The following is a 72,089-nucleotide window of genomic DNA, read 5'->3' on the forward strand; positions in this document are numbered from 1 at the left end:
TCCAGGATGTTAGATAGGGCAGCGTGTACATCCGAAACGCATGTTTTTATGACCTCCCTTTCGGATCGAAGAGCTTCAAGCTGTTGTTGTGAGTTTGAAAGCTGAGTGCTCTTGACCTTGAGGGCGGTGGTTTTGCTTGTCAGAACGTCCATCAATGAGTTTTCAGCTGCGAGATCCTCTTGAAGCTTAGCGAGGCGCTCATCAATGGAGGCACGAAGGGCCGAGTTATCGTCGCTTATGGATTGGCGAAGGGTAGCGAACGATGTCAACTCCGTTGAGACGAACGTGGCCAATTGTTGAACGATTGGTTCCAACGTTGTCTTGGTGGCATCAGCGCTCTCCTGTAAGGACTTCAACAGTGTAGAGGCGTCTGAGAATAGTTTATCGACTTTTGCGGTCGCAGCCTCACAGGCTTTTGTAGAGGCGTCTATGGCGGCTGTGGCTGAAGCTACCGAATCATGCTGAGCCCTGGAGAAGGCATCAACAATCTTTTGAAGAGCGGCTTTAGAGAGAGAGGACTGGTTGTTGGAAGAAGAAGCAAGAAGTAAGTCAACCTTCTCGGTTAGCTCCTTAAGATGCTTTTTTGTCACTGGAGCATCATCCTCTTCGTCACTTTGAACCTGAAACGGACTAAAGTAGACCGAATCGGAGGTCATGTTCTCACCGCCAAGAAATGGGTTATCTCCATCAGAGGCATGATCTGGAGATGGTGGGGGTGGTGAAGCTGGGGGTGTGTTGGTTTTTGTAGGTTCAGGTTGAGTGTTGGTAGGGGTAGTCTTGGGTGGTGGTTGAGTGTGGGTAGGTTCGGTTGTATGCTGGGTTTCGGTTTGAGGTGGTTCGGTTACGGGTGGGGTTTCGGTTACAGGTGGTGTTTCGGTTGCAGTTGTGAAAATGGGTGGTGGTATAGGGAAAGAGGTTAGAGGAATAGTGGTAGTGGGGTTTATGGTGGGAATGGAAGTAGGGATTGTTTGAGTAGGTGAAGGAATGGGTGAGTTATGGATTTCCATGTCTGGGGTAGGAGATCGAGGTGGGGTGTTGCCTCTTGGAGGGGTTTCGCCTCGTTGAGAGCCGTCCGAATCCGAACTCTCGCCTTCTGAGTCACTCGAAGAGGAAGGGATGACAAGCTTGCGCTTCGGTTGAGTCTTCCTCCTCTTCGGTTGTGGGGACGGTGCAGCTTTTGTTTGTTTCCTCTTCCTGGGAGAAGGACCTTTAGGAGCTTTGGTCACTTGCTTCCCTTTATCCGCCTTTTTGCCCCTGGGAACCGATTTGTCAGCATCATGGATGGACTTTAGCATTTCTGGTGTAAGTTCCCTAGGACCAGACGCCTTGAACTCTTTAATCGTCCGGATGATCCTGCTGTTGGATGGGACGTCGCCATACATTGTCTCCGGAATAGAGCCAATGAAAGAGAATTTTGATGCATCAGAAACGATGATCTTCGTGGTATGAAAAGTACCAACCGAAGACATCGATGCACCATCAGCAGTGGGAATATCCAACTTATCCATCGCCTATTTGGTGATAAGAATCCAGAACCGGGCAAACGACACCTCAGAATGCCGTGAAGAAGAAGAAAGGCTCTGGATGAGCTGTTGCCAGAGGACCAACCCAAAGTCTAGGTTGACTCCGTTGTAAATTGCGTACATAATCGACAAGAACAGTCGACTAGCACCATCGGATCCTGAGCTCCGTTCAGATAAGCCCTTGAAGAGGACTGTGAACATGTCGTTCCACTGCGGCGGCAGGCAGGATTTCTTGAACTTTGCGACGGAGACGAGCGCTTCCGTGTACCCCATGTTATAGGACATGTTGTAAAGATGTCCAATCGGAATCGTCTCCGGATTAATTCTGGATGGGTCAGCAGCCAAACCTATCAAAGTACCAAAACGTTATCGTGAAATGGAGGTCTTGTGATCAGCAACCTTGAAGAAGACGCGCTCAACTGCTTTGTCGTAATAGGCAGTCGAATACACCTGCGAGAGAATCACCATAGGCACAGATTCAATCCTGGAGAGAGCAGGAGCGATTTGGGAGTACTTCAGGCACTCGATGATCGGCGACATATAAGAGTCGTATGCCAGAGGGTTTAGATCGATCACCAAGCATTGTTGTGGACGAATAGGAAGGATGTGTGAGGTAGCATGGACTGAGGATGATTCTGCCATTGTTGAAGGTTGAAGAAGATGATGAACAGGAAAGCTTTTGTGAGTTTTTGTTCTCTTGAAATTTCGGAGGCAGTAAAGAGGTAAATGGGAGTGAAGACTGCCTTATATAGTGATTGTAAGGAGAGAGAAAAATCTGTTCAAATCTTCTATGGAAATACGAAAAGGTTTCCTGGAATGACAGATGCGTGACAGTGTAGGCATGCGATGATCACGTAGGAGAGAGAGTGTCAGATTCCTAAGATCACGCCGCCCAACAAGCGCCGTTTCAGGACAAACCGTTTCAAATCCTCACGCGCCTTTAAGTGCCAGAGAGGAATCGCTTGAAATTCGCACACGCGTCCATTATGTCAGTAAAAGAGTGGGCGTTTCAAATTCACACGCGCCCCTTTTTACCGTCGTTTGAAATTCAATCCTTTTAACTCCCGCCTGAGTCAGCAACCCTTCGTCTTATCTTTTAAATCGCATCTTTTGAATAAATTACCCATGTGGATGATTTTTGACCACAGTTTGATAATTAACCACCAAAACAATAATACAGCCTGTAATTATTAGTAACGGAATTTTGGAAAATCAAAGATTTTCGTGCTAAGAGTGTAAAAAGAAAAGAAATATAACAACTCTTTTGAGGAATGACTGTGATGTCAATAATGACACGAAACAAATGATCCCGAGCACGAATCTCTTCCTTCAAGATCAAGAGAGACCTCAAAGTGTTAATGTGGTTTCCCGTTGAATTACGATCAACCACTTATTAATAAATGTTGAAAGGCTTCTTTTAATTTGGCTACTTCATGGTGGCTTTCGCTTTGATGCAACAATTCTAATCTTGAAATAAGAAAGAAAGTGATCAAAGTACTTGTGAGACCGGTGTAGTCTGTTGAACAAGTAGGTAGGAATTAATTTTAAATTGGCTTGGAAAATAGAAAATCTCAAAAAAAAATTAAAAATTGGATCCCAAGGGAAGAAATGTTATGGTGTTTAACAATTTCATAGGAATCACACAAAATAAAATTTGAGATTTCATGATGGTACAACCGTCAATTCGTTGGTGAAAACTTGAGCAAATTAATTGTTTACCGTCAATTCAGAATTGGTGTTGAATTTTGGGTTTCACTCAGCTCGTAGTGGCACGAAACTAAGATCATAAACACAGCTGTTGTGTAACCATAAACCTCAGTGGTAATTTCTGAGAGTCTCAAGGGTTACGTTGATGAAACGAATGTAATGGAGAAATATAATGGAGATGGTGTAAGAAGATAAAGTACCTCTTTTGCGAAAATAAGGACCAAGCAGAAAACTCTTAACTCATGTGAGAAGAGAGTGAGGTAGCTCACGATTAGAATAAATGTGGTAGCCTTATTGGGAAGACAAGGTTTGTTTATACCAGGTCATGAAGGCTATTATTCAAAATCTTATGAGGCTTGGGACACATACAGCAGCATGTTTCTAGGGACACTTAAGTAATCCAACAATTATATCCCCATAAACGAACGAACACACAAACAAAATTAAAAGAGAAAAATATTTTTGGAGTTTTTGAGATATATTAAAGAAATAATAAAAAATAGAAGAAAATAAAAATAATAAAAAATAAGTAAGAAAAAAAAAAATAAGACTTAGAAAAAGAAAATAAAAAACTTTGGAAAAATTTGAAAAACCGAACCCGAACGTTCGGTTGGTTTCGGTTGGGAAAAATTTGAAAAACCGAACCCGAGCGTTCGGTTGGTTTCGGTTGAAGAAAATTTTGAAAAACCGAACCCGAGCATTCGGTTGGTTTCGGTTCAAGAAAATTTTGAAAAACCGAACCCGAGCGTTCGGTTGGTTTCGGTTCAAGAAAATTTTGAAAAACCGAACCCGAGCGTTCGGTTGGTTTCGGTTCAAGAAAATTTTGAAAAACCGAACCCGAGCGTTCGGTTGCTTTCGGTTCAAGAAAATTTTGAAAAACCGAACCCGAGCGTTCGGTTGGTTTCGGTTGAAGAAAATTTTGAAAAACCGAACCCGAGCGTTCGGTTGGTTTCGGTTCAAGAAAATTTTGAGAAACCGAACCCGAACCATCGGTAGGTTTCGGTTTTGGAAAATTTTGAGAAACCGAACCCGAACCTTCGGTAGGTTTCGGTTTTGGAAAATTTTAGAAAACCAAGGAATTGAGACAGGCAATCAGAATATACTTTTGACAATAAGATAAGCAACTTTGGACAAGAAATATACAACCAAGAAAACTACCTTTGTGGTGATGAGCGAGTTAGATGATTTAACCGAACCTGAACGTTCGGTCAAGTTCGCTTCTTACGTTTAAGGTTGAGAGGTAGTTTGAGGTACTGACTCTGATTCCATCATACCTAGCCCTTGTAAAATTTTGTTGAATGATGCTTCAGGAAGAGCTTTAGTAAAGACGTCAGCCAGTTGATCAGTGGTTCGAACAAAGTGTACTTCGACGTTTCCATCTTCCACGTGATCTTTGATGAAGTGATACCTCAGTGCTATGTGTTTGGTTTTAGAATGTTGCACTGGGTTATGACAGATCGTAATTGCACTTTCAGAGTCACAATATAGTGGGATCTTCTTCATATTGAGTCCATAGTCTCGAAGTTGACTTTGGATCCAAATCACTTAAGAGGTGCAGGATGCAGCGGCTATGTATTCCGCTTCGGTAGTAGACAACGACACGCACGTTTGTTTCTTGGATTGCCAGCTAACCAACTTCCCATCAAGGAATTGACAGCCGCCAGTGGTGCTTTTTCTGTCGAGTCCACATCCTCCAAGGTCAGCATCTGAATAGGCTTGAACGAAGAAGCCTGAGTTGGAAGGATACCATAGACCTAAGGAGGTGGTTCGCTTGAGATAGCGTAAAATGTTCTTCACTGCAAGCATGTGAGGTTCGCGTGGGTTTGCCTGAAATCGAGCACAATAACACACAGAAAACATGATGTCAGGCCTGCTAGCAGTAAGATACATTAGTGAGCCTATCATTTGACGATAGAGCGTGATATCAACAGCCGGTTTGTCTAGGAATGGAGTTAGCTTGGTGCCGAATGCCATTGGGACTTTGACTTTGGTGTCTCCCATCATACCAAACATTGCTAGGAGAGTCTTCGTGTAAGCTTCCTGATTGATAAAGATGCCTTCGGGTCCTTGTCTAATATTTAAACCAAGGAAAAAGTTAATAGGACCCATTGAGCTCATTTCAAATTTAGTCTCCATCAGCTTTCTGAATTCAGCTGTTAGGCTGGGATTCGTAGAGCCAAAGATGATGTCATTGACATAAATTTGAACTATCATAAGGTGGTTACCTTCCTTTTTGCGAAAGAAGGTTGGGTCAACCGAACCTTGTTTGAATTTAGACATCTTTAAGAATTTAGTTAGCGTTTCATACCAGGCTCTCGGAGCTTGTTTAAGGCCATACACAGCTTTATCCAGAATATAGCAATGATTTGGATACTTTTCGTTCACGAACCCAGGAGGTTGCTCCACATACACGGTTTCTTCGAGTTCTCCATTAAGAAATGCACATTGACGTCCATTTGGAAAACTTCAAAGTTTTTGTGGGCAACATAAGCAAGAAATATTCTTACAGATTCCAGCCTAGCTACAGGAGCGAAAGTCTCTTCATAATCAATCCCTTCCTCCTGACAATATCCCTTTACTACCAAATGAGCTTTGTTCCTTATAACATTCCCTTCCTTGTCCATTTTATTCCTAAAGACCCATTTGAGACCAACAACTGAGGCATCTGGAGGAGTTGGAATGAGGCGCCAGACTTTGTTCCTTTCAAATTCGTTCAGTTCGTCTTGCATTGCTTGAACCCAATCGGAGTGATCAAGAGCAGTATTAACTGTCTTCGGTTCAACTTTTGATACGAATGAGTTAAACATACAAAAATCAACCTTTGAAAATAAGGATGTCTGTTTTGCCTTCAGTTGTGATCGGGTCAGAACCTTTTCGGAGACATCACCAACCACTTGAGAGATAGGATGATCTCTGGTCCATTTGGTGAGAGGAGTATAGTTTGGATCAAAGGTTGGGTCTAGTTCAGCATTGATCATTTCTTCTGGCTCGGATTGGCTTTCGTAGTCGAGTGACATATCACCATGCTCCCCCTCGATTGATGAGCTATGAGAAACTTGAGGTTCAGAGGTTTCTTGTGGTGCTGGATTTTCAGGCGTTGATGCACCTTCGGTTGGAGAAGCACTTTCGGTTGGAGTTGGACTTTCGGTAGCAGGTGTAGAGCTTGGCTCCCCCTCAACATGTGAGCTTGGCTCCCCCTCGACATGTGAGCTTGGCTCCCCCTCGACTGAAGCATCGTTAGATGGAGGTTCATCAGAATTCGATCCTCCTTCGTTCATTCTCCTGGCAGCTTCTTCGATAATTTGCTTCATGTGGTCTACCTTGTTGTCTGCTGCGTCTGCTTCTGAGAGAGTAGCTTTCTCTGGTTCGTCAAATAGCTCCAGCAACTTCTCGTATAGATTAGCGATCGAGACTGTGACTTGGCCAGTTTGAGGAAAGATTTCCCCAGTTGTGTCTTCTTTGGCCTGTAGCTTTTTGACATAGCTATTGTCAAAAGTCACGTAATAGGTCTCTTCGATTTTTCTCGAACGCTTGTTTAGGACTCTGTATGCTTTGGAAGTGAGAGAGTAACCCAGAAAGATTCCCTCGTCGGCTTTGACATCAAACTTGTTGCGGTGTTCTTTAGAGTTAAAGATGAAACACCGTGAGCCGAACACATGGAAAAATTTCACATTGGGCTTTCTGTTGTTGAGAATCTCGTATGGTGTGAGCGTGAATCGTTTGTTGAGATAAGACCTGTTCTGTGTAAAACAAGCAGCAGAAATTGCATCAGCCCAAAAATAAAGAGGTAAGGAAGCGAAACTTAGCATAGTTCGGGCAGCTTCACACAAAGATCGGTTTCGTCTTTCGACAATTCCGTTCTGTTGAGGTATGTAGGGAGCTGAGAAGTTGTGACTTATTCCCTTTTCTGCTAGAAATTCTTCAAATTCCCTGTTCTTGAATTCCAGACCATTGTCGCTTCTGATGTTGCGAACGACCTTCTTGAGTTGTACTTCAATCTGCTTGATGAACACTTTCAGCTTATGAGTCGCTTCAGATTTGGCTTTCGGTTGTTGTGGCTCTCATGCTTTTTGACAGGATTGTTCTCAAACTTCAGATTCTTGTCTTGATGTGAGAAATATGCATTTTGGGATTGCCAGAATTGCTTCCTTTCAGAGAGATTCTTCCTGTATCTCTGGTTCCTGTCACGTTTCTTATTCCTCATCTGCTTCGGTTGATGATGAATATTGGCTTTCATTTTCGGTTTCTCCTTAGCTGGTTCACTTTGAACTGTAGGAGTTTCACTTTGAACTGAGGAACTAGAGGGAATGTCTTCTTTTGCCGAATTTCCATTCTCTTGAGGAGTGTCTTTCGTACCACTAGTACCTGGCTCATCGAAATTATCTGGCTTATTCAAGGGTTCTGGTATGTATCTACCTTTACTCATCCATGAGGTTCTTTCTAATAAGCCTACCGTTTCATTTGCATTATCTATTGGAGCTGACCAGAAGTACTCATCGCAGCCATCAGCATTGTCTTCGTTTACAATAGCTGTGAGTTCAGCGGTCTGATGTTCAGTTACTCCAGTGACCTTGTACACTTGATTTGGAGTGGTCCTGACGTTTTGATATACAACCGCTTTCTCTGCTAAGATCGGGGACTTTTGTTTGGATAATCGAGCGAATTCCACTGAATTTTCAGAAATTAGATTCTTGTGGTTTTCAAGCTCGTTTTTTTACAAATTCTAAGCAGTCAACTGTGTCCTCTACAGAAATTTCACTCATGTTGTCGTCCTCATTAAGCTCAGATGCATTTTCAACATCAATTTTGTTTTCTGAGCTCAAGTTGGCGTTCAAAGAGTCAAATTTTTGTATGGTTTCGGTTCTCAGTTTAAGTCTATCATTTTCATCCAAAAGGTTTTTGAGCATGTCCTTGTGGTCCTTGGATTTAATGAAAGATTCAATTTTGTCCAGTCCATACATATAGGTCGGATTGACGTCATCAGATGATATCACACTCTCACAATTATAAGCTTCAGCATCGATTTCATCCTCCTTAAACTCAAGGAAGGGCAAAATCATGCGATGGATCTTTTGGCCTATTTCACAGTCCAAATGAAGCTGAGTAATATTAGAATAAAGACGTTTTTCAATTAAACAAAAAACATTCCGCTGTTTTAACAACTTTAAATTGTCTCTTTGTAAATAAATATTTTCGTCTTTTATTTTAACTAATTCAGACTCCTTCAACTCGATCCACATGCGCCGCTCCTCACTCTTCGAAGACACCCTGCTTAATTGATCAGTTAGGTTAGAATTGGTGACTCGAGTTTGAGTTAAACTACTATCTAGATGAGAAATTCTTGTATTAACATTTTTTAGTAACAGTTTACTCCAGTAGTTACAGTTTACTCCAGAATCACCATCTGCCTTCGGTTCCTTCTTGGGCTCTTCAATCTTCGGTTCATTGTTAACTTTTTCTGAACTATAACTGCCCTGCCAGTTTCGGTTTTTGTTGCTGGGGAATCTCTTCTTAATGAACCTTTTGGGGTTAGACACCATCATAGCATAATCCTCAGATGTGAGGTCATACTCCTCCAAGTTGAGGTCTTCATCCTCCATCACAGCTTTACTTTTTGACAGGAGGGCCAGTGAACCTAGGCTTGAAACAACGTTCTTTTCCTGCAGCACAATCTTCTCCTGGGACTTTAGAATACCCACCAGTTTCGCCAAAGAGTATGATTTAAACTGCTCATGGGCTTTAACTGTTGACACCACAGCTCTCCATTCTGACCTTAAACCATTTAAGAACGTAACCTTCTGCTCGATAAGCTTCCTTTCGATGTCATGTTTGATCATCTTGCTGAGAAGATGATTGAAGCGATCGAACGTCTGGGTCACAGTTTCTTCGGCTCCTTGCCTGAATTCTCCAAACTCAGATAAGAGCAAGGTTTGGATAGAATGTTCAAGATCCTCGTCTGTAGAGTACAGTTCACGATGTCTATCCCAAACTTCCTTTGCCGTTGTGCATGAGCTAACCAACCTGAAGGTGTCGGACTGAAGGGCGAATCTTATCAATCTTAACGCCTTGATATTACACTGGAATTTATCCTTCTCATCTTGTGCAATATCTTTGACATCCTTCAGCAGATCATTATACTCCTTTTGAGTTTTAATAATCCTTGACGTTGCAGAATGAGAAAAAGGTCCATTAATGATTGCTTCCCATATGAGGTATCCATTATCCTCAGATCCTATCACGTACTCTTCGAAGTGATGCGCCCAGACTTCATAGTCATGGGTATATAGGATTGGAATCTTCGTGGTTGAACCGATGCTGTTGGAAATATTGATGGGATTTGATTGCGACTCGTCCATTATGATCGAAAAATCTGTTCAAAGATCAGACTTGTAATAAATCAGATTAGGGCAAAACAATAAATATCAAGATACATCAATAATGAGATGACGGCTCAATAAATATCAGTAATTGCGGAAAAACCCTAATTGAAACCTTTTCACAGAAAAGATGTGTATCGATTACATAGCCTCCTGCTCTGATACCAATTGATGAGACTAAAACTTAATCTTGAAGATCGATTAAATCTTAAACAGGTGAATAAATATTAAACAGCAAGAATACGAAAATAAAGAACAAGTCAAGAATGAATCAAACGAGTTGAATGATTAAAAATAAACCCTCAGAAGAGCTCGATTAAGAACATCAACTGTAGAGGATTAGTAGGTTTACACGAACGATAAAGAGAGAAAACTGTAATGCTATCGTAATGCTATCGTCTTCTAGATCATTAACCTAATATGCATGCAAGCATATACTTATATAATAAACCTAACGGACTCTCAGTTGGACAGGCCCAAACCGGAGCACAAAACATATGGACTAATAGCCGAGCCCAATGACGCAATCCTTGAACGAATCTTCAACCCAATAAGTGTGTTATGGAAATTGTAGTCGGGGAGATACTGGAGCAGTAGCAGACAGTTTCCAGAGCAGTTCATTTACCAGCCAGTTTACGAGGTGAGTTTCCTTCCAGTAGGAACGGGTCTAAGGCCATAATGTCGGCCCGTTTAACTAGCAGTAGTTTCCGGACTTCGGTCCGATGCAGTAGTTAGGATGTTTGATGTCTTCGTGGCTCAGACAGGGTTTATGTATTATGTGTTCCAGGCTACGGCCCGATGCAGTATACAGTTTATGTGTTCATGGTAGTTGATATGTTTATGCTATGCTATGTTATGCTCAGTCAGTTTCCGGACTTCGATCCGATGCAGTTAGTTCTAGACTTCGGTCCGATGCAGGAGTCAAGGTCCCAGTCAGTTCCGGACTTCGGTCCGATGCAGTTTCCGGACTTCTGTCCGATGCAGAGGGCAAGGCCCTGGTTAGTTCCGGACTTTGGTCCGATGCAGTTTCCGGACTTCGGTTTGATGCAATGGGCAAGGCCCAATATGTGTTTATATGTTATTGTATGGTATGTGGTAGTTTGGGGAAGCTCACTAAGTTTTGTGCTTACAGTTTCAGTTTTGGTTTTAGGTACTTTCACAAGTAAAGGGAAGAGCTCGAGATGATGGCATCGCACACACCACAGCTTCAGCTTTATTCCTGGGAGTTTTGTTCAGATACTTAGATATGATTTGATACAGTTTTTGATACGACACTTTTATTATGGATTTTGAGATACCCGGCATATGATTTTTAGTATATGACATTGAGTGTTATGACTTTTATTATTATTTAAAAACAAAATTTTTGGGTCGTATTTTTGGGATGTTTCAAGTTGGTATCATAGCCTTGGTTTGTGGGATTTGGGCACACTCCCGGGTGTGTCTGAACTCAAACTAAGGAAGTGGTAAAATGTTTTTCGAAAGAAAAGAGTTTTAGAAAAGTAAAAGGAATTTTAGAAAGAAAAGAACTTTGAAAAGAGAAAAGGGTGTGGTGCATGCGATCAGCCGAGCTGAAGTAAGTACTCCCAAGTTACCCGTACAACAGTATGTATCAGTTAATGTTGAGTTTTAGTTTTAGTTTCAGTAGAACAACATGCTAGTATAGGACTAAAGATCTAGGAGGATGCCTTATATCCCTGCTTTATGTGTTTCAGCTTTATAAGAATTGCATGCTAGCATTGAGTAGTCAACAGAACGATAGCCTATTTAGGTTATGCCTGATAGTATGAGCTTAGCATTGTATGCTAGTATAGTTTCTGGTTAAGAGGATAGAATTGCTTGAGTAGTCTCCTGTGTCTGAATGCTGCTTGCTTTGTGCTTTGTGGGAATCTAAGTGATGGGAGTTAGCCATTAGGAGAATGCGTCACGTCACATGTGAACATGGTTGGATAATCTCAGAGTGCTAGACTTGGCTCTATTGCGTAGCTCTTGTTTGAGTCTCATCGTTGTATGGGCGAGTCTTTTACTTGAAGGATTATCTGAGCCTTGCTGCATGTGATAGTATTCAGGTGATGGCTAATTGGCATCGCAAGGAGGCTTTTAGCAGATGAGGACTGGATCGAGTATAGTCAGAGATTTCCCTAGGGCAAGCCTAGGATGGGAGTAGCAGAGATTATTAGCAGTAATAGTGACTTGGTGGAGTCAAGGCAGTACTTGAGGAAAGTATGGATAGATGTGGAAGGTAGTATGGGCCCGTACTACTGAAAGCAGAGGATCCGTAGTCGAATCAAGGAAAGCTGAGATGAGACCAGGAAACTAGTGGTAGTAGTGATTCCTCAAGATATATCAGTGTTCCTGACGTTTATTATGTTGTGTTTCAGAATGGTGGTATTACGCCCTACACCAGCAGTCGGCAGTTCAGGTGCCGGAGGGGGATCAGGATTAGGCCCGGAGGCCGGGCAGTTGGATGAGCAGACTAGGGAGTTTCTCTCTTCAGAGATTACTCGCACCATACTTGAGCAGACTCCTATGATCTTCGGTTCGATCAAGGAGGGTATCTTAGAGATGATGGACGAGAGGTTGAGCACCTTCCGTGCTGAGGTGGCGGCCATGATAGGGTCGTGCACGCTTACTTTTAGGGAGTTCCCGGCATGCGGAGCTCTGGATTATCATGGGGCGTGGGACCCCATAGTGAGCACCAGATGGTTGGCAGATGTGGCCAATGCTTTCATCACTAGCAGATGTCCCGAGGGGGACAAAGTCAGATTGGCGTCCTTTCTTTTGAAGGACAGGGCACGGGATTGGTGGGAGGAGTTTGGTCATGCCATTGGAGACGACGCAACTTTGGATGCTATGACCTGGACTGATTTTACTACCAGTTTCAGAGATGAGTTTGCATCGGTTATTGAGGTGCAACAGTTAGCCAGAGAGTTTCAGGATCTTACCCAGACTACAGAGACAGTGGCGGAGATTACCGCCAAGTTCAGGGAGAGGGCTCTTCTTGTTCCTCAATACGCGGCTGATGAGGAAATGAAGAACGCTCGTTAACATGAGATGCTGTGGAGTGATATCCGCCAGTTTATGAGCCGGTCCAGCTGTAAAACGCTGGATGACATGATTGCTAGGGCTCGAGAGAGAGAGAGAGATTGACCTTGAGATGGAGAGAAAGAGGAAGCCGGAGGCGGCTCCAGGTACAGGGGGTGCGAGCAAAAAGCCCAAGGGTTCAGATCACAGAGCTAGGAGTCAGCAGAGCCACGCTTGGTGTGGCAGGTGTGGGAGATTGCACGATGGGGCGTGCAAGGCAGGGAGTGCCGGCTGCTATAAGTGCGGTCAGACTGGGCATATGAGCAGAGATTGTACAGCCACTACTACCGCCGTTGCGACATCAGATCTGATTTGCTTCCGTTGCAATCAGAGGGGACATAAAAAGTCCCAGTGTCCGAGTTTAGCTGCTACAGGAAAGGTGTCGGCACCTGCTCCTGCTACTTTGAGGATTGCAGAAGGCCGTCAGGGCCGAGCTGAGATGCCAGTGGCAAAGAGTAGGGCCTTTCAGCTGATAGCAGAGGAGGCGTGAGCGATTCCTGACGTGGGGGAGAGTTATTGATTCAGAGCGAGAGGCCACAACGCGGACCACTTCCTTGTTCAGCGGCGAGAGCGAGGCGTTATTTTCAATAGGGTTGCGTCAGTTATGTTTCCTACATTTTAGATGCCCGGGAGAAGGGCAAGACGACAGTTGATGATGTTCCGGTGGTGCGAGACTACCCGGATGTATTTCCTGAGGATTTGCCGAGAATACCTCCTAAGAGGCAGGTCGAGTTAGGGATTGACCTAATCCCTGGTGCGACTCCGATAGCCAAGGCACCATATTGGTTGGCTCCCCTAGAGATGCAGGTGTTATCTACGTAGCTGTAAGAGTTGCTAGACACGGGTTTTATCAGGCCGAGCAGTTTGCCCTGGGGTGCATTGATTTTCTTTGTGAGGAAAAAGGACGGGTCGCACCGTATGTGTATAGATTATCGGGTGCTGAATAAGGTAACAGTGAAGAACCGTTACCCACTTCCGAGGATAGATGATTTGTTTGATCAACTGCAGGGAGCGTCTTGGTTTTCCAAGATCAATTTACGCTCCGGGTATCATTAAATGCAAGTCAGAGGAGAGGATGTGCAAAATACTACTTTCAGGACCCAGTATGGTCATTATGAGTTCGTGGTGATGCCGTTTGGGCTCACCAACGCTCCAACCGCATTCATGGATCTCATGAACCGCGTGTGCAGGCCGATGCTGGATCGGTCTGTAATAGTATTCATAGATGATATCTTGGTGTATTCCAAGACTCAGGAGCAGCACGAGGAGCACCTGAGAGAGGTGCTAGAGATTTTGAGGAGGGAGAGACTTTTCGCAAAGTTCTCCAAGTGCGAGTTCTGGTTGCGCGAGGTGCAGTTCCTTGGACATCTCGTCAACCAGAAGGGTATTTTGGTAGATCCGACCAAGATAGAGGCCGTGATGCAGTGGGAAGTCCCGAGATCTCCATCTGAGATTTGGAGCTTCCTAGGTTTGGCAGGATATTACAGGAGATTCATCCAGGATTTCTCCAAGATAGCAGTACTGCTCACCCGACTGACCAAGAAGTCAATGGCGTTTCATTGGGGGCCTGAGCAGCAGGTAGCGTTTGAGACCCTCAGGCAGAGATTGTGCGAGGCACCGATTCTTACCCTGCCAGAAGGAGTAGAGGATTTCGTTGTATACTGTGATGCCTCGATCACAGGTATGGAAGTAGTGTTGATGCAGCAAGGCTGTGTGATAGCTTACGTCTCGAGAAAGTTGAAGCCTCACGAGGCTAACTATCCTACGCATGATTTAGAACTGGGAGCAGTGGTGTTTGCCCTCAAGATTTGGAGACATTACCTCTGTGGGGTCTGGTGTACCATTTACACGGATCACAAGAGCTTTAGGTACCTCATGGACCAGCCGAATCTAAACATGAGGCAGAGGCGATGGCTAGATGTGCTGAAGGATTACGACTGTGATATCCTTTATCACCCAGGGAAGGCCAATGTGGTGGTCGACGCCCTGAGCCGCAAGGCAGCAGCGGCCCCGATCAGAGATATTTGTTTGAGGATGACAATGATTACTCCATTGTTGGAGCAAATCAAAGAGGCGCAGGCCGAGGGCCTCAAGGAGGAGAGGCAGAAGTGTGAGAGGATTGTGGGCCGAGTAGCTTCTTTTGACTACGATAGCCGAGGATTGTTGACCCTTCATGGGAGAGTATGGGTACCGTACTGGGGCGGAGTACGACAAGTGTTGATGGACAAGGCCCATAAGTCTCGATTTTCCATCCATCCAGGGGCAACGAAGATGTATAGGGATCTTCGACCCAATTATTGGTGGCCCTGCATGAAGCGGGATGTCGCCTGGTATGTGGAAAGATGCCTGACCTGCAGGAAGGTTAAGGCGGAGCACTAGAGGCCTCACGACAAGATGCAGCCGTTGGACATACCAGTGTGGAAATGGGAGGATATCACTATGGATTTTATCACTAAGCTTCCCAGGACCACACGTGGAGTGGATTCGATTTGGGTTATAGTGGATCGGTTGACGAAGAGTGCTCATTTTATACTGATCCAGGAGAGCATATCGGCTGAGAAGCTAGCTGATATATATGTGCGAGAGGTGGTGGCACGGCATGGAGTGCCTGTTTCAATGGTGTCACACTGAGATGTCCGTTTTACTTCCAAATTCTGGAAGCGGTTTCACGGCGAGATGGGTACTCGTCTCCATTTTAGCACCGCTTTCCATCCTCAGACGGACGGGCAGAGCGAGAGAATGATTCAAACTCTCGAGGACATGCTGCGGGCATGTGTTCTAGACTTCGGTGGAAGTTGGGATACGTATCTTCCGTTAGCGGAATTTTCGTATAACAACAGTCGCCATGCGAGTATTGACCACCCTCCCTTTGAGATGCTTTATGAGAGGAAGTGTAGGACCCTGATTTGTTGGGGCGAGGTCGGTCAGCGAGTCATTGGGAGCACCGAAGTGGTGCTCAAGACGACAGAGTTGATCCAGTAGGTTCGTAGCAGACTGTAGACTGCGTAGAGTCGGCAGAAGACTTACGCCGATAGGAGGCATTCAGACTTGGAGTTCCAGGTGGGCGATATGGTCCTCCTGAAGGTATCACCCTGGAAGGGTGTTATCAGGTTTCAGAAGAGGGGTAAGTTGGGCCCCAGGTTCATCGGTCCTTTTAGGGTTTTGGCCCGGGTGGGACGGGTTACTTATCGGTTGAATCTTCCGGCAGAGCTCAGTCAGATCCACAACACTTTCCATGTTTCCCAGTTGAGGAAGTGCTTGGTGGATGAGACAGTAGTAGTACCCTTGGAGGACATTCAGGTTGATAGCAACCTGAATTATATTGAGAGACCCATAGCGATCATGGATCGGAAGACGAAAACCTTGAGGAACAAGGTGGTTCAGCTGGTAAAGGTGCAGTGGCAGCACCGAAAGGGATCTGAGTGGATGTGGGAGGAAGAGGAGGAAATGAGGGAGCACTACCCAGAGTTGTTCATAGATGCAGCAGTAGCAGACTTCAAGGACGAAGTCTGAGACAAGTGGGGGAGAGTTGTAACATCCCCATTTCTGGTATGTTATTTAAATGTTTATTTTTCCAAGTTTTTCAAGAGGGACTCGACGAGTCTGTTGCCCGACTCGTTGAGTAGAGACGGGATTTTGAGCACGTGTAAGTGGGCGACTCGACGAGTCCATATCCTAGACTCGATGAGTCCGCCAGTCTGGAAGAAACCCTAGATCCACGGGTTTTGCACCCTATATAATCCCCCTTATGCGCCCAATCTGGCCTCCCTCACCCTCAGAACGTTTCATAGCAACACCTTAACCTATCTTGAGTGTTTTCGGGCATTTTTGTGTAAAGAGTGAAGATTGGAAGAGAAGAGGAAGGCTAGATCAAAAGGAGAAGAAGGGAAACAAGATCCTACATCCATTTCAGAGTCATTTGAGGTATTAATCGAACTCTTTCTGTTCCTTCGTTGCTTTTCTTAATAAATCTCATTTAAGTTACCTTTTTGCCCATTTATGAGCTTAATCTAGTAAAGGAGCTTGTGTAGTGGTATAACTTTCAGATCTAATCATATTTCTGTCCCCAAACCCTGATCTAATATCTTTATTGAACCTTGTTGCATATAAGCCCTAGATCTAACCTTATTCATGCATTTTAAGCCTATAAACCTCTTTAGGAGTCTATGTGCACGTAAAGATGGAACCTTTACATGCAAACAAAGCCTTAGAAACCCAGATCTATCAGTTGGATGCGTTGGTTTTGAGCAGAATCGTCTGAATAGTGAGTACATGCATGCGACTAGGCGAGTCATTCTTCGGACTCGGCGAGTCGAGTCGCGAGTCCCCGAGGTTTCCCCTGTTGAGTGATGTGAGTGGAACTAGTGAGTGTGAGGAGGACTCAGTGAGTTGATTGGCAGACTCGTTCATGGAGGGACTCGATGAGTTAATGCCCTGACTCGGCGAGTCTAAGACAATCTTTATACCTCTAGATCAGACTCGATGGGTTCTTCATACAACTCGGCGAGTCACAGCCAGAGTGTTCATACGTTGAAGGAGGAATCGACGAGTTGTTCATATAACTCGGCGAGTCGGATGCAAATTGACTGAGTGATAACATCGAAGAGGAACTCGTTGAGTCTCTGCCAAACTCGACGAGTAGTAGCGAGCAGGAGCAAGGAAGTAAGGGTGAGGACTCGACGAGTTGGTGACCCAACTCGACGAGTCAGGTCAACTGTATGTTGACTTTGACCAATAGGATTGAGTTTGACTAGGGGTAAAATAGTCATCTTACCCTCAGTATAGTTATCAGTAGTTGATTCAGTGTCTTATGGAAATTGTAGCCAGGGAGATACCAGAGCAGCAGCAAACAGTTTCCAGAGCAGTTCATTTACCTGCCAGTTTACGAGGTGAGTTTCCTTCCAGTAGGAACGGGTCTAAGGCCACAATGCCAACCCGTTTAACTAGCAGTAGTTTCCAAACTTCGGTCTGATGCAGTAGTTAGGATGTTTGATGCCTTCGTGGCTCAGACAGGGTTTATGCGTTATGTGTTCTGGGCTACGGCTCGATGCAGTATGTAGTTTATGTGTTCATGCTAGTTGATATGTTTATGCTATGCTATGTTATGCTCAGTCAGTTTCCGGAATTCGGTCCGATGCAGTTAGTTCCGGACTTTGGTCCGATGCTGGGGACAAGGTCCTAGTCAGTTCTGGACTTTGGTCCGATGCAGTTTCCGGACTTTTGTCCGATGCAGAGGGAAAGGCCCTGGTTAGTTCCGAACTTCGGTCCGATGCAGTTTCAGGACTTCGGTCCGATACAGTGGGCATGGCCCAATATGTGTTTATATGTTATTGTATGGTATGTGATAGTTTGGGGGAGCTCACTAAGCTTTGTGCTTACAGTTTCAGTTTTGGTTTCAGGTACTTCCGCAAGTAAAGGGAAGAGCTCGGGATGATGGCATCGCACACACCACAACTTCAGCTTTTTTCCTGGGAGTTTTGTTCAGATACTTAAATATGATTTGAGACAGTTTTTGATACGACACTTTTATTATGGCTTTTGAGATACCCGACGTATGATTTTTATTATATGACATTCAGTGTTATGACTTTTATTATTATTTAAAAACAAAATTTTTGGGTCGTATTTTTGGGATGTTTCACCCATAGTTTATAAGTTGGGCCCTACCCCTCTATTGGGCCTTAACCCTTTTTAATCCATTCCATACTTCATAACCCTCCCAAGGTCAAGTCAAGGTCAAAGTCAACATCCAGTTCAAAGTCAAAGTCAACACTACGAGATGACTCAACTCGTCGAGTTTACTCCTCAACTCGCCTAGTTCCTATGAATCACAGAATCGTGATTTCTCAATCCAACTCGTCGAGTTCATCCTTGAACTCGCCGAGTTCTTCCTTTCAATGGAATCGGGACAGTCCACTTCAACTCGTTGAGTCCTTCCTTGAACTCGTCGAGTTCCTCTGTCTGTTAGCCCCTTCTTGACTCATTAAGCCATTATCCTTCAGATCCAAACCCTAAACTTCAAATCTCAACTCAAAATGCCTCTAGAAGGGTAAAGTTTCCAACTTTACCCATTAATACCTTTTTCCTAAATGATATAATTCGAAATCCTAACCTAAAAGGCCAAAGTCTTAATTCCAACATCACCAAAACTACAAGATAGACTGTCAGATCAATGATCTGGACTCTAGGGACTAAATGATCATGTAAAGTCCCATCTTTTTCCACATGCATGGCTATAAAAAGCACCAAGGGCCAAAATGGTGGCTTATAAGTTGCATGGGACTTCCATGGCCATAAAGTTGGCACCTTTATGCCATGAAAGTCCTTCAAGACTCTAGATCTGAAGTGATTTTCATATGGGACGTCCAACTCTCAAGAAGCATATCATTTAGGCCAAAAAACAAGCAAAAGATGCTAAGAAGGAGATCTAATCAACTATTATTCAAGTTTGAGACTTGATTTACTGAAAATGACGAAAATGGAGTGAGGTTTCTGGATCTAGCAACCCTTCCTTGTTCGTTCAAACTTTTCTTCCTTCCAAGAGCTTCAACCAACCATAAGAACACTCAAAAAAAGCTCACAATCACTCACAGTAGCATTAGGGTTTCAAGAACTAAGGTTAGAACAATGGAGGCTGAAAATGAGGCCAAACTTTAAAGCATAAGGTGTTTAAATATGGTGAAAAATCCTAGATTTAGGGTTTTCTAAACCCTATCCAAATCGTCGAGTCGATCCTTCCCAACTCGTCGAGTCGATCCTCCGCAAATCGTCGAGTTGGTCTTCTAAAACGCGCGTCTCAACTTTCCAACATGTCGAGTGTATTGCATAAACTCGACGAGTTGGTCTTTATAAATAAGGTTTTATTTCCATATTTAACCTTTTAATTTTACAGGTGTTAAAACTTGTGACAACCCGATATTTCAACTCTATGTAATGACCTAAAAAGTCAAGTATTGTAACCACTTTTGATATAATGAAATTAACTTCGAAAATAAAATGTCCAAAAGTCTCTAATTAATTACCTACTATGTTAGATGTCATTAAACCGTGATCGTACGTAAAAAGAACGCCAAAATCTGACTTCGTATAAGGAAGTTATGATTTTTCCAAGTTCGGCTTGTCGACAAACAACTAAAAACTTGAAACGGAGATCGAGCGACTTTTGGCCGGAATGACCGAAATGAGAATCGAAGGGCTCGACAATGGTTTTTCAACGTTAAAAGTCTGGCAAAAACAGACGTCGGATAATGAAGTTATGAAATTCAAACGAAATTTTCTTACCGCGACCTTTTAAAAATAAATAATAAAAATAATTTCAAAATTTGCCGACGGAGTCTAAACAAAAGTTATAGAGCGTAGTCTCACCTACGCGTGGATATAAAGAACGTCGAAAACGGATTTCGTATGAAGAAGATATGAATTTTTGAAGTTTATTAAATAAATAAAATATAAATTTTAAATTAAATTTCGGTATTATCCGAAGGAGGAGTCACCAGGCCGATCCGAGTTACACCCAGCGTACACTCGTATACCCAGCGTACTCGAGGTCTAGGCCTCAGATGGTCCACGTCGCCCCTATGCGAGGCTATGCCCCGTCCCATCTGAAGTTTCGAAGCAGTCGAGGATGCGGTCACGCATGACGCACGCATACGCCCAATGTAACCGCGTACGCCCAGCGTACCGAGGCGGTTCCCAGCCCCTATAAAAGGGATGCGAGGGTTCCGAAGAAAAGACCCAATTCCTCTCATCTTTCTTGCATTTTTGCCTCGTTTTCCGTGCACGTGATATCCCGAAGCCTCGGTTTCCTTGCTCAAGTCTCGAAGGTCATTTGTGCTCCCGAGATTCTCGAGAATCCCGAGAAAATTCCCTTTCTCGAGTCGAAGTTCTGCTCGGTTTTCATCTCGCCTTCTTCGATCTTTCAAGTGAGTTCATATCCCTATAATCCACACTTTTAAATGTTTTATAAATGCTTTTATATGATTTTAAGGGGGGGGGGGGGGGAATACAAGTAAAACACACGATTATTATCGTGTGTTATATAAAGTTTCATTATACACTTTTTATCAGTGGAATCATATGTGATTTATAAATATTATAGGGAAACTTTCGTATGCAAAATATATCACTATAACATCTTTGTGATAAACCTTCAAGGACCGACTCCCATCTTCGTGAGAAACTTTCATGGACCGACTCCCGTTTAGGGAAGTCACCTCCACCATTGGAGCCAGCAACAAAGTCTACGCCCTTCGTACGACATGTGTCGAGACTTCTACGATGTCCGCGGCGGAGGTTCAACTGATCGAGCACACCCAGTCATGGTGGGCAGGCTAGCCAACCAGTCCTATCAATTCAGAGTTCAAGCTAGCTTGATTCGTGAAGTCAATGTGGAAGTTCAGGTTCACACTTCCGACATCCGTAGGCTGGATAGAGCTCAGGATAATGCCCAACTCCAAACCGAAGCATTCCAACCGCAAATGATTGCAACTCTCTCCGAATTGAGGGAACAACAAGCCGCCTTCGATAGGCGTCTCATGGAATCAAAGCAATCGGATGCGGAGTCAAGCTCTAAGCGCAACCCACATCGCAAGTAGTGCTTGCCAAATCCCAATTTTTGTTATAAGTTAGGACCTCGGCTAAAAGTTTTATTTTTCTTAAACTTTGTAACCGGAGACCCTTAGAAGGGTCAAATTTTCGTGATCGTTGTATCAACTATTATATTAATATAATTGACACGCTATTATTACTACATTGAGTATTTCGTTCAATCCTTAAAATATTATGGAGAAATGATACGCTTGATTCATACATTCGGATTTGCGAATAACGTCCATTCTTCTATCTTTGAGACTCATACTATCATCTGTTGTTGAACTATAACGATTTAGTTCATGAGACGCATTCATTTTCTATGCTATGGAATTCTTACCTTTGTCTTTTCAATCTATAGTTGAAGGATGCCTCCACGTAGAATCCCGAGACGAAACAACGGTGGGGAAGCACCGATACCACCACCACCTCCACATCCTCAATTTGATGCTGCCATGTTCCAAGCAGCAGTTACTGTAGCTGTGGTGGCTTCCATGTCACAGATCAATACCCCTGTTACTACTGGTTCGGGAATTGGCACACTTCCTTCCAACCATGGCGAGTGTCATGGGCAACCCCGAGAGTGCACCTATAAAGACTTTACGAATGGCAAACCCCGGATGTTTAATGGAACTGGTGGTGTGATGATTTTGAGGCAGTGGATTGAAAGGACAGAATCAGTCTTTGAAATTTGCTCTTGTCCCGAGCACAACAAAGTCAAGTTTGCCACTTTCACGCTTACTGATAGAGCTTTAACTTGGTGGAATGGCCACGTTAAGGCACTTACTCTGATAGTGGCGAATGCAATAAGCTAGGAGAGCTTAAAAATCATGCTGATGAGAGAATACTGTCCACGAGGAGAGATTCAAAAACTCGAGCATGAACTCTGGACTCTTGGGATGATTGGTACTGATATAGCAACTTATACCAACAGATTCTGCGATCTGGAAATCCTTTGTACAGATATGATTGCTCATGAGAGCAAGAAAATAGAGAGATACATTTGGGGACTGTCGCCCCAAATTCAGTCAAGCGTGTTAGCTTCAAAACCTGACACTTTTGAAACTGCCAAGGAACTGGCACAATCTCTTATTGATCACGGAAGTCATCAAAACTCAACAATTTTTGCACCAGAACCACAAAAGGGAAACAACAACAACAATAACAGGAAGAGAGGATGGAATAAGGGGAAGGGTGGGTCTTCCCAAGAATCCTCAAAGAAACAACAACTAGTTATAGTGAATGCTGCTACTATACCTACTACCGTTCCTATATATCTCTACTCAACAAAGCCTTATGTGGGTAACCTTCCAAAGTGCACCAAATGCACTTACCACCACCATGGACCTTGTTGGGAAATGCAGTGCTCCAACTGCAACAGAAAGGGACACACTGTCCGTTTCTGCAAGGCCCCCGTAAAGCCGATCACTCAAGTTCCCAACGCTGGTGTAGGCCAAGCTTGGTACGGTTGTGGCGAGGTGGGCCACTACAAAAGAAACTGCCTGAAGGCAGCAAATACCGCGCGGGGTGGGACAAGTTTTGCTATAGGCCACGAAGAAGCCGTAGCTGATCCTACAGTAGTTGCTGGTACGTTTCTTCTCGATAATTCATATGCATGCATACTATTCGATAGTGGAGCAGAGAGAAGCTTCGTGAGCCAAAACTTTATTCACTTACTTAAACATAAACCTAGCATGTTAGAAAAATCATTCACTGTATAAATGGCAAATGGAAAAACGGAAAACACTAACTGCATATACATGGGTTGTACATTAACTTTAGACGGTCATTCTTTCCCAATCAACCTCATGCCGGTCCAAATTAAAAGTTTCGACGTCATAGTCGGCATGGATTGGTTAAGTCTTCTTCGCGCCGACATCATGTGCTTTGAAAAAGCAGTTCGTCTTAATCTCCTTAACGATGAAACATTAGTGATTTACGGCGACAAATCAAGTACAAACCTTTACATCATTTCGTGCATCCAAGCTCGAAAGTATTTGAGGAAGGATTATCATGCATTTCTTGCACATATCATCGATACGAGTCAGGAAGTAATGGACATTAAGAGCATTCAAGAAGTACGCGACTTTCCCGATATCTTTCCAGAAGAACTACCGGGATTACCACCACAATGCCAAGTCGGGTTCAGAATCGACTTAGTTCCAGGGGCTACCCCAGTAGCAAAATCGCCTTATCATCTGGCACCAGCAGAGATGCAAGAACTTTCCAGTCAGCTTAACAAAATCCACCAAAAAGGATTCATTAGACCAAGCTTCTCACCTTGGGGAGCACCGGTCTTGTTTGTAACGAAGAAAGACGGATCGTTCTGTATGTGCATTGATTACAGAGAACTGAACAAACTTACTGTCAAAAATCATTACCCTCTGCCCCGCATTGACGACCTATTTGATCAACTTCAAGGAGCAAACTACTTCTTGAAGATAGATCTACGATCCGGATATCACCAATTACGAGTACTAGAGGAGGATGTTCCCAAGACAGCCTTCAGAACCCATTATGGACACTACGAATTTGTAGTGATGCCATTCGGATTAACCAACGCACCGGCTGTATTCATGGACCTAATGAATAGGGTGTGCCGTCCTTACTTGGATCAGTTCGTCATCGTCTTCATCGATGATATACTTATCTACTCCCAAAGTAAGGAAGAACATAGTCAGTAGCTACGAAGAGTCTTAGAAACACTACGATCGGAGAAGCTCTATGCGAAGTTCTGTAAATGCGAATTTTGGATTCGAAGAGTCGAAATTTTGGGCCACGTTGTTAGCGAAAAGGGGATACACGTGGACCCTTCCAAAATTAAGGCCATTGAGAACTGGTCGGCACCAAAGACACCTACAGAGATTCGTTAATTTCTAGGTCTCGCTCGCTACTATCGCAGATTCATAAAGAACTTCTCTAGCATTGCGAAACCTCCTACTACATTGACCCAGAATGGTGTGGCCTTTGACTGGGAAGCAAAACATAAGAAGGCGTTCCAAACACTGAAACAGGCTTTGTGCACCGCACCGATACTATCCGTCCCTGAAGGGATAGAAGATTTTGTAGTGTATTGTGATGCATCAAATCAAGGACTTGGTTGTGTTCTTATGCAAAGAGGGAAGGTTATTGCCTATGCCTCCTGTTAGCTTAAGATACACGAAGTAAACTATATGACACATGATCTTGAGTTAGGAGCAGTGGTATTTGCTCTGAAGAGCTGGAGACACTACCTGTACGGAACAAAGAGTACTATCTTCACCGAGCACAAGAGCCTTCAACACATTTTTGATCAGAAGGAGCTCAACATGCGACAACGACGATGGGTCGAGTTACTCAACGACTACGAATGTAAAATTCGTTATAATCCTGGCAAGGCCAATGTAGTAGCTGACGCCTTCAGTCGAAAAGAATACACTGGTCGGAGAGTCAAATCTCTGACTATGACTATCAATTCCCACTTATCCACACAAATTAAGGAGGCTCAACTGGAAGTTTTGCAACCTGAAAATGTGACGGGTGAATCCCTGAGAGGAATGGAAAAGAATCTAGAAATCAAGGGTGGCGGAGCATATTATTTCATGGACCGTATCTGGACACCGAAAGATGGTGGCTTCAGAGACGTGGTCATGACCGAAGCACACAACACGAGATATTCCTTTCACCCAAGTTCAGATAAAATGTATCTGGATCTTAAGAGACTGTACTGGTGGCCTAACATGAAAGCAGAAATTGCTACGTTCGTAAGTAAATGCCTTACTTGTGCTAAGGTTAAGGTCAAGTACCATAAACCTTCTGGATTACTACAACAACCAGAGATACCGAAATGGAAATGGGAATGGGAATGGATTACTATGGACTTCATAACCAAGTTGCCCAATACAACGGGTGGACTTGATACCATATGGGTCATCGTCGACAGATTGACCAAATCCGTGCATTTTCTACCGATCAAGGAGACTGACAGGATGGACAGGCTTACAAGAACTTACATAAGGGAAATAGCGCGACTGCATGGTGTTCCGATATCCATTATCTTCGATAGAGATAGTATATTCACTTCAAGGTTCTGGCAGTCACTACAAAGTTCCCTGGGGACTAGGCTAGACATGAGTACAACCTACCATCCACAAACAAACGGGCAAAGTGAGAGAACGATACAAACTTTGGAAGATATGCTGAGAGCCTGTGTGATTGACTTTGGAAAGGCATGGGATATCCATTTACCCCTTGTCGAATTTTCATACAACAATAGTTATCATACGACATAAAGGCTGCTCCATTTGAAGCCCTCTATGGTCGTAAGTGTATGTCCCCCCTGTGCTGGACAGAAGTTGGAGACACACAGTTACCTAAAGGACGAGTTCATGAAATCACTCTCATCGGTCCGAAAATCATACGGGAAATGACAGAGAAGATCGTTCAGATTTGTGAACGGTTGAAAGCCTCTAGAGACCGACAGAAAAGCTATGCTGACCAAAGGAGGAAACCTTTGGAATTCCAGGTAGGAGACCGCGCTCTATTGAAGGTCTCACCGTGGAAAGGCTTAATACGCTTTGGAAAGCATAGAAAGCTAAATCCAAGATACGTAGGGCATTTCGAGATTCTAGCCAGAATCGGCCCTATAGCTTACAAACTTAATCTACCACGTGAACTTAGTAACATACATCCAACCTTCCACGTCTCAAACTTGAAAAAGTGTCTGTCTGATGAGACTTTTGTTATCCACTCGACGAGATCGAGATCAACGAGAACCTCAACTTCATGGAAGAACCGGTAGAAATCATGGACCAAGAGGTCAAACAAACAAAACAAAGTCGCATACCCATCGTGAAGGTACGCTGGAACGCCAAGCGAGGACCTGAATTCACATGGGAACGCGAACCTCAGATGAAACAAAAGTACCCACATCTTTTTCTCTGATTCACAAGTATCTTTCTTACTTTAAATTTCGGGACGAAATTCCCTCTAACGGGGGGATGATGTGACAACCCGATATTTCAACTCTATGTAATGACCTATAAAGTCAAGTATTGTAACCAGTTTTGATATAATGAAATTAACTTTGAAAATAAAATGTGCAAAACTCTCTAATTAATTACCTACTATGTTAGATGTCATTAAACCGTGATCGTACATAAAAAGAACGCCCAAATCTGACTTCGTATAAGGAAGTTATGATTTTTCCAAGTGCGGCTTAGCGACAGACAGCTAAAAACTCGAAACGGAGGTTGAGCGACTTTTGGCCGGAATGACCTAAATGAGAATCGAAGGGCTCGACAATGGCTTTTCAATGGTAAAAAGTCTAGCAAAAACAGACGTCGGATAATGAAGTTATGAATTTCTAACGAAATTTTCTTACCGCGACCTTTTAAAAATAAATAATAAAAATAATTTCAAAATTTGCCAACGGAATCTAAACGAAAGTTATAGAGCGTAGTCTCACCTACGCGTGGATATAAAGAACGTCGAAAACGGAGTTCGTATGAAGAAGATATGAATTTTTGAAGTTTATTAAATAAATAAAATATAAATTTTATATTAAATTTCGTTATTATCCGAAGGAGGAGTCACCAGGCCGATCCGAGTTACGCACAGCATACTCGAGGTCTAGGCCTCAGATTGTCCACGTTGCCCCTATGCGAGGCTATGCCCCGTCCCATCCGAAGTTCAGAAGCAGTCGAGGATGCGGTCACGCATGACGCACGCATACGCCCAACGTACCGAGGCGGTTCCCTGCCCCTATAAAAGGGATGCGAGGGTTCCGAAGAAAAGGCCCAATTCCTCTCATCTTTCTTGCGTTTTTGCCTCGTTTTCCGTGCACGTGATATCCCGAAGCCCCGGTTTCCTTGCTCAAGTCTCGAAGGTCGTTTGTGCTCCCGAGATTCCCAAGAATCCCGAGAAAATCCGCTTTCTCGAGTCGAAGTTCTGCTCGGTTTTCATCTCGCCTTCTTCGATCTTTCAAGGGAGTTCATATCCCTATAATCCACACTTTTAAATGTTTTATAAATGCTTTTATATGCTTTTTGGGGGGGGGGGGGCATACAAGTAAAACACACGATTATTATCGTGTGTTATATAAAGTTTCATTATACGCTTTTTATCAATGGAATCATATGTGATTTATAACTATTATAGGGAAACTTTCGTATGCAAAATATATCATGATAACATCTTGTCTTTTGAAATGAAAAATGTTGTTATATATATATATATATATATATATATATATATATATATATATATATATATATATATACATATATATAAAAAACACTCTGCTTATACTGTATGTATATGTGTCCATCTTTGGCACTACAAAAATTATACTTTTCATAACAAGTGAGCATTTCACTAGGGATTGCTATATAAACGAGACACACTTTTAGAAAACTATAATAGGTATAGTTTTATGAGAACATCACGAACTTTTACATACTAGAAACACTATTTCAAGAAGTTACTTTCGTATACAAGAACAAACGAACATTTTCACACGTAAATCTGTTTTATACTATGTTATGTGAGACATTAAACTTCACGTATGTTCGAGTACACATTTCAAGTCCTGTATTATATACCAGAATCCCTTGGAAGGGGAGCATGGTGTTTGTGTATAGATCTATACGGGATTGACAACCCCGCGTCCTGATTGTTAGCTACAGTACACCATTTGGGATGAAAAACGTTAGAACATTCCAACGCCTGAAGAACGTTGTGTATAGGCATTTCTAGTCAATAGCATGGTTATAAAACTCACATGGAGTATTAAAAACACATTGATTTACGGGGGTTTTCAGACGTATTGGCAATTTTATACGTACATAAATTAACTACTTTAGGCATGAAAAACCTTATCGTGATACAATTTTGGAACTTCTAAACCACTACCCACATACGGAAAAACATCAATTTTCTAGAAACAAACATTGGTCTTGATAGAAGGCTACATTTATACCAGTAGAAAATATGGGATTTTCTAGGAACCAACAAACAAAAACAAACCATTTAATTTTAGTTCATACAAACATATTCATTTAATACTTATGAGACTCACCAGCTTAAATGCTGATCTACTCTTTTAAAACTATTTGTATGTCCCACGGATTCAGTAATTACAGGTAACAAACATGCTTTCAAGAAGGGACGCTGTGGCGCCAGTTTAAATTCATATTTTTGGCATCATATTGTAATTGGTTTTGAACGTGTACCTTTTAACAATGTAAACTTTCAATTATATATATGATGGTTATATTGTTTTCTTTACTATGTATTCAATTGTTACGTTACCACATGAAGTCATCCGCCCCCGAACGTTTCCGCCGTTCCGGTTTGGGGGTGTGACACAACTCTTCCATACTTAAACAAGAATTCATCCTCAAAGTCTGCTACGGTCACCTGCCCCAAAAACTGCTCATGCCCTACGCTCGCTGCTCTCCTTATCTATTATCAACTAACTGATGTTTCCTACGAGTACTGGCACCCACGCAAATCAATGACCTTCCCAAGGTACTGAACCAACTCACAAGACTCTTTCTTAATCCTCAGGAAAGATGAACCCTCCATTTCGAGCATAAAACCTCCTTTTGCCTTTCCAAAATCTGAAAACTATAGTGGTCTGTCTCCCCGACAAACTGCCCATGCATAACTAGCAGTAGAATACTTATACTTGACAGTAGGCTGAGATAATCTTTCGAATAGAAGATTCATCCCTGAATCGGTTAGATTCAGACGAGGGCTATGCAACAATGTCAAATCAATTACTCTAAAATTATTTAATCCAACTATAAGTGTCTAAGCACATTCAATCCACAAGCTACTCCATACACAAGAATCCTCACATCACTTCTTCTGCCCAAACTTCGTGCTACCTCTCATAGAATTTCTGAATGAACCGAGACCTCCCATGTCCTAACTTATCTGCCAATTACCCGGAATACCAGATTCCCACTCGGTTGCTGAGCCAATGAATACTCTCTTAGTCGCTCCCCACGACTTCCGAAGAAACTTCTGCTATCGAAACTGCCCTATCCACCTTGACCGAATGGTCTCTGCCAGGTCCCTTCGGCAATGTTATAAGCACACGAGCTTCACCCACGAGTCCTACCCCAACCATATCATGGAGCGGCCCTGCCTATGCTATCGATTGCGCGCTATAGCGGTGCTATAGCGCCACTATAGCGTTTTGCGGTAATCGCCAACCACTATTTTCAACTTATCGTTTTCAAATCGTGGTACCGCAATTTGCACTGCAATTCACCGCAATTAACCGCTATTCTGATGACCGAGATAGCGCCGCTATGGGCGCTATTGTATTTTCTTGCATATTTCGATCATTTCTAATACATGTGGCCCATTTGATTCATTTGTCAACAAAAAAACACTTTTTAATGAGCCCGCTACTATGAAAAGCCCAATGAAAAACCTACTTAAAATTATTCCAAAAACATGATCGTGAGTTCGTGACTTGAATCGACCTCCTCACCGGCTCCACACACAGTGACAACATCGACCTGCGACTTGCGAAGACGAAGAAGTAAGAAGCTTGAGCAGTTGAGCTATGACGAAGATGAAGAAGTAAGAAGCGACCTACGAATTGCGACTGCGAGGCTGCTTCTTCCGAGTTCGGCCTTCACTACTCTTCAATAGACCTCCTCACCTCCACACACAGTCCAGAACATCGACTCCGACTCCCTTCTCCTTAATCGGCTTGCAAGTTCCAACTTCCAAGTTTCCAACAGCATCAGGTATGTAATTTTTCCCTTTAATGCTTTCTTTTCTAGATAGTAAAGACTAAACAGTAGAGAAATGTAATTTCCTTTAATTCTTCCGAGTTCCAACAACATCAACATTAGCATCGACCCACTTATGTTTAACTTATGTTTGTCAATTTAATTCTTCAGACTCTACTGCCCATTTATGTTTGTCAATTTTTCCTTTAATGCTTTATTTTCTAGATAGTAAAGAGTAGAGAATCTGTTAAGATTATTCCAAAAACAGCATCAGCATTCCAATTTCATTTATGTTTGTCAATTTGTGTACTCATGTTGATGTAATCTGTTAAGATTTAGAAAATAGGAACATAAAACATTAAGTAGTTATTTTGTTAATGAATAATAATGAGTAATGACATGTGATTGTGATTTGTGAAACAAGTTTAATCAATTGTGAATTGACCAATATGGATGCTAATTCTTCACATGCTTCTGTGAATCCGCCCACCACCACCACTCCTACTACTAATACGAGATCAGATGCCAATACAACTAGTGTAAGTGCATGGGAATGGGGAGTTCAAAAGGATCCATTAAAAAAACAAAATATTTGGTGCACCTTGTGTGACAAGAGAGTATGTGGAGGGATCACAAGGTTAAAAGAACACCTCACTCATATATCAGGAAATGTAGCTGCTTGCCCTAATGTGACTACGGAGATCACTAAGAAAGTGCTTGAATCAATGAAAGAAAAAGATAAGAAAAAAAGGAAAGACAAAGAACAATAGAAATACTTAGATCAACAAGTTGTATAGACCTTTCTGAAAATGATGATGAGCAAGACGATACCCCACAGCCACAAGTTAAAAAAAGAAAGTTTGTAAGTTCTAGTAATGTACGGGGTCCTATTGATGATGTTTATACGTCGGACCATGGAAAAGGAAAGCAAACTACATTGGATAAGAATAATCCAATTAAAGAGAAGTTGAAGAAGGTAGCTTGGAAAAAGATTGCGGTTAGGGCTTATTCGGTAGGCTTACCTTTCAATGCCGTACGTGATGAAGGTTTCCAAGATGCGATCAATGCCATTGGAGAATATGGAAGAGGTAATCAATTTTGTTACCTTTCTTATTTGATTAATGTTAAGTTGTTAACATTTTTATATTTACTAGTTTTGTTAATTATATAAATGTTAGGCATGCCGGCTCCAAGTTATCATAATATGCGGGTGACATTATTAAAGGACGTGTTAGAAGATACCCACAAGTTTGTGGATTCGTTTCGAACACAATGGAAGAAATTTGGATGTAGCATTATGTCTGATTTTTGGACAGATGGCAAGCATAGATCTTTGATCAATTTTTTAGTCAATTGTCCTACTGGTACAGTTTTTCTAAAGTCGATTGATGCATCAAAGCATATACATAATGCTGAATATATTGTGAAGAAGGTAAATGAGGTGATAGCAGAAGTTGGAGAGGAAAACGTTGTGCAGGTAATATTTGTTTCTAATTAGTTATTAGTTATTACTTTTTAAAAAAAATTATATCCATTTTATTAATTAAGTTCTTTTTATTTCTTATAGTTTATTACAGACAATGGTTCAAACTACAAAGCTGCAGGAAAGATTTTGGAAGAACAACATCCAAAATTATTTTGGACTCCATGTGCAGCACACTGTGTGAATCTCATTGTACAAGATATTGGGAAGAAAGAAGCAACAATCGCGACCGCTTTGAATGAAGCAAGAGCTATTATGGTTTATATTTATAGCCATGGACGGATTCTCAATATGATGAGAAAGTTGACAAAGAATAGAGAGTTGCACAGGTCTTGTGTAACTAGATTTGCTACCCAATTTTACACCTTACAGAGTGTCCATGAGAATCGACACCATCTCCAAGTTTTGTTTGTATCTGAGCAATGGAGAAAAAGTGACTTTGCAAAGAAAGCTCCTGGAAAGAGAGTTGAGAAGATAGTATCAAACAATCTTTTTGAGATGGTGTATATTTAGCTTGCCAAATATATGCTCCATTAGTGGATATTGTTCGTTTGGTTGACACATAAGAAAGACCGTGCATGGGGTACATCTATGATGCGATGAGTCGAGCACAAGATCAAATAAGCAAAAATCTAAATGATGGGAATAATGACAAAAAAAGACTGGCTGGTAGAATTTTGTCTATCCTTCAAACAAGATGTAATGACCAACTTCTTCATCCCTTACATGCAGGTATAAATCTTTTACTTATTAGTTATTAATTTAATTTAAAATAGTATGCAATTATTTGGTTTTAACATTTTAGTGAATGACTTAATGTACAGCTGGGTGTTTCCTTAATCCTGCAATTTTTCATGGAGATAAGTCAAAGGAATATGAGGCCAATAAACAGATTATGACCGAACTTTATGTTGCTATTGACCGTCTTGTTCCCGATGAAGATGAAAATGATACTTTGAGACAAGAATTGAATCTCTACATTGATTTAAGTGGACAATTTGGATCCCCAGCTGCTAAAAGGAGTATGACAAAAGTTGCACCGTGTAAGTATAAAAATTATAATGTAACCAAAAGTTTTTATTTATTTATTTTTATTAACTTAGGAACTTTTTTGTTGTAAAATGTAGATATATGGTGGCGTTCTTATGGGATAGATACACCTATCTTACGAAAGTTTTCTATCACGGTTCTTAGTCAAACTTGTAGTGCTTCACCTTGTGAACGAAACTGGAGTACATTGGACAATGTAAGTTTTTTTACTTATTTTTAACAAGTATTTTTATAATTATAATTTATAAATGATATTAGCTAGATTGGAACTTCTAACATATTAACTAAAATATTTTAATTCTTTTGTTGCAGCTACATTCTAAGAAAAGAAATTGTCTTTTGCAACAAAAACTAAATGAACTTGTATTCATCCAATACAACACAAGGTTGCAAAAGCGCTTCATGTCTTTACAAAACAAATCTTTGGATCCTATTTTCCTACAAGATGTTGAGGAGAATGATGATTGGACAATACCAACGGAAGATGAGCTTCAAGACTTTGTGGATGGTGGTGATGACCTTCTTTGGTCAGATGTGCAAGAAGCAATGGGAGCGAATGTAGACGCTCAACCAAATATTAGGAGCAAACGAGAGCGTTATAGAGACGATGATGGTGATGATATTAATGATGTGGGGAACAATCTTGATGAAGAAGTGAATGCTTTGGATGACGTTGACTCGGAAGCCGAACCCGTGCCATGCGATTAAACTATATTTGACACTTTGACAATTGACACTACGTAGTTTCTATATTACTATATTAGAATTTTGAATATTATGTTATGTTTTTCTATGAATTTTTAGGTTTTATGATATTAATTCTATATAGACTTTTTAGATTTTATGATATTAATTCTAAATATAATATAAAAATATTAAATTATATGTAATATTAAAAAAACCGCTATAGCACTGCTATACCACCGCGAAAACCGCGATTTCAAATAGCGGCCTGTGACCGCTATCGAAATTTTGACTGCGATAACTGCATAGGGCCCTGCCCATAGGTGCTAGCTATCTAGGGCTACACGGGCCCAACTCCACCTCGAATCCCAACAACCTATCCTTTCCTGATTCCGATCTTACGCTGGCCCTTCCACGATCTTAGAAACTGACCCACCCCGACCTAACTTATCTGAATGAATCTGTGAATGCTACAACTCATTCCGGAGTCTAATGACACTTTCCCACACTATCTGACAGCATGAAGAATGCTATAGCTGCCTTGTAGTCATACTATTGTTGGATTTGGTGTCTAAGCCCATAACTATAACTGGTATGTACTTGACCGGATTGTAGCATGTTCCTTTTGGGTTGCTTTCACCAATGCAATTTGATAGGATGAATTTTGAGAATAAGGTTATATACTGTTTATTAATATATTACAAGTATAATATATTAATATGGAATTATTTAATTAGTATTGATTAAGAATTAATCTATTAATTTTGCGATCAAAAGATACTAATTAAATATATGGGGATTGATTATGTAAATCAATCATTCTTGTAGTGTAGGATAATGATCCATGATTGTGGGTTAAACTAATCCATGGATAGTCCATGAAGGTTAAACCCATGGAGTGTGAGATTACGGGAAGTCATGGATTATTAGGGTTTACCATGTGTAACCCTAACATGTCCAACACGATAAATAGAACCCTCCATAGACCAAAATCGGTTGCCTCTTCTCTTTGAGATAAGTAGATTATTCTCTTAAATCATACTCTTGCATATTGGTGTTTGTGAACCATTAGAGGCATCACACTTGAGGTGCTCAAGCTTTCAAGGGTCAAGAACTACAAGTCCTTCAAAAGGTATGTCATCTAACTAGATGTTTTATTCAATTGGAAAATTGTATGCTAGTTAGGAAAATGATTTGGAAAAATTGAAAATATGCATGTATATTAGAGAAAACATAGATCCAAAGAATTTAGGGTTGCATGTGCACCATAGGAGTGTTATAATGCTGAAAACCTAATAGTGGTATTAAAGACTAGGATTGTGTCAATTATATTTGATTGATACAAGTTTTCAAAAGCTGAAAAAGTCGAAATTTTTGCCTCTGACTGGTGAACTCGATGAGTACATGAACAAACTCGACGATCACTCAGTAACAGAGCAACTTGTCGAGTCCAGTTGATGTACTCGACGAGTTCGAGGCTCTGTATGCAAAATTTCGAATTTCTTGGCCTGGTTTGGATTTAGAACACTACCACAAACTGTTATGGATCATTGGAAATGTTCTTCATTATATGGTATTGCTTGTTCTCATCCAACCACAAGATAATTTTCAAACTTTTAAAATAATTTTTGTTTTTATATGATAAACAAAATTGCTTTCAAATTGTTGACTAGAAATTATCTTGATTATGAGTTTAGTTAGATCATAGATTATGTGATAATTTTAGTTGTTACAATAGTGATCTAAATGCATTTTAATGATCTCCATAACTTGTCCTCAAGTTATGGAAAATGAAAGATCTCTTCATTAAAATCAAATAAACTCATAGGTTATGAATCTGAAGAGTTTTGACAATTTTGAAAACTTGCCCTTAAGTTATGGAATTTGCAAAGTCTCATTAAATGAACTTTAATTCCAAACCCTAGAGTTTTAAAAGTTAAAATTCAACCCTTATACTTTATAATATTACAAGTTTAATATATATATATATATATATATATATATATATATATATATATATATATATATATATATATATAAGACAAAGTCGTTCTTACCGTTAGTAGGCCTCATAAAATGGTTTTTTATGGGGGGTATAAAGTTACTGCCTATAAAATGGTAGTTTAATGGCTGTCCAGTATCACCCACCGTTTCCTTGACTGGTGGAGGTTCGTTAGCCAAACGGGTAGGATAGGACATTAATTCTCCCTAATTAAAAGTATAATGATAAAAAATATAAAGTAACTAAACTTTTATTAAATTCCCAATCTTCATTAGTTTAGGAAAATGTGAAATGGTGCTAATCAATGAAATTACACTTTGCACCTTGTTAAATTGTTAGTGGAGCATGTGTGGTTAACCGGCACACTAATCTGGGACTGATAATGTGTGGAAAAAGGTAACTTGGTGTTAATCATTGATCAATGGAGCGTGTGTGGTTAACCGGCACATTGATTAGGTTATTTCTAACATTGGGTGTACCAATCTAATTGCATGGTTATTCACTCCTTGTTTGTGATCCTCGGCATCCGAGTCACAAACTTGAAGGGCACAATCGAGATTTAAACATGCCATTGAAAAGTTCAATGAATATCAAAGATCTATGAATTTAAAATCCAATTAAAACGTAATAATCTATTTCGTTTTTCATGGTGGAAATTGGTAAATCGTTATTTACTTACCTTCAAATATTCTACAATTAGATTACGGCATCCCTCTTCACAATTGTAGAATTTTGTGTTGGGTCCTAGCCTTAATATTTCATATTGGGTGTAATATTAAGGATTATCATATGAACTAAACTTTGTTTCTCTTATTTTAAAGATGTCTATCCCAAACAATGCTTCCAACCCATTCCCTTTAGGCTCTTTCTCCCTCATGAACCTATGTGGGAGGTTCATTTTCGATGGATCGAACTTCAATGACTGGATTTGAAACATCAGGATGGCTATTCGTTATGAGGACAAAGAATATGTACTTGATAAAGAGCTAAAGGAGATTGATGTAACCACTGCTACTCCTAAACAAATCACTGAACACACTACTCATGAGAGGGATGCAACAAAGGTGTCGTGTCTAATGATTGCAACCATGATTGTTAAGCTGCAAAAGTCCTATGAGTACTACTACCCCTATGAAATGTATCATGACTTGATGGAAAGATACCATCAAAGTGCGCGGCAGGAGAGGTATGAGATCATTGCCTCCATGATCACAACCAAAATGAAGGATGGTGAATCCATCACGGCCCACTTGCAAAAGATGCAGAGATTCGTGAACCGCTTGCTAAATTTGAACGTCAATTTTGATGAAGAGTTGGGCATAAATATGATTCTACACTCTTTACTTCCTTGTTATGATCAGTTTCGTATGACTTATCATATGAACAAGGAGGAGGTCACTCTTAGCAAGCTTGAAGGCCTTCTTAGGACTACAAAAAGAAATCTGAAAGGCAAGTTGGTTGTGTCTACTCCTACTACTTCTTTCCCTGTTCTGACAATCGGACAAGGGAAGGGAAAAAAGTGGAAGGCTCCCTACAAGAGCCGCAAAGGAGAGTCTCTTGATGGATCCTCTTCTAGTGGGACCAAAGATGGTTATGCTAATCCTTCTTCCAATCCAAAGGAAGTAGAGTGCTTCCACTGTCACGAAAAAGGGCAATTGAAACGAATCTGCCCCACGTACTTTCAAGACATAAAGGATGGAAAGATCAAGCCCTCCTTTGTAGGTATTTACAATATTCAATCTAATAACTCATCACATGCTAATTCTTGGGTCCTTGATAGAGGTTGTGGTATTCACATTTTTTCTTATTTGCGAGGAATAAAAAGAAGTAAGGATGTGGAGCACGGGAAGATAAAGTTAATCATGGAAATCGAAAAGTGTCGCCTGTGACCAAAATTGGAGTTTATTCTTTATTTCTTAGTAATGGTTTAAATTTAGATTTGAATAATTGTTGTTACTCGGCTGATACGATGAGAAATGTTATTTCCATTCACAGTTTGTATAAACAAGGTTTTACCTTTTCCTTTAATAATGAAAATGGTGGTATTTAAGATTATTGTAATGGTGTATTTTATTTTGAAGCATCACCTTACAATGGTATATATGCAACTGTGATGATTGTAGATAACTTAGGAAATAATGTGTTGAGTATTGATTCTTCCAATGCATTGAATAAAGCATGCTTGTGTCATTTTCGACTTGGACATGTCAACAAGAAGCATATAGCCCAACTCCAAAAGGATGGAGTTTTGGAGACATTCAACTTAAAATCGGATGGCACTTGCGAATCTTGTTTACTTTGAAAGATGACCAAGTCAGCCTTCACCGGTACTTGTGAAATGGGTGAAGGTCTGTTGGATCTCATACACACTGATGTGTGTGGACCATTTAGAACCGCTACAAGGTATGCTAACCGCTTCTATGTGACTTTTACTGATGATTATAGTAGATATGGGTATATTTACTTAATCAGGCATAAGTTAGAAACCTTTGAAAAGTTCAAAGAGTTTAAGCAAGAAGTGGAGAATCAATTGGACAGGAAGATAAAGATGTTGCGATCCGATCGTGGAGGAGAGTATCTTAGCATCGAGTTCCTTGAATATCCTAAGGAATGTGGAATTATTTCACAATTGATGCCACCTAGGACACCACATCTTAATGGTGTGTGTAACACCTGGTTCCATGTATGCATTTAATCAAGTCAAGTTTATAATTTACCCTTGGACTCAACGAGTTGAAGTCCCAACTCATCGAGTAAGAGCGGATCCGGGGTGGGAACTAAGTAAGTCTACTCGATGAGTCGGAAGAACGACTCGACGAGTAGGCGTTGTCTGATGAAAACCCTAATTTCAAGGGTTTGTCTCCTTATTTAAAGAACATAACGCCCCTATGACCTTCCTTATCACTCCCTCAACGTCCAGAAAACCCTAACTCGCCACCTTGAGCCTTCTGAGTGTTTGAGTGCCATTTTTTAGTAAACTTGTGTGGTTTGAAGCTAGTGTGAAGAAGAGGAAGAAGGAGGACTCCAAGAGAAGTTTGTAGATCCAAGAACAATAGTTTCTCCTCACTTTCTAGTAATCAAGCTTTATACTTGACTTGTGGTTTTATAGATTTTCTCCTTTTCCCCTTTATGGAGTTTTGGGGGTCAATAAGCTTGATCCTTAAGACTTGGACGTCCCAATTCGATTCATCTTCAGATCTAGACTCTAGAACCAAGTTCATAGCATAAAGATGCAAGCTTTATGGCCATATTAGCCCATGCACCCCCTTTAGACCTCATTTTGGGTTCTTAAAGCTTATACTTCCATGCATGCACATAAAGTTCATAACTTAACGTGCTAGATCAATCCTTGAAGCCTAGATCTACATTCTGATTGAGAGTTGTACGTCAGAAATCAAGTTATAGACTTGGATAATAGCGAACTCGACGAGTTGTTCTTGGAACTCGACGAGTCCGGGGTTTCTGTCCCCAATCTGTTGTGGTTCAAAGGAACCCAACTGAGTGATAGCAAGGATTTATACAAGTCCGGAGGAGTGATTCGATGTTTTGAGACGTAGCCATGATCTGGAAACCATGGGACTCGACGAGTGTTACAACACACTCAACGAGTCCCAGGCAATCTCTTTACCACAAGAACAGACTCGACGAGTTGTTCATACAACTCGGCGATTCATAGTCTAGATGTGTCCACATGATGAAGGAGGACTCGACGAGTTGTTCATACAACTCGGAAAGTCAGATGAAGGTTGGCTAGATATAATTATAGAAGAGGAACTCATCGAGTCTTTGCAAAACTCGACGTGTAGAGTCAGATAGAAGGGTAAAAGAAAGGATAGGGACTCGACGAGTTCTCGGCCCAACTCAACGAGTCAAGTCAACTGAAAGTTGACTTTGACCAGGGGTAAAATGGTCATTTTACCCTAAGATTGGTTATCAATGTTTTGTTAAGGGTCTTTATGGGAATTATAGCCAGGGAGTTACCGGAGCAGCAGTCAGACAGTTCCCGATCAGCTTTTCAGCCATTAGCCTTACGAGGTGAGTTTCCTTCCAATAGGAACGGGTTTATGGCCACAGTGCCGGCCCGTTAGATGATAGTAGCTCCGCACTTCGATCTGATGTCGGGCAGTGCCCGATGTAGTAGTATGTATGTTTGATGTCTTTGTGATTCGTGCATGTTTGTGATATGTGTTATATGATCCGGACATCGGTCCGATGCCGGGCAAGCCTGATGTAGTATGTGATTATGCTATATGTTCATGTTATTTTATGTTCAGTTTATTCCAGAATTCGGTCTGATGTCGGGCGGGGCCCAAGTTATTCCGGACTTCGGTGCGATGCCGGGCGGGGCCCGATGCAGTGGGAGGGGCCCATATTATGCCGGACTTCGGTCCGATGCCGGGCGGGGCCTGATGCAGTGGTCTAGGCCCAATATGTGTTATTTATGTTATTGTATGGTATGTGGTAGTTTGGGGGAGCTCACTAAGCTTTGTGCTTACAGTTCTCAGTTTTGGTTTCAGGTACTTCTGCTAGCAACGGGTAGGGCTCGGGATGATCGCATGACACACACCACAACTTTCAGCCTGGGATTTATTGAGACTCTGATATATTTTCTCATTTGTTTTTGATACAATATTTGATATGAGACTTTGAGATACATGACACTTGGTTTTCTTATTGATTATGGATGATTATAGTTTTTATAATGTTTTCAAAACGAAATTTTTGGGTCATATTTTTGGGATGTTTCAGTGTGGCTGAGAGTCGCAATAAAACCTTGCTAAACATTGTTTGTTCCATGATGAGTCAAGCTTCGTTACCTATCTCATTTTGGGGGTATGCGTTAAAGACTGCCGCCCATATCCTTAATCTTGTCCTTACCAAAAAGGTTTCCAAAACACCTTACGAGATGTGGACTAGGAAAGTTCCCACATTAGATGACATCAAAGTTTGGGGTTGTGAGGCTTTTGTGAGAAAAAAACTCACGACAAGCTCGAACCTCAGAGTGAGCGATGTACTTTCATTGGCTACCCACATAAATCCTTTGGATATCTCTTCTACAGACCGAGTGACAATGTTGTCTTTGTTCCGAGGAGAGGAGTCTTTCGCGAGAGAGAATTCATAGACCAAGGAAACATTGGGAGGCAAATTGACCTTGAAGAGCTTCAAGAGTCAAGCGGTGAAGGAACCTCAAACGGTAGCAATCAATCCGAGGAGGAAACTCCAGTTGATCCAATTGACGAGTCCTTACCTCTGAGGCATTCAAGTAGAGTTAGAAATACACCTGAGTTTTATGGTTTCCATATTACTATTGAAGGTGATACATTTATTAGTGATAACACACTGGTAAATTTGGATGAACCTAACAACTACAAAGAAGCCATGGCAGACCCCAAGTCTGCAAAATAGAAAGAGGCTATGGACAACGACATTCAATCCATGTATGACAATCAAGTTTGGAACTTGGTTGACAATGTACTGGGTCGTAAGACAATCGGGTGCAAATGGATCTTCAAGAAGAAGACCGAAATGGACGGGAATGTACACACATATAAGGCGCAACTGGTTGCGAAGGGATTTACTCAAACTACGAGAGTTGACTATGACGAGACCTTCTCACCAGTAGCGAAGATTAAATCTATAAGGGTTATGTTGGCCATAGCTACATTTCATGATTATAAACTATGGAAAATGCATGTCAAAACCGCTTTGCTTATTGGAAAGTTGGCTGAAGATGTTTACATGAGTCAGCTAGAGGGTTGTGTCATTGCAAAGTACCCTAATAGAGTGTGTAAGTTTGAGAAATCCATTTATGGATTGAAACAAGCATCTCGCAGATGGAGTCTTTGGTTTGATGAGAAAGTCAAAGAGTTTGGATTTTTGAGAAGCGAGGATGAGTCATGTGTATATGTCAAAGCTAGTGGGAGTATAGTGAGCTTTCTCATATTGTATGTAGATGATATACTGCTCATAGGAAATGACATCCCAACCTTACAGGAGGTTAACTCCTGGCTTGGGAAGTGTTTCGCTATGAAGGACCTTAGAGAAGGTGCTTATATCCTAGGGATAAGGATATTGAGAGACATGAGTAAAAGGGTAATAGGACTTAGTCAAAGTATCTACTTGGACAAGGTGTTCAAACGTTTCAGCATGGAGAACTCCAAGAAAGGTGAGTTACATATCCAATGCAATGCCAACCTGACTAAGACTCAGAGTCCAAGTATAGAGGTTGAAATACCAGAAATGAGTCATATACCATATGCTTCTGTAGTTGGTTCGATCATGTATGCTATGACTTGTACTCGCCCTGATGTGGCCTTTGCTTTGAGTATGGTCAGTAGATATCAAGGGAATCCTGGTAAAACTCATTAGACTGTAGTTAAGAACATTCTTAAGTAGCTGCGGAGGACTAAGGATTAGATCCTTACCCTCGGTGGGAGTGATGACTTGAGAGTGACAGGGTATAGTGATGCCAGCTTCCAAACCGACAGAGATAATTTCCACTCTCAGTCTGGCTGGGTTTTTACCCTGAATGGAGGAGCAGTGACATGGAAAAGTTCCAAGAAAGTACTGTAGCTGATTCAACATGCTAATCAGAGTACATAGCTGTTGGATTAGTTGCTAAGTCCATAACTATTTTGGTATGTACTTGACTCGACTGTGAGCATGATCCTTTTAGGTTACATTCACCTAAGCAACTTGATAGGATGATTTATGGAGTAATAGTTTAATTAAGATTTATTAATATATTATGTGAATAATATATTAAAAGAGAAATCATATTGTTTAATTTATATTAGTCAAGAATTAATTTTGTGGCTAAAAGAGATAAATTAAACTTGGGGGACTAATATTGTAATTATAAGATAATTGCATCGTAGGCTATGGATTATGTTGGGAAGAGGATTGGACGAAATCTATGGGAAGCCCATATGGATTTCATCCAAGGGCTTTCTAAAGGGACTCCATGAGTTCCTTAAGGCCTATCTAGGGAATTAGTCTTTCCCCTGAAAACCCTAGCAGCCCACACAAGTATAAAAGGAACCCCAGCTAACCCAAAAATGTGGGTAAGCATTCCTTAGAGTTTCTTGGACGTTTTGGTGCCTCCTCGTCCTCTCCTAAGTCATCCTCTTGCTCTTGGTGTTTGTGAGCCATTAGAGGTGTGATACTTGTGACACTAAGCTTTCAGAAGCCAATTACAAGAAGGAATAGGTTGTTATTGCTACATAACAATCAAAGGTAAGATCTAAACCCTATATTATGATAATATTAATTATTGTATGCTAGATCTAGGGTTTATGGCTTTGGATGATTATTGCATGTTCATTAGACAAACTAGATTCCAAAGCTTTAGGGTTTGCATGTACACCATATGAATGATGTAGTGCTCAAAACCCATCATTAGTATCAGAGCCTAGGCTGTTTGTATAATGTATTTTATGTATTTCATAATCATTCAATCTTAAAATCGCAAAATTCTGATTTCTGGGGGCTGGACTCGCTGACTCCATGACTGAACTCGCCGAGTTCACTGGGAACTCGACGAGTCCAGTGTTGACTCTACGAGTCAGAGTCGCAGATGGCTAATTTTGCCGAATTTTGACCTATTTTGTTGTGGGATAATTACCAAAAACGTTTTTCAGTAATAAAATCCGAATTTTATCAATATTTGGTGATTATCCTTACCAAAATAGAAGATAATTGTCAAAATTAAGAGAATTACTTGTTTTATAAGATAAATATAATTATTTGTAATTTTGTTTTGAATTATCTAGTAATAAATTGATTTAGGTCAAATTTAGATAGTTACCAGTTATTTGATTAATTTTAATTATTTGTAATTTTATCTAGATAGTTTTGAGAAGTTTCAAAACTTGCCCTCAAGTTTTGGAATTTAAATTTTTGATTAAAAGTTTAATTTTGAAATATTTAAATTGTAAACCCTAATGTTTTGAAATGTATCAAAACTTGTCCTCAAGTTTTGTCCTTTAAATTTTTTGATTAAAAGTTTAATTTTTGAAATTTTAAATTCTAAAAACCTAGTTTTGAAAAGTTCAAATTACACCCTTATGGTTTTGTTAAGTTAATTAAAAGTATAACTAAAAGAGATTTAATAAATCCATAACGATATGGTTTATATTTAATTAAATTGAGAGTGTAATTTATAAAATTAAACCACCTAGTTTATTAAAAGTGTAAAATACACCCTTATACTATATATAACATTAAATGTCTAATATTATATATGTATAACTTAAACTGGTAGTCTTACCGTTAGCAGGCCTCACTCACGATGCTAATCTATAAGAGGGGGGGGGGGGGGTATAAGGTTATCACTTATAAAATGGCCATTTAATGGGTGTCCACTCTCACCCATCGCTTCCTTGATTGGTAGAGGGTCGTTAGCCGAACGGGTAGGATAGGGCAAACCCTCTTCATATTAAAAGTATAATAAATATTCAAATAAGAAAATGTTTTACAAAAAATTCTCAGTCTTACTTACTTTAGGCAAAAGTGAATTGATGTAAATCCATGAAATTACACTTTGTACCCTTGCTAAGACGTTAGTGGAGCGTGTGTGGTAAACCGGCACACTAATTGAGTTCTTAGCAAAGGTGGTGAAGGGTGAATCGATGTTTGTTATAGTTCGGTGGAGCGTGTGTGGTTAACCGGCACATTGAATAGGTGACTGTAACATTGGGGGAACCATGTATCTTTGCATGGTTATTCACACCCTGTTTTGTGATCCTCAGCATCTCAGTCACAAATTGAGAGGCATATCTAGATTTAAACATGCCATTGAAATGTTCAATGAATCTCAAAAGATCTAGGAGTTTCCAATACATTTAAAACTTAACTTCTTTTTTGTTTTTCATGGTGGAAATTGGTAAATCGTCATTTACCTACCTTCAAATATTCTGCAAATTGGATTACGACATCCATCGTCCAGTTTGTAGAATATTGTGTTGGGTCTTAGCCTTAATATCTCATTTGGGTGTTTTATTAAGGACTCAATCAACTAACTTGAATTTTCTCCCGTTTTATAGATGTCAAAGTCTGACAACTATGGCCTTCCTGAATCCGTTGGAAAAAGTTTTCCACGTGAAGATGATGTTCCACGATTGGATTGTGGAAATGGAAATCATGCTTCACTTCCTCCACCTTCTCCAATAATTCTCCCTGACCCACGTGTTCGAAGACTTGAAAAGTTCTAGGTCACTCAAATCGTATTGGCAATAAGACACAGAGATTGAAAGTCTATGTGTGCATACGTCTTAAAGATGAAGTCACACATTGACAGGTTAAGGATGTTGGGTGTTGATGTCTCAAGGAAGTTGGTTGTTGACTTGCTTCTTCAATCACTTCTCGAATCATATGGTAAGTTCATGAGAAAGTACTATATGATGGACCACGGAATGACCTTTATTGATTTGACTTATTTGCTTATTGTTGTTGAATTAGAAATGATTTGGGACACTGGTCGAGCAAATTGGTTTGATAAATCAATATCCCAACCTTCTACGGGTAATGGCAACATTGGAAGTCCAGAAAATGTTTCTCTACGTAAAGGAAAGGTTGATTTTTGAGATAGTCGCATGCACCATTCTAGAAGAGTCCATATGTTTCTACTGTCAAAATAAGGGGCATTGGTTACGAAGTTGCCCTTACTACCTGAGAGATCTTAGAGATGGGAGAGTCAAGATGTATGAATCTGTTTCAGGTAAAATCCACTATCTAACTCCATTAAGTTCCTATTTGGAGATTCTTAATACATGATGTGATATGATTACATTTTGATGTTTTGAAGGATCGAAGAAAGAAAAGGACGCTTAAAGGAAGGAGTGAGCTGAGTCTGATCACGAAAAATGGATTACGATCGCATGGATTCGATGATCGGATTTTTGAGCAGCTTCTTAGAGTTATGATAAATTGCTTAGGAATATGTAATAGGATAGTTTTCATTTGCACTGTAAGGATTTATTTTTACGCAATAAAATAAAATTTGATTTTGTCTTATTTATATTTCCTTGCAATGGCAATTGTGAAAATTGATGTCTGTGTGTTTCTACTATAAGGAATATTAACTGGATGTGATTCTTAGTTATGTTATTTATGGTAATGTTGTAATTTTCTAAGTAAGGAAAGATTACCATCACCCAAGTTTCAATTTGATAGAAGCATGGAATCATATGATTTGAATCATGTGATGTATGGAAATCTTGGTACTTAGAAAATTTAAGGCTAATTCCTTGACAAAGAGTCAGTGAAGGACTAGGAGATCGAGTTGACAATGTTGTGCAGTGGTCAAGTCGACCATAAATAACAATAACATTATTCGACATGATTTACTAAAACTCTAGTAGATGTGGTTACACTTACAAGATTAAGTGTAATTCTGAATCATTGAAAAGTTTAAATGAATAGTAGAACGAGTAAGCAGAATCAATGAAGGCAGAAAGATAAAAAGTTTCTCCAATCTAGCAAGAAGGGAGAGTACTTTTGTATTGTGTTTTATAATCGTCTTGGTAATCGTAGGAACCATATTACAATTCATCCTCTAAGGACACCTTAGTGCACTAGTCTGACTAAGAAGAGGAATCGAGAATTGTTGTAGTGGTTAAGTCAATAAGATGTATTGTACTTCATTCCAAAATCAAGTATTAGTGTCATACTCCAAGATTGTGACTTGAGTAACGTAATCTTAAGTAGGAATGTTCTTACACTTGCACATTTTGGTAAGTTGTGATGTTTTTAATAAGACAAAGACCAACTAGTACCAAATTGCATGTAGGTTTTGTCTTGATATAGACACACACTAACTCTTGAATATTTGTTTCTATCAAGAAATGTTTCTTGATAAGAGAATCGAATATGTCAAGAGGTTAGTAGGAGTCTAAAGATCTTGAAATGTTTCAAGAACTAATCGAGAGTAAAACTGGTGTTAATTACTAGCACATGACTTGAGGTTTCTAACCTATCGTGTTGACATATTCTTGTTTCTATACCATTCCAGTTTGGTCAACTATGCATGTGAGTTATATGAGTTCTCAATGGGTTACATAGGGGCAAGGCACCTTAATCACTTGAAAGCACATTGAAAGGTAGGGGTGAGCTGCTCAATAACTTGGAAGCAATAGTAGGACCCTTGATGGCAAGAAATTAACAATGGACAAGTTCGATCCATAAGAGTTTGGATTTGTCACAATTATTGTCTTATGATTATGTTATGACAAATTCACATGGATAGGAACATATACACCACAAAATCTGAGTGTCATCAGGTTTCTATCCTTCATGAAAATGATTGTGAGGAATTGCTTTCACTAAGAGAGATTTTGAAGATAGCATTATGTAATTTGCATTTCTCAAATTTGATTATGATTACGGCATCCCTCTTCATAGTTCGAATTGTGGGAAATGGAAAATGGGTTTGAACATTTTAGACTTATTGTTATAAGTTCTAAAATTGTTTAAACACTTGTATAGGTTATCTTAGGAAATGTGTATGAGTTCGAGATGCTTATCGAAGCGTCTCAGTTTCAGAAATCTGAACTTTTGTAAATAAGGTCAATAAGTATTGGTTTCTAGAAGTCCAACTAATTTCTGAATACGTGTCAAAGCTAGTGGGAGCATAAGTGTTATCTTTGAAAAGATATAATCATCATGTGAGCGGGAGCATGATAATTATGGTAAGTATTGCGAGATAGCAATATTAATTATAGAAAACAAAATGTTCAATTCGCAAAGTTGCACGGGTTGAAAAGTTGTTTTGCTATAATAAGGGAGAGAATTTTATACTTCATTTCAATTCTAAAAGCTTAGATTGATTTTTTTTATCTAATTTAGTCATATAAAATGAAGATTGTGTTCGCAAATTCGATTATGATTACGACATCCCTCTTTATAGTTCGAATTGTGAGAACATGGAAAATAGAGATATTGTAGCAAAAGACTGGTCAAGTATGTCACACCCCAAAAACAAGAACGGTGGAAACGTTCTGGGGCGGAGGACTACATGTACAGTATCACAACATAGAAATATAGTAAACAAACAACAACATCATCCATAGCATTAATAATGTATTTTAATACAAGTCTGTTATGTTTAGTTTATAGACACCAAAAATATGAATCAAAAGAAAAGATAAGTCTCGTAAGCACTCCATCTTCTCATAAGCTGGCACCGATACCTGTTTACTCATGACCTGAGGATACAAGTTATTTTGAAAGAGTTTATCAGCATTAACGCTGGTGAGTTCATAAGTATTTAGTGTCGTTGTTTGAATGGAAATGATTGTAAATATTGAGTGTGTAAGCTTGTAGAAATGTTTGTAGCAAATGTTTGTAACCCTTAGAAAAACCTATATTTCCTATTAAAAGTAGCCTTCTACCAAGGCATCAAGTGTTGTATGTTTGTTTATTGTAAAAGTGAGTATTTCTCCCAATAGTGACTATCATTTAATAAAATATAGTTCTTTCATTTGTGGATATGTGAGAAGATCGCAAAGTAGATGTAATGGGAAAGTAACGAAGTATTGTAGTATTATGATATAGTAATTACTGCTGTACTTATTACCTTAAACTAAACGTTAATTAGGATATAATGTCATAAGTATTGTAACCGTACTAATTGACTAGGGGAAATCACGATGTTGTAATACGTCGAACAGTAATGACATTTGTCACCCGAAGATCTACAGATCCCACCGTAGCTAGTAGTAAGGTGTAGGATTGTCAATCCAGTATAGATCTACACACATATTCACGTTCTTCCTCTAGGAGATTCTGGATACATATCGAGCCATGGCAGGTGGTGCCATGCCACGAAACAGTGGTTCACATCTATGTTATAGTATGTATGTATTGTATGCATTAGTGAAGTGAATGTCCTCCTTAACTCTCATCATACTATGTTCTTTAGTGTAGTATTTAGTGTGTATGAATAGTGTGTAATAGTGTACTTTCTCTCTTTCTGATGTGTAGTATGTTTAATTATAAAGTGTAGAGTATGTATTGTTTACAGTATGTATTGACTTATGTATGAACTGAACTTTTGTATGTTTCATAGTACGAGAAGTAGTAAGTAGTATATCACTAAACTATACCTATTATAGTTTACTAGGAAGGTTGTTTGTATCACAAAGTGTATTGAAATAAAACAGAAAGTTTTTATGTCTATACATATACACATGATATATAACTAAGGATCCAACGAAACTCGGACAAACAATAGGGGAGTCTAAGTCCACAACCAAACAAGGAACAGGAAATAGAGCGTATTATCACTCTTAAGCCCTTCAAACCTTACTTATATTACCATATATGTATTGAACATGATTTGACATTATATAAGTTTAAAGAGTTTTGAAAGTAAAGATTTGGAAAGTAAAGCTGAGTTTTAGAAATACTTTAACATGTAAAAGTGTTTGGAAATCATTTTGAAGCAGTTTTGTTGTCAAGACAGTTTAAAGCATAGTAATTCTATGTGTATGCTAGTTATTAATCACATGTGATTGATATAATAACTAGTATGATTCAACTTGTATTCCCCCCATAAAAGCATTTAGAAACATTTAAAAGGTTAATTAAGGGGTATGAACTCACCTGTAGTGAGTGATGCAACGGTAGGATCGGTTTAGGAGGTTGAGTGTCAATTGTGGACTTGAGCACAAACGAATCCTATTAGTCATATAATAACATACGTATGTATACAATTAGCATTTGAAACAACTAATTATTCAATTGGGACCACCTTAGGGCCTAGTAAACACCTATATTGAAGTGTTACAATCATATATGATTATATGTAAGGGGTGTATGGCTATATAAGGGAGTGTATGGTCGAAATACACCATATTGGTGTGTGTGCGGCCAGGGTATGTGTGTGGATGCACACTCCCTATGAAGTCTGTCAAAACGTATTTTAAGGCCTTAGAACCCATCTAGGAAGCTTTATCACTTCATGTTCTAGTCTTATATGGAGTTTAGTGCCATTTTGGGACCTAAAAGGGTGTGTATGGTTAAACATGGTGTGTACAGCCATACACATGGTGTGTGGGGACGTACATTCCTGAAGATCATGAGAAATGGCGTTTTATCCAGAAGATCTTCAAGTTTTCTTGGCCTATAACAAGCTATGATAAGTGTTTATACGATTTACAGGCTTAGAAGTATTGTTAAACTCCAAAAAGTTTAGTATGTGTTCTTGGTGTGCTTGAAGATCTGTCACACCCCTGAACCAGACGGCAGAAACGTCCGAGGGCTGTTGTGACTCAATTAAATACCATCACAATGAATATACATGAAACATAACATCATTCATCACTATGCATTGAAATATTACAACTGGTATTGTTTACATTTAGTACATTGTTACAAAACATTACATTCCCAAAACGTAGATAGTTCGATACTAATTAAACAAACAACAAGACATCACTGGGTACATTTTTCCTTCGATTTACTTGTTACCTGAGAATACAAGTATTTTGGAAAACATCAACATATGAAATGTTGGTGAGTTCATAAGTAATGTTTGAAAAATAATGATTTGTATTATTTTGAAAAACCACCAGAAAATCCGATATTTTCTGAAAAGATTATTCTAAGTAAGAAAAAGTGTGAAGATCCGTAAGTATGCTTGTTTATTTCTATAAGTGTGAATAATTGTTAGACTTGGTATGCATCACGTAGGTGTAAGTGTTGAAATCCCTAGGAAAACCCGATGTTTTCCTAATACTTAAAATTACGCGTTTTATATAATGTTATGCCGTTGCGACGTGTGTATTCGATAATTCCAGGTGACATTGGATTAATTATGGGTGGTGAGTTGTTATAATAATGCATTAACGAAAATGACTAGCTTACAACTATACAAACGATCCCTTAGGCGTCATCCGTACTACTCACCTAATCCAACCACCCTAACTTCCCATAGCTCCACAACCTAGGAAGAAAAGAGGGTGCAAAGCCCTCGTTAATTCCATGAGTCGTTCAAGGCTATCGTGAATGCGAAAGGCCCTTGGCCCGACTCGCATTTGACTTCTCGACTTTACTAGCAGTACCAAAGGACCATTGGGGCCCAACATCACAAAAGCTATTGAAAGTCCTTTTACACGGTATTAGGTCGTATAAGACCCAACAACATGTAAGCGCGTTTCCTTCGGGCCTAAAGATCATGTCATTGGGCTAGCTAGGCCCAACAAGCACGATTTGAAACTTTCGGGCCCAAAGATGGTGTATCGACGTCTGGTGAATTCCCACGGGTGTATTGACTTCCCGTAAATTTCCGCATGTGTATTGAAGTATCATCGTGTATTGATTTTTGATTCGCTATTGATTCGAGACCGAATCAATTCGTTTGGTAACGATTTTGGTGTTGAAGGTGTATTACGTTTCGCTGGTAGTCGTGGTACTCGTATTTTATCTTAAAGGATTTATTGTTGTTAACATTGGAATTTTTCTTTTTGAAGCCCCTTCTTGCTTATATTCTCCCCCCACAAAACTTATAAAAACCGAAAAATAGGGGGTATGAAGCTCACCATGAGTTGGGTTTCGGTTTTGGAGAAGATTGGAAGAAGTTTGATGTTGTTTTCGGCTCTAACAAGTCTTCCTTTGTTGATTTCGAACTTAGGGAGTTTCTTAGATGAAGAATTTGTGGAAATATCTTCTAGAAAAACCTTCTAAAATTCGAGATCTTGATGAAGAGTGGAGGGAGTTTCCTTGAGAGATTTGTGGGAGAATTGTGTGTGTGTGTGTGTGTGTGTGTTTGGAATCGGCCGAGAGCAAGAGAGAGTGAAGGAGAGAGATCTTGAAGTGATGTGTGCATGGAAACATGGGATAAGATGCATGAAAGACCATAATGTAAAAATGAGGTGGCCATGAGAAGTCAACTCTCCCTTTTTACTTGGGCTTGGGCCGAGAATTAGAGAGGAAGAGAAAAGAATTTGGGCCTTGTACGCTTATGCATTTTTCATGGTTATGTTAAGTGATGTTTGGTCCAAATAACCTTAAATATGATTCTTATGAACTATTAGGGCTACATTAGGTTAATTATGGCCCAAAATGGTTCATATACTTAATTTATTTCATTCTAGGCCCAATATGGCCCAAAATGTTGAAATAAATGGAAGTGGGTCCAGTTAGAGCCCATTCAAGAGTTCTAAACCCAGGATACCCAAATTTGGAAGCTTATTGGTCCATTGGGCCTAATAAGGAAGTCCTAGTCCAAAATGGACCTAAACAAGAACTTCTAGGGTTTCCAATTGCTTGTTGACTATTTGTAATGCTTGTATGGTGTATTCGATTGAAATTTGTTGTCATAGAGTAAGCATCATACATGCTCTTATGTTTTTGGATTCATAATTTGACTTAAGTGTTGTAGTTACAAGGCATAAAAATTCCTGATTGTTACAAGATCTAACAACAAAAACGTGTTTTCATGGATCTAAGTGAGGAAGAAGGCTAGTCAAGTTCAAGAATCAACAAATCATAGGAAGGATTACTTAATTTTATGAAGATCAAGATGAAGATTTGGATGATACTTGAGAGAAAACATGTTCTAGCTTTGAAGGACTGGGAAAAGTGCTCAAAAATCACTAAGGATGGCATATATAGGCAAGAGTGTGTGGTTGGGATGTGTGTGCGGCTGCACACACTTGTGTGTGGCCGTACACTCAAGTGTGCGGCCGCACACTCCATGTTTTGGAGTGTTTAGCCCGATTTTGCTTCATATGCATCGTGTTATCCCATTTCTAGGTTCCTACCTTGATTGTACTAGATTTAGAACACTCAAATAGACTCCAAACAGCGCTAAAAGCTATCAAAACGAGTCTAACTTTGATTGAATTGATCTCTTGCACAAGAAAGAAATTCCAGGTTGTCACATCATCCCCCGGTTAGAGGGAATTTCGTCCTGAAATTAGAGTTTAAGAAGTTAATACATACAAAACTAAGCAAAAAGATGATGATATTTCAGTTTCAATTGATCCTCGCGCTCCCATGTGAATTCCAGTCCTTGCTTGGCATTCCAGCGAACCTTCACTATCGGGATGCAGCTTTGTTTTGTTCGCTTGACCTCATAGTCCATGATCTCTACAGGTTCTTCCTCGAAGTTGAGGCTCTCGTTGATCTCGATCTCGTCGAGTGGGATTACAAGAGTCTCGTCGGACAGACACCTTTTCAAGTTGGAGACGTGGAATCTAGAATGTACGTTACTGAGCTCGTGCAGTAGATTTAGTTTGTAAGCTACTGGGCCGATTCAGGCAAGAATCTGTAGTGGTGTTGATTATGATGGCATACATGGAATTAGAAAGATCTAGTGATTCATCATACAAATTCAAGAACACAAGGAGTAAATAATTCTTTGTAAGATCTTATTAGATCTAGAAAGATTATACAAATGGGTCTTGTATATAATTTCTCTCTCTAGTCTAACACTCCAAAATGGACTCTTACATAATGGGAGTCACTCACTTCCTATTTATAGGAAAAGACTCAACCCATTTACACATACAAAGAGGAAAGCCTAAAACAATACATCCAAGCATGAATTTACACCCTAACATTCTCCCCTCAAAGTTAGGATTGGATGTCCGACTTTAATCTCCAACGAGATAGCGCGATCAAGACCAAACTCCCCCTCGAAGTAACACCGGTCTTCAAATCCGCAAATGAATATTCAACAAACCTGAGAAGCTTCGAATACCCATCATTCTCCCCCTTTTTATAATCAAAATTTAACTATAAAACCCACTAAGGATGAGAAGCGCCCGAGGAATAGTCTTCACAATACTCCCCCTTGATGTGTACCAAAATGAATCACCAAAAATCTTTCATGGAAAAACAATCACAAAAAAAGCCACAAAAAATTTTCAATTTATGAAAAGTTTTGACTTTTTGGGTGAAAGTTGCAAGATTTTTCAAAATCCGGGTAGATATTGTCACTTTCTGAAACTTGCAGGGACCCGTTGCGCCAAAAACAGTCAAATATGCGAAACTCTAGCCTATTTGCGAAACCGGGCATAAAGTGTAAATTCGCATAAACTGCAGGGAGCAAAACTGAAAATTCTGCATTTTTTCAGCTTTAATTGCCCATTTTGCGAAGTTGGTTATAAACTGTCAAAAATGCGAAACTGCAGGTACTTGTTTTGACAATTTTTGTATGTTCTTCAAACTTGTGAAGTTGGGCTACTTGTGTTATTTCTTGAAAAGAGCAGGGACCAAATGCGAAACTGTTAGCCTTCTTCCCCAATTCGCATTTTACTGTAAAATTCTTTGTGTTCTTTCCCAAATCACAGACTTCGCATGTTAATGTTTTGCATGTTTAACTCACCAAATGCAAATCATAAATGAGATGAATTCGCATTTTGACTCCAAATGCGAACTCAATGTCAGCTCTTTAACCAAATGCGAATGAAACACTTTTCTATCAACCTCAAATGCGAACCCGATTTTAGTCTCTGTAACCAAATGCGATCCCAAAAAAAAAACAACACACATCAAAGCCTTAAGCGAACTGTAATTTATCTAACACAAATTCGCATCATCAAAAACTTTCGCACATCGACCCAAGATATCCCAGTCGGCATCGATTCTTGACTTCTTTACTTTAATCGAATCCAAGCTATATCAATCAGCTTCAATTCCTCATCCTTTCAATCACCTACGATTCCAACGATTCCAAGTCTCAGTTCGTCCCCAAAACTATCTCCTTCGATCATCGACTATCAATTCCAAATCCAATTTCCAGTAAATCAAAATCAAAATCGAATTCAAATATCAGACCTTCGCATATCAATCCTTCAATAAAAAAACGATATGCGAACCCAAAAATTTTCAGTTCTTCCAGTTCGTTTTTCAGTTCATCATCATCGAGTTCCTGAGCGTACCCTTCAAACGTCGACTGTCTATGCCAATTTCAAAATCAAATTGAATAGCTTCGCAAATCAACAAATATATGTCGATTCTAAAATCAACAATCAAAATCCAATCGAGATTAACTTCCAAGAACGAAATCGATTTCAAAGCCTTTTGTTTCATTTCAAAGTATCAACATCAAACATTTGATTTCAAAATCATCTTCCCTGTTAATGAACATATGTTCGATTTCAAAGCCTTCAACCATCGATTCAATTTCGTTTCCAATCAAACCGCTGACCATCGAACCTTAGAACTTCAATCAACTCAGGCTTTGAAAATCGACACCCCAATCTATTTCTCAAAATCAAACTTTCGTTACTCAACAATCAAGCCTTCGAAATTAGAATCAAAATCACAGGCTTCGATCAAAATCTAATTCTCAATATTGATTTGATAAGATACGCCTTTGAGCAGATGCGATTTTAAAAAAAATCAACCGAGAGATGTGAATAATGGATTCAAGAACAGACTCAATCAACAAACTCGATTTGTATACAATTGATGCTTCATCGATTTGAAATCTCAGCATTATCCTTTTTCACATGCAACGAAATCGTACGACTTCAAGAACCAACAACGATTTTGATCAAACGACTCAGGAATCAAGATATTATGAAGTAGCATTTCATCGGATCTAGCTTAATGTGTACAAGCAATTTGAATTTGGACTCAATGATCCGATATGAACAGTAATAGTTCAATTAACTGGACTTCTAATTGGATGAACAGTAAATGATCATATAAGTCGGGCTTTAGAAATGATCGATGAACAGTAAGTGATTTAGCATTTGGGCTCAAACAGATCACGAATAGTAATAAGTACTGAATTGAATATTGGGCTTAAATCGGACATGAACAGTGACTTCAAACTTTTGAAAATAAAAAATTGAAATATGATTTTGATTTTTGGAATTTTGATCTTAACAAGAATAATTGGATCAACAATGAGGTTGAAACGGATTAGATCCAATGAGGCAAATCGATCAAAAATGAAAAACGCAAAGCACAAATCAAAATCATGGATGTTTTGCAATCCATTTGAGAATTTGAGATACCTTTTTGACGAATCGAGTTCCATTTTCAATGAACAAATCAAATTTGGAAGATCTTGGTTCTTTTGTCGGAATGAGAAAATCTCCAAATCGAACATTGTACCACCCACCATGCGAGATGTACAACTCGTTCTTCGTGTTCTTCGTGTTCTTCATCAAACCAAGAACATCTTCAAAAGAACCACCAACACTTTTGGGTTTTGACTTCAAATTCAATGCAACCTTTGGAGATTGTTGCTTTGGAACCCAAATTTGCTTCACGGATTTTGGCTTCACAACATATGACGATTTTTGTGAGTAAACCCACTTATTCTTCCGATTCATCTTCTTCTTCTTTTTCTTTCTCATCTTTTTGCATCTTGAAGACTTGACTTCATGAACAAACCCACTTTCACCAACATGAAGATTTTGAGTTTGAATCAAATCTTTTGGAGTTTGATATTTGTGATTTTCTTGGATCACCGGCTTCCGATAAGGAATCATTCCTTCAAACGAATCACAAGAACACAAAATATCATCAGTTTGAACTCCAATCGAGCAAAAAACTTTTTCATCTTGAAAATCAACTTGAACTCCTTTTTCTTGAACATCAAGAACATCACATTGAACTCCATTGTTTTGAACTTCTTTTCCTTGAACATCATGAACACGATGAACATCATCAAGAACATGTTCTTGAGCTTCACGACAATTTGCATAATATTCAAGTCTATTTCTTCCCGGTTTATAATTAGCAAGAGGAATTCCTTTTATGACTTCACCATTCCTTTTATTTCTTCGTCTTTCTTGATATGTTGTAATCAATCGATCAAACAAATCTTTGTTTTGATAAATTGGATAACCAATGAAATCTCCCTTTCTATCCCTTTCTCCATTTGACATAAGTGCATCTTCACTTTGCGATCCAACAGTCAATTGATAAAGAATGCATTCAAAAGAAGTGTATACGTATAGAAAACTTTCATTCCGAACCAACCATTGCTCCATAATTGCTTATTTTCTTTTGAATCAAATGTTATGAACTTGAGTTTTCTAGAGAGAGAAAGTGTAAATCAAGTAGATCTCTAGAGAGAGAAAGTGAATATGAACCAAATTCTAGTGAGAGAAAGTGGTACAAACAAGTATTCTAGAGAGAGAAAGTCGAATTATGGATCAAATCTAGGAAAAATTCGACTTCGAGAACACAAAAACACTCTAATCACGAAGATCCATAAGAACATGAAGAATCACCAAATCAAGATCGCCATCAAGGATCAATTCTTGATGAAATCAAGAACACCTGCTCTGATACCAATTGTAGAGATGTTGATTATGATGGCATGTGCGGAATTAGAAAGATCTAGTGATTCATCATACAAATTCAAGAACACAAGGAGTAAATAATTCTTTGTAAGCTCTTATTAGATCTAGAAAGATTATCCAAATGGGTCTTGTATACAATTTCTCTCTCTAGTCTAACACTCCAAAATGGACTCTTACATAATGGGAGTCACTCACTTCCTATTTATAGGAAAAGACTCAACCCATTTACACATACAAAGAGGAAAGCCTAAAACAATACATCCAAGCATGACTTTGCACCCTAACAAAATCTCGAAAGGCCCTATGTACCTTGGATTTAGCTTCCCACGCTTTCTGAAGCATATCAAGCCCTTCCAGGGTGAGACTTTCAAGAGAACACGGTCTCCCACCTGGAATTCCAAAGGTTTCCTTTGTTTGTCTGCATAACTTTTCTGTCGGTCTCTAGAGGATTTCAATCGTTCATGAATCTGAACGATTTTCTCTATCATTTCATGAATGATCTCCGGACCTGTGAGAGTGCTATCAAGAACTTGTCCTTTAGCTAACTATGTGTCACCCACCTCAGCCTAGCACAGAGGGGATCTGCACTTTCAGCCGTACATGGCTTCAAATGGAGCAGCCTTTATGCTCGTGTAATAACTGTTGTTATAGGAAAATTCGACAAGGGATAAGTGAGTATCCCATGCTTTCCCAAAATCAATCACACAGGCTCTCAGCATATCTTCCAGTGTTTATATCGTTCTCTCACTTTTTCCGTCGGTGTGTGGGTGGTAGGCTGTACTCATGTCCAGCCTCGTCCCTTGGGAACTTTGTAGCGACTTCCAGAACCTTGAAGTGAACGTACTATCTCTATCGGAGATAATGGATATAGGGACACCATACAGTCGTACGATTTCCGTAATGTAAGTTCTTGTAAGTTTTTCCATTTTGTCGGTCTCTTTGATTGGTAGGAAATGCGCAGATTTGGTCAATCTATCGACGATGACCCAAATGGTATCAAGTCCATTCGTTGTCTTGGGCAACTTGGTTATGAAGTCCATAGTTATCTGCTCCCATTTCTACTCCGGTATCTCCGGTTGTTGAAGTAAGCCCGATGGTTTCTGGTATTCGACCTTAACCTCTGCGCAAGTAAGGCATTTAATCACGAAGGTAGCACTCTCTGCTTTCATGTTAGTCCACCAGTATAGCTTTTTAAGATCCAGATTCATCTTATCTAAACTCGGGTGGACATAATATCGAGTGTTGTGTGCCTCGGTCATGACCAAGTCTCTAAAGCCACCGTGCTTCGGTGTCCAGATCCGCTCCATGAGAAATAAGGCCATGTCACTATTGACTACCAGTTTCTTCTCCATCCCTCGCACGGATTCATCCGCCACATTTTTAGGTTTCAAAGCTTCGAGCTGAGCCCCCTTAATTTGTGTGGACAGATGTGAATGGATAGTCATAGTCAGTGATCTGACCCTTCGACCAGAATATTCTTTCCGACTTAGGGCATCTGCTACTACATTGGCTTTACCCGGATGATAACAAATTTCGCATTCGTAGTCATTGAGTAACTCGACCCACTGTCGTTGTCTCATATTGAGTTCCTTCTGGTTGAATATGTGTTGTAGGCTTTTGTGCGATGTAAAGATCGTGCTTTTTGTACCATACAGGTAGTGTCTCCAGATCTTTAGAGAAAACACAACTGTTCCTAGATCAAGATCGTGTATGGTATAGTTTAATTCATGTGTCTTCAGTTGTCTTGAGGCATAGGCGATAACCTTACCACGTTGCATCAGCAGACACCTGAGTCCTTGATTTGACGCATCGCAGTAGACTACGAAGTCTTCTATTCCTTCGAGAAGGGATAGTTTCGGTGCGGTGCACAAGGCTCGTTTCAACGTTTAGAATGCCTTCTCTTGTTTCTCTTCCCAACCAAAGGTCACGCCTTTCTGGGTCAACGTTGTAAGAGGTTTCGCTATCCGGGAGAAGTTCTATATGAATCTGCGGTAGTAGCTAGCGAGGCGTAGAAATTGACGAATTTCGGTAGGCGTCTTCGGTTTTGACCAATTCTCAATGGCCTTAATTTTGGAAGGTTCCATGTGGATTCCTTCTCCGCTAACCACGTGACCTATGAATTCGACCCTTCGGATCCAAAATTCGCATTTAGAGAACTTCGCATAAAGCTTCTCTGTTCGTAAGGTTTCTAGGGCTTGCCGCAGATGATTACTATGTTCCTCCTCACTTTGAGAGTAGATAAGTATTTCATCGATGAAGATGATGACGAACTGATCCAAGTAAGGAAGACATACTCAATTCATTAGATCCATGGACACTGCGGGCGCATTGGTCAATCCGAATGACATCACTACAAACTCGTAGTGTCTGTAACGAGTTCGGAAGGCTGTCTTCGGAATATCCTCCTCTAACACTCGCAAATGGTGATACCGGGATCTCAGATCAATCTTTGAACGTTAAGACGCCCCTTGCAGTTGGTCAAACAAATCGTCTATGCGAGGCAAAGGGTAACAATTTTTAACCGCTAGCTTATTGAGCTCCCTGTAGTCGACGCACATACGAAACAATCTGTCTTTCTTCTTGACGAACAAGACTAGTGCTCCCTAGGGTGAGAAGCTTGGTCTAAGAAAGCCCTTACCGAGCAGTTCGCTAAGTTGACAGAATAGTTCCTGCATCTCAGCTGGTGCTAAGCGATAGGGCGATTTGCCTACTGGGGTAGCTTCCAGAATTAAGTCGATTCGGACCTCGACTTGTCGCTAAGGGGGTAATCCTGTCAGTTCTTCCAGAAATATACCGGGAAAGTCGCGCACTACTGGGAGGTTTTTCAGTTCTTTGGTTTCTTTGCTCGTATCAATAACCTGTCAAAGGAATGTACGATATTCCTTACGTAGATACTTTTGAGCTTGAATACTTGAGATGATGCTAAGGCTAGTGTCGGGTTTGTCACCATAGATAATGAGGATTTCATTAGACGGGAGATTAAGGTATACAACCTTTTCGTAACACATAATGTCGTCACGATGAAGACTCAACCAATCCATGCCGATGATGACGTCGAAGCTTTTAATCGAGACCGGCATGAGGTTTATCGGAAATGAATGCCTATCTAGAGTTAGAGTACATCCTATGTATATGCTATTAGTACTCTCAGTCTTCCCATTAGCCATTACTACCATGAATGGTTCCTTAAGTGCACGTGGTTGTTGTTTAAGTAGGCGTGCAAATTTCTGATTTACGAAGCTTCTCTCCACTCCACTATCAAATAGTATACATGCATAAGAGTTTTCAAGGAGAAACGTACCAGTCACCACCATAGGGTCAGCAACTGCTTCTCCGTGGCCTATAGCCAGAACTCTTCCCGCTTTACCAGTATTTCTTGCCTTTGGGTAGTCCCTCTTATAGTGGCCCACTTCGCCACATCCATAGCATGACTGAGTCATACCAGCACCAGGGACCTAGTTAATTGGCCTTGCCGTGGATGTACAGAAGCGGACAATGTGTCCCTTCTTGTTGTAGTTGGGGCATTGAAATTCTCGGCAGGGTCCATTTGTGGTGGAAACTACATTTGATGCACTTAGGCAAGTTTCCAGCGTATTGCTTCACCGGAGTAGCAGCGGCAGGTGCTATCGCGAGATGGATCACCACAATATGGGGCTTTATTCCAGCTTTCTGCTTCTTCTTGTCATCCCAGAACATCCGCTTGTTGTGGGAGGGTTTGGAAGGTTCGGGGATGGCTAGGGTTGTTGTTGCAGATGGGGTACAGACCCCATGGTTAATGAGATGTTGTGCCAATCGCTTGGCACTGTCGAAGGTAGTGGGGTTTGAAGCTAACACATTCCCCTGAACCAGAGGCAACAGATCCCAGATATACCTTTCTATCTACTTTCCCTCTGTGGGGACCATGTTGGGACAGAGGGCCACTAGCTCGCTGAATTTGTCGGTATAAGAAACTATATCGGAGCCCTTCATGGTTAGGCTCCACAACTCTTGTTCCAAATTCTAGATTTCGCCCCTCGGGCAGTATTCCTCAATCATGAGGTCTTTCAGAGTTTCCCAGTCCATGTCGTTAGCCACTGCAAGAGCTAGTGATTTGACATGGTTGTTCCACCATGTCAGGGCTTTCTCTTCAAAGGTACAAGTAGCAAACTTGACCTTACTTACGGCAGGGCAGGAGCAAATCTCGAAGATTTACTCCGTCTTTTCGAACCATTGCCAGAGGGCAATGACTCCGCCAATCCCTTGGAAGGGATTTGGCTTACAGTTAGTGAAGTCCTTGTAGGAGCACTCCCTTGAGCACATAAGGAGTTCACCTTGACTAGAGTTAACAGGGGTTCCACCTCTGCTGGCATCAGTAGAGTGATATTGTGCCATTGCTGCTGCCACGAACGCAACTACTACAGCGTTTAGGGCTTTGTGAGGAGGCATCCCTTTGTCTCCTTGGAGGAGGTGGTAGTGGAGGTGGAGGATTATCCCTTTGTGCTTTGTGAGGAGGCATCCTGCAACTATAAGTTTACAAGATGAACATGATAATAAGAATGAATTGTAAGCATAGTGACAGTGATTCATAGGCTAAACCGCCATAGTCCAACAGTTGAATGAGTGTATGTTTTTGAAATAGAAGCACAATAGAAGAGTAGAGAAACACAAGAGTACATATTTTTCCAACAGATTAGATAACTATCAATAATACTGGTATTATTGATGTAACAAGTTCAGAGAAAATGACCTAATAGTAGGTGTTACATCATACCATAAGGGGAAAATGTTGACAGTTTTTAGATTCCTGGTTAGAGTGCTTGGAAAGTAGGAATATTTTACAGATAAAAGCTTCATAGAGCATAGTTAAGAAGGCTATTCCTTGACTCAAAAGAAAATATGTACTAAACATCTTCTAACAGCGATGGGAATTCCTCGGGCAAACCGTGAGATCTGCCAGCTGACGTTCCACTTCGAGAAGGTGTCACTCGTAAACTCTCTGGCAAACCCGGAGCTCTATGACTTCAGCCTGAGTCTCAGCTAGTGCTTGCAGCAGGGGCTCATGGTCCATAGCAGACCTCTCCCGCGCATGTTCTAGGTGGCTGGTGCGAATGGAATGCATTCTTGCATTAGCATCAACCTCCGTGATGTGCTGGAGAGTTGTCCTGCTCTAGATTTCGTTGCGGGCAACCCTCCGGACCAGGATTGGCAAGATTCTGTCCGCTGATCCTCCTTCACTCGTATCATAAAAGCTTCGGTCTCCATTGTGGGCAACCCTCCAGACTGAATTTGCTCTTTGCCCCATGTTTCTATGCATTCAACCCATGCAGGCATCGGGCCTTGAAAAGCCTGACGGGGGTTAGGATTTTGGACCGGGGCCGCAGGGGTAGGTTGTTGACTTCTGGCTCGGAGTTGTAACCATCAGAAAAGCCTTCTGCAAGGTGATCATCCAAAGGGATTGGATGGTCATCTTTCGGCTCATAGTCAAGCCATCCAACATTTCCTTGGTTCGGGAAGTATGGGTCCCAAGGAGGATGGAATCCAGCCATGATATCTACGCAAGAAAAGGGGTATAAGAATCTCATATATATATATATATATATATATATATATATATATATATATATATATATATATATATATATATATAGGCATACTATTTAAGGCAATTATAATAAAGTCCTTATCAATTACTTCAATACTTGCATAGTGAATACCAGTTATGTGTATGCAAAACAGGATAGACCTACGAATAGGGGACCCTAACTTTAAACCCACAACCATACAAGGAACAGGGAGTAAGACAAACATCATAGATTCTAAGTCTATGACATCCTAGATACACATAACCTCAACGTATGCACTTAGTAACTATTAACCTATCAATAAAGACCTTTTTAGTTCTCAGATAAGTAATTATAGTACACAAAATACTCTTATAGTATTTTAGGTTTATGTTCTGTTCTATTATCCTCATTGTAGTAGTGTTGGTAAGTTTTTAGACTTTTTGCCATATCACAACCATTCCTAGGCATATGCTAATCACTTCTCGGACCAACATAGTTGATCAGGCTATGGCACTCCCAGAACTGACCATACATCCCTAAGTCTACTTGTGACATTACAATCGTAATGCTTTTGTTCTGTCCTAGTGATATTGATTTTAATATGAATGCAGGTATGTATACTTAGTTAAATATTTTATTATTTTAAAGGTATGAACTCTTGGTCAGAGTATTCTAATCCCATTAAGTTTATAGTTAGTATATCTTTTATGGGTTGATATAATTAATTTAGTATAAACAATGCTCTGATACCAATCTGTCACACCCCAAAGCCAAGAACGGCGGAAACGTTCTGGGCCGAGGACGTCATGTATAGTATCACAAAATAGAAATATAGTAAACAAGCAACAACATCATCCATTGCATTAATAATGTATTTTAATACACGTGTGTTCTGTACAGTTTATAGACACCAAAAATATGAATAAAAACAAAGATGAGTCTCGTAAGCACTCCATCTTCTCAAAAGCTGACATCGGTACCTGTCTACTGATGACCTGAGGATACAAGTTATTTTGAAAGAGTTTATTAGCATTAACGCTGGTGAGTTCATAAGTATTTAGTGTTGTTGTTTGAATGGAAATGATTGTAAATATTGAGTGTGTAAGCTTGAAGAAATGTTTGTAGCAATTGTTTGTAACCCTTAGAAAAACCTATATTTCCTATTAAAAGTAGCCTTCTACCAAGGCATCAAGTGTTGTATGTTTGTTTATTGTAAAAGTGAGTATTTCTCCCAATAATGACTATCATTTAATAAAATATAGTTCTTTCATTTCTGGATATGTGAGAAGATCACGAAGTAGATGTAATGGGAATGTAACGAATTATTGTAGTATTATGATATAGTAATTACTGTTGTACTTATTACCTTAAACAAAAGGTTAATTAGGGTATAATGTGTTAAGTATTGTAACCGTACTAATTGACTAGGGAAATCACGACGCTGTAATACGTCGAACAATAATAACATTTGTCAACCGAACATCTGCAGATCCCATTGTAGCTAGCAGTAAGGTGTAGGATTGTCAATCCAGTATAGATATATGCACAAATTCACATTCTCCCTCCAGGAGTTTCTGGATACATATCAAGCCATGGCAGGTGGTGCCATGCCACGAAACAGTGGTTCACATCTATGTTATAGTTGTTGGAATAGTGTCTAAGGCTGCAACTATATTAGGCAAGCATTTGACTCGGTTGTGCATGGTCCTTTTGGGTTGCCTTCACCATAGCAACTTGATAGGATGATTTATTAAGAGAGAATAAATATTATTAATATATTATGAGAATAATATAAAGAATAATAATATTGTTATTTGATTAATATAAGTCATAGAATTAATTAGAATTAATTTGGTGACTTAAAGAGATTAATTAAATAAGAGGGTATAAACTGTCAATTGTTTGATAGTTAAACTTTAGACTATAAATCCATATTGGGTAGGGGTAGATGGATTCTAGAAGCTAGAGATAGCTTAAAATCGTCCAAGGCTATCTAAGGAATGGATTTGGATTGCTTTAAGAGAAGATTATCCAATTAGGGTTTAAGCTGTAACCCTTAAGGAGTCTACAAGTATAAATAGACCCTATGACAAAGGGAAATCGGCACTTCATCTCAAGTAGAGAAGCCCTGGCCGAATTCCCTCCCCTCTCCTCTCTCCCAAATCATCCTCCTTGCTATTTGTTGTTTGTAAGCCATTAGAGGAGTGACAATTATGACTCTAGAGCTCCAAGACAACAAGATTAAACAAGAGATTCAAAGGTATGATTCTAGATCTGATTTAGTATTGTTCTTATACCTAATTAGTCATTAGAAGTCTTGGATTCAAAGCATGTTTAATTAGCAAGCCTAGATCCAAGCATTAGGGTTTTGCATGCACACATAGGAAAGTTCTTATGGCTAAAACCCATCAGTGGTATCAGAGTCTAGCTTGGTTTTCATTAAATTGTTGCTTATTTGTTTGAAACTTCACTGCAAAATTTGATTTTTGTGTTTCTGAGTCATGGACTCGGTGAGTTCCATAGTGGACTCGGCGAGTTGACCTGACTCGGCGAGTCACTTGGTGCACTCGGCGAGTCCAAGCGTCAGGAATGGCCAGATTCGTGATTTCTTCATGATTATCTTATGGAAACTTACCTTAATCATATTAGATCAACCCTAATCCGATTTTTTGATATATTTGACTATAATCTTGATCTAATTAAAGATATTTATCAACTAATAAAATATTTAATTTCCTTATACGATAATTAATTAATTATTTTGATTGATTTGGTAATTATCTTGCAAGAAATCTTGAATAAATCAAATATAGATAATTAGGAAATTAATTGTTAACTAAAATTATTTGTTATTTGAACCTCAATGTTTTAAATGTTTAAAACTTGTCCTCACGTTTTGAAATTTATATTTTTTGATTAAAAGTTTTAATTTAGACAATTTAAATTTCAAACCCTAGATTTTAAAAAGTTTAAAATACAACCCTATACTAATATAATATTACAAGAATAATATATATATATATATATATATATATATATATATATATATATATATATATATATATATATATAACTAAAATGCTAGTCTTACTGTTAGTAGGCCTCATTTACGAAGCCGATCTATAAGGTGGGTATAAAGTTGCGGCCTATAAAATGGCACTTAATGGGTGTACACTCACACCCACCGCTTGCTTGATCGGTGGAGGGTCGTTAGCCGAACGGGTAGGATAGGGCAACCTCATCCTCTCATTAAAAGTATAATATGAAATACAAAGTAACTATATTTTTTTAAAAAAAATTTCCCAATCTTAGTTACTTTAGGAAAAGTGAATTGATGCAATCCCATAAATTACACTTTGCACCCTTGCTAAGAAGTTAGTGGAGCGTGTGTGGTTTACCGGCACACTAATTGGTTCTAAGCAAAGGTGGCAAAGGGTGATTCATTGTTTATCATAGTTCGATGGAGCGTGTGTGGTTTACCGGCACATCGAATAGGTGATTGTTACAATGAAGGCACCATGTGAATTTGCATGGTAATTCACACCCGCTTTGTGATCCTTGGTATCCCAGTCACAAACTAGAGGGGCATATCGAGATTTAAACATGCCATTGAATAGTTTCAATGAATCTAATCCGAACCTAGGAATTCTCAATACATTTAGGACTTATAGTTAGGTTTTTATGGTGGAGAATTAGTGAATCGTCATTCACTTACCTTCAATTTATTTGCATGTTAGATTACGACATCCCTTTTCTAATATGTAAATATTGTTGTTGGATCCTAGCCCTAATTTTTCTTATTGGGTGATAATTAGGGATTCATATTCTAATCTATCTTTGTCCTTTCTATTTGTAGATGTCGAACGCAAACAACGTTGGTGCTAGTTCTTTCACATTGATGAGCCTTTGCCAAAAGGTCACTTTCGATGGAACAAACTTTAGCGAATGGATAAAATACATTCGCACCATTGCTCGCTACGAGGATAAGGAGTATCTCCTCGATGAGAAGCTCGAGAAAATCAACCCTGAAATCGCTACTCCGACTGAAATTACCGCTTTTGAAACTCATGAGCGTGATGCAACGAAGGTACATTGCATCATGAAAGCCACCATGAACTCCGAATTCCAAAAGTCCTATGAGGACATGTACCCGTACGAGATGCATCAAGACTTATTGGAGAGATGACATCAAAACGCGAGACAAGAGCATTATGAGATTTTCACTAACATGATTTCCGCTAAGATGGGTCATGGAGAGTCTCTTACCGTGCACCTGCAAAAGATGCAAAGGTATGCCGACCGCCTTCGCAAGTTAAATGTTGAGTTTGGGGAAGACTTGGCGATCGACATGGTGCTTCACTCTTTTCCTCCGAGGTACAATCAATTTAGGATGACCTACCACATGAACAAAGAGGAGGTCACCCTAAGAAAACTCCAATGTCTCTTGAGGGTCGCTGAGAGCAACTTCAAAGACTAGTCTGTTGCACCAACTCCCAATCCACCCGTTGCTCCTGTCTTGGCTATTGGTCAAGGAAAGGGAAAGAAGAGGAAAGCTTCGTCTAAGAAATATCGCAAGGTTAAAGCCCGAGATGGTGCCTCTTCTAGTGGGACCAGAGTTGATCCGGCTAAGCCCTGCCCTAACCCTAAGGAGGTAGAGTGCCACCACTGCCACAAGATAGGACATTGGAAGAAAAGCTGCCCAGAGTACCTGCAAGCCATCAAGCAAGGAAAGATCAAGCCATCTTTCGCAGGTATATACACAATTAAATCTAACAATTCTAATCATGCTATTTCTTGGGTTCTTGATACCGGTTGTGGTTATCACATTTGTTCTAATGTGCAGGGACTAAGAAGAAGTAGGGATGTGGAGCAAGGAAGGATCAATCTAATCATGGGGAACAGAAGATCGTCGCCTGTGACCAAGATTGGAGTGTATTCTTTAGTGCTTAGGAATAATTTATGTTTAGATTTGAACAATTGTTGCTATTCGCCAGAAATGGATAGAAACATCATTTCATTTCGAGGTTTGTTTAGACAAGGTTTTAGATTTTCTTTTAATAATGAGAATGGTTCTATTTTGGCTTATCTAAATGGTGAATTTTATTTTGAAGCTATACCATGTAATGGAATTTATGAAACTGTTATGATTGTTGATAACTTAGGAAATGATGTTTTAAACATAGATTCTTCCACTAGTATGGATAAAGCATCCTTGTGGCATTGTCGTCTTGGACATGTCAACAAGAAATGCATAGCCCAACTCCAAAAGGATGGAGTGTTGGAGTCATTCGACCTTAGGGAAGATGACACATGCGAGTCTTGTTTGCTTGGAAAGATGACCAAATCACCCTTCATGAGTACATGTGAAAGGGGTGAGGGTCTATTGGACCTAATACATACCGATGTATGTGGACCATTTAGATCAACCATGAAGGATGGGAACCGCTTCTACGTGAACTTTACCAATGATTATAGTAGATATGGGTATATCTATTTAATCAAGCAAAAGTCAGGATCCTTTGAAAAGTTCAAAGAGTTCAAGAATGAAGTGGAGAATCAATTCGGTAGGAAAATCAAGATGCTTCGATCAGATTGAGGAGGAGAGTACCTAAGTCTTGAATTCCACGATTATCTCAAGGAGTGTGGAATAGTTTCGCAATTGATGCCACCTAGGATACCGCAGTTGAATGATGTGGCAGAAAGGCGTAATCGAACCTTATTGGATATGGTTTGCTCTATGATAAGTCGTGCTTCACTATCAACCTCTTTTTGGGGGTATGCCTTAGAGACTGCCGCCTATATCCTTAACCAAGTCCCTACTAAGAAGGTTTTCAAAACACCTCACGATATGTGGACAGGGAAAGCTCCCTCGTTAGCACATATCAAGGTTTGGGGTTGCGAGGCTTTCGTAAGATGAGATACTCACGACAAGCTCAAACCTCGAAGTGAGCAATGTATTTTCATCGGCTACCCACAGAAATCCTTTGGATATCTCTTCTATAGACCGAAGGAAAATGTTGTCTTTGTTGCGAGGAGAGGAGTTTTCCGAGAGCGAGAACTCATAGGCCAAGGAGACAGTGGGAGGAAAATCGAGCTTGAAGAGATTCAAGAGTCGATAGATGAAGGAACCTCTACCGCTAGCACTCAACCCGAGGAGGAAACTCCGGTTGAACCGATTGACGAGTCCTTACCTCTTAGATGTTCCGATAGAGTTAGAGTTCATCCCCAATTTTATGGTTTTCATATGACTACCGAAGGGGACACATATATTAGTGATGGTACACTAATAAATCTTGATGAACCTAATAGCTATAAGGAAGCCATGGCAGGCCCGGAGTCTGCGAAATGGAAAGAGGCAATGGATAGCGAGATCCAATCCATGTATGATAACCAAGTTTGGAATTTGGTTGATAATGTGCCCGGATGTAAGACCGTTGGGTGCAAATGGATCTTCAAGAAGAAGACCGACGTGGATGGAAACATACACACATATAAAGCGCGATTGGTCGCGAAGGGCTTTACTCAAACTCCCGGAGTTGACTATGATGAGACCTTCTCACCAGTTGCGAAGATAAAATCTATTAGAGTGATGCTAGCGATTGCCGCATTTCATGATTATGAGATTTGGCAAATGGATGTCAAGACCGCTTTCCTTAACGGGAAGTTGGCTGAGGATGTTTACATGGCTCAGCCAGAGGGGTTTGTGGATCCGAAGCATCCGAATAGAGTGTGTAAGCTTGAGAAGTCCATTTATGTACTTAAGCAAGCGTTTCACAGATGGAATCCTTGCTTCGATGAGAAAGTCAAAGAGTTTTGATTTGTACGAAGCGAAGATGAATCATGTGTATATGTCAAAGCCAGTGGGAGTATAGTTAGCTTCCTCTTTCTATATGTTGATGACATATTACTTATAGGAAACGACATCCCGACTCTGCTGGAAGTTAAGTCCTGGCTCGGGAAGTGCTTCGCTATGAAGGACCTCGGAGAGGCTTCTTATATTTTGGGAATAAGGATAGTAAGAGAAAGAAGTAAAAGACTAATTGGACATAGTCTAAACACTTACTTAGAGAAGGTACTAAAACGTTTTAGTATGGAAAACTCAAAGAAGGGAGAATTACCGATACAAAGTAATGCCAAGTTGAGTAAGACTCAAAGTCCGAGTACCGAGGCTGAAATAGCAGAAATGAGCCGAGTACCATACGCTTCCGCAGTTGGCTCAATAATGTACGCTATGACTTGTACTCGCCCTGATGTAGCCTTCGCTTTGAGCATGGTTAGTAGATATCAAGGGAATCCTGGCAGAGCCCATTGAATTGCGGTGAAGAATATCCTTAAGTACCTTCGGAGGACGAAGGAATGGTTCTTAGTCCTCGGAGGGAGTGATGACTTGAAGGTGTGAGGTATAGTGACGCCAGTTTTCAGACTGACAGGGACAACTACCGTTCGCAGTCGGGCTGGGTCTTTATCCTGAATGGAGGAGCAGTGACATGGAAGAGTTCCAAGCAAGAAACCGTAGCTGATTCAACGTGCGAATCAAAGTACATTGCAGAGAGCGAAGCGTCGAAGGAGGCAATATGGCTGAAGAACTTCATCGGTGACCTTGGAGTTGTACCTGCCATAAAGGAGCCCATGGAGATTTTCTGTGATAATGAAGGAGCGGTTGCCTTGACCAAGGAACCGAGGGATCATGGTAGATCACGACATATCGACATAAAATATCACTTTATTAGACATCGTGTAGAAGAAGGACAAGTCGTAGTGAAGAGGATATCATCAGAAGATAACCTAGTAGATCCGCTTACGAAGGGACTGAGTAGGGTTAAGGACTTGCAGCATGCTAGGAGTATTGGGCTGAAGGATGATATTAGCATAGATTAGATAGTATTAGAAACGAGTAATAGATAAATCTAATTAACATTTGATGATTAAATAAAGGAGTTTTATTTATGAGTAATGTTACTATCTTATGTTAATTGTTTAACTATTGTTTCACTTTGCATGTTTTGACTTCCAAAATAATTGAGTTTATTAGAAATAATCAAATTATTCAAATTGTCCACAATCGTTCATATGTTGGAAGTAGATATGAATGAAGATTGTCATGAATTGGTATGTAGATTACCTAAATGGTATTAGACATAGCAAAGGGTTGCTGAAACGTTCATGAGTGCTTATGAACCAGTTTTGAGCATTGGAACAAACCCGCGCTTGCTGGAATCACCTTGTGGAATATGATATAAAAGGGTGATCGCAAGACGATAATATCATATAGTCTTAAAACCCAGATATATGGTTTGTTATTTGTTAATTGATCGTACATTGATAATGCAAAAACGCATCAGTAACTCGGTGTTATAAAACGCATTGTTGTGTATAGTTGGTTAATGAATAAGTAAATGCATATAAGTCGAAGTTTATCTGTAACTTTTATCTAAGAAGGTAAAAGCGATATCTCGGCAGCTCGATGATTTGATTTGACTTATGTGCCGGGCCCGGTCAGAACTGAATTGATGTGTTCGATTAAGTTCTATGTCAAATAAATCAGAGATCGAGAAACCTAAATGCTTGACTAATCATTGCATAGAATTGTCAGCATGATATCTAACAGAGGACTGTACGATCCCTTATCTAAAGGACAAGATTGATTAGATCAGAGTTTGACAGCATCTTTGAGAGCTACGATTGCAAATCGAATTGTACTTGTGCATATAGTTACTAGACTTATCCAAGTGGGAGACTGTTGGAATAGTGTCTAAGGTTGCAACTATATTAGGCAAGTATTTGACCCGGTTGTGCATGGTCCTTTTGGGTTGCCTTCACCATAGCAACTTGATAGGATGATTTATTAAGAGAGAATAAATATTATTAATATATTATGAGAATAATATAAAGAATAATAATATTGTTATTTGATTAATATAAGTCATAGAATTAATTAGAATTAATTTGGTGACTTAAAGAGATTAATTAAATAAGAGGGTATAAACTGTAAATTGTTTGATAGTTAAACTTTAGACTATAAATCCATATTGGATAGGGGTGGATGGATTCTAGAAGCTAGAGATAGCTTAAAATCGTCCAATGCTATCTAAGGAATGGATTTGGATTGCTTTAAGAGAAGATTATCCAATTAGGGTTTAAGTTGTAACCCTTAAGGAGTCTACAAGTATAAATAGACCCTATGGCAAAGGGAAATCGACACTTCATCTCAAGTAGAGAACCCCTGGCCGAATTCCCTCCCCTCTCCTCTCTCCCAAATCATCCTCCTTGCTATTTGGTGTTTGTAAGCCATTAGAGGAGTGACAATTGTGACTCTAGAGCTCCAAGACAACAAGATCAAACAAGAGATTCAAATGTATGATTCTAGATTTAATTTAGTATTGTTCTTATACCTAATTAGTCATTAGAAGTCTTGGATTCAAAGCACGTTTAATTAGAAAGCCTAGATCCAAGCATTAGGGTTTTACATGCGCACATAGGAAAGTTCTTATGGCTACAACCCATCAATAGTATGTATGTATTGTATGCATTAGTGAAGTGAATGTCCTCCCTAACTCTCATCATAGTATGTTCTTTAGTGTAGTATTTAGTGTGTATGAATAGTGTGTCATAGTATATGTTCTCTCTTTCTAGTGTGTAGTGTGTTCAATTATATAGTGTAGAGTATGTATTGTTTACATTATGTATTGACTCATGTATGAACTGACTCTTTGTATGTTTCATAGTACGAGAAGTAGTAAGTAGTATATCACTAAACTATACCTATTATAGTTTACTAGGAAGATTGTTTGTATCACTGAGTGTATTGAAATAAAACAGAAAGCTTTTATGTCTATACATATACACATGATATATAAAAAAGGATCAAACGACACTCCAACAAACAATAGGGGATTCTAAGTCCACAACCAAACAAGGAACAGGAAATAGAGCGTATTATTAGTCCTAAGTCCTTCAAACCTAACTTATATAACCATATATTATTGAACATGATTTGACAGTATATAAGTTTAAAGAGTTTTGAAAGTAAAGATTTAGAAACT

At 39.9% G+C, this 72,089-nt stretch overlaps 2 protein-coding genes across 2 annotated transcripts; both read left to right on the plus strand.

Moving 5' to 3' along the window:
* Positions 1-30,461: 30,461 nt before the first annotated feature.
* Positions 30,462-32,008, plus strand: LOC145089060 (uncharacterized). Its single transcript, XM_079027557.1, has 4 exons — positions 30,462-30,551; positions 30,764-31,100; positions 31,191-31,489; positions 31,580-32,008. Exons 1-4 carry the CDS (start codon positions 30,462-30,464, stop codon positions 32,006-32,008), a joined length of 1,155 nt encoding a protein of 384 aa, XP_078883683.1.
* Positions 32,009-32,073: 65 nt separating this feature from the next.
* Positions 32,074-33,253, plus strand: LOC145089061 (uncharacterized). The gene is made up of 4 exons (XM_079027558.1): positions 32,074-32,227; positions 32,320-32,538; positions 32,623-32,741; positions 32,858-33,253. The coding sequence occupies exons 1-4, from the start codon at positions 32,074-32,076 to the stop codon at positions 33,251-33,253; spliced, it is 888 nt and encodes a 295-aa protein (XP_078883684.1).
* The last annotated feature ends 38,836 nt before the right edge of the window (positions 33,254-72,089 follow it).

Source organism: Lactuca serriola, chromosome 2 (assembly GCF_051521515.1).
Source record: "Lactuca serriola cultivar US96UC23 chromosome 2, Lser_US96UC23_V15, whole genome shotgun sequence".
NCBI classification, from domain to species: Eukaryota; Viridiplantae; Streptophyta; class Magnoliopsida; order Asterales; family Asteraceae; genus Lactuca; species Lactuca serriola.

Bases quoted from the DNA above. Each gene is read 5' to 3' on its own strand.
- LOC145089060 (XM_079027557.1), top strand. From the start codon at position 30,462: ATGGATGCTAATTCTTCACATGCTTCTGTGAATCCGCCCACCACCACC. The intron at 30,552-30,763 runs GTAAGTGCATGG...TAAGAAAAAAAG, and splicing joins CAGATGCCAATACAACTAGT to GAAAGACAAAGAACAATAGA. The intron at 31,101-31,190 runs GTAATCAATTTT...TATAAATGTTAG, and splicing joins CATTGGAGAATATGGAAGAG to GCATGCCGGCTCCAAGTTAT.
- LOC145089061 (XM_079027558.1), top strand. From the start codon at position 32,074: ATGGGGTACATCTATGATGCGATGAGTCGAGCACAAGATCAAATAAGC. The intron at 32,228-32,319 runs GTATAAATCTTT...CTTAATGTACAG, and splicing joins TCTTCATCCCTTACATGCAG to CTGGGTGTTTCCTTAATCCT. The intron at 32,742-32,857 runs GTAAGTTTTTTT...CTTTTGTTGCAG, and splicing joins ACTGGAGTACATTGGACAAT to CTACATTCTAAGAAAAGAAA.